This window comes from Neoarius graeffei, chromosome 4, assembly GCF_027579695.1.
Source record: "Neoarius graeffei isolate fNeoGra1 chromosome 4, fNeoGra1.pri, whole genome shotgun sequence".
NCBI lineage: Eukaryota > Metazoa > Chordata > Actinopteri > Siluriformes > Ariidae > Neoarius > Neoarius graeffei.
Genome location: NC_083572.1, coordinates 37,937,780 through 38,005,828, shown reverse-complemented (window position 1 = coordinate 38,005,828; position 68,049 = coordinate 37,937,780). Strand labels below are relative to the sequence as shown.

The window sequence follows — 68,049 nt, the reverse complement described above, 5'->3', positions numbered from 1 at the left end:
TTCATTTAAATGTGTACAACAATATTCAGGCTATTGGAGCAAAGAATAATGCTATAGAATAAAGGCCATAGTGCATATTACTTCTAGGCCCAATATTTTTTAGGTTATTGAGGTTTGGATTAAACCCATACAATACTGGTGACAAGTCAAACAGGCTTAATATCTTTAAGGTAGAATAGGCAATAGATTATAATTATAAATACGGTATAATTAAACACATATTAACTTTCATAATTGTGGGTTGTGATTTCTACCACATATTCACAGGACCTAGGCAGGTGTAGTGGTTAGCACTGTTGCCGCCCAGTAAGAAGGTCCTGGGTTTGAGCCCAGGAGCTGGTGAGGGCCTTTCTGTGTGGAGTTTGCATGTTCTCCCTATGCCTATAAAAGTCTACATACCCTAGTTAAAATTGCAGGTTTTTGTTGTGTAAAAAAGGAAACAAAAATCATGTTGGATCATTTCCACCTTTGCAACAAAATTCCAATGAAGATCAAACAAACATTTTAGGGAGAAAAGAAAAACAAGCACTTTGTTGCACAAGTATGCATATTTTATAATGGTGCATGTGACTGTGCTCAGAATTAACCTATCACATCAAAACTTGTTAAAGTAATTATCATACACCTGTCATCAATAAAGTGATTCTGATTAACTCCAAATAAAGACCAGGTCATTATGTAGGATTTTATTGACAACATCTTGATTCAAGAGCTTACAAAGCTTGTGCTGGATCTCATTGTCAAAGTTTATTGATCAGGAGAGGGGTGCAAAAGAATTTCCAAAACAGATGTGAAGAAAATGGGGCACCACAGTGACATTACCAAGAAAATGACCTAGTTAGCAAAGCTAAATTATCCAAAGGTGTTTGACAGTTTGGGCAAAGAAATAAAGCTATTAAAAAAAAGGACTTTGTACTTTTGTGTCCAGAAACATAAACAGTGCCTCCCAGTGGCCGGTTTGAGTACAACTGCATCAGATAATTGTGGTTTAGTTTATTGAGTTTGCCACATATACACAGAATACAAAAAAGAGAAAATAATAATATTTTGCTATTTATGCATGGCAGCCAACTAAACATCAGTACATGATAATGCTTTCCTGGCATTAACAATTTCTGGCACAAGAAGAATTTCCTTCGGAGTTAATAGTCTTATCTTTCCAAGCAGTTCTGCCTCTACACAGGGAATTTATTGAGTTCCAGCTGTTTATACCAGTTCAGGTGGGGATGTTGTCACACCATCTGTGTCAGGGTTGACCACGGCTTCTCATCCCTGCTACCATTCCTTCTACACACACTTTTGAGTATCCTTTGTCGTTCCTTTATGTTTTGCATCGAATGTGAATTTCCATTGGTACAATATTTGTTAGTTTTCTGAGGTCATTAATGCTCTTGTGGTCTGTTAGTTTGAAGCCTGTCATAAGATGCATAGCATAATTTTGGAAGAATTTGTCCAGACAGTACTGTCCATGCCATATAATACCACAGGTAGTAAATAGGTGTTAAAAGTCTTAGTTTTAACTCTCACTGATGTGTGTTGATTTCAAGGTTTGTTTGTTTGTTTGAGAATGCAGCTCATCCTTTTGATATTCTATGTTTCACAGCTACCAGATGGTTGTTGTTGCTTGAGAGGTTGTGGCCGAGGTATACAAAGTTCTGAACTTGCTTTATTCTTTGGTCCTTTATTGTGATGGTAAGTTGTGGTTGAGTTTTATCAGTCGTCATACATTCAGTTTTGGAGATGTTAATTTTCAGTCCAACTTCTTTAGAGTATTTGACGAAAGCATCTAGAAATTTCGGTAGTTGGGTTCTGTCTGAGTTAGTTATTGCTAAGTCATCAGCATATCCAAGGTTTGAGGTCTTGTGGCCACCAATGGCATAACAGGTGTTAACCTCTTCTTGTGTGAGATGTGCTGCAATTACGACACAGAAGAGTAGTGGTGCTAGAACATCCCCTTGTTTGATGCCTTTCAAGATTTTTATCTGTCTGGTTATTCCTATGTCATATTTTATAGCTGCAGTTGAGCCTTCATAGGTTTAATAATAATAATAATAATAATATGAAGATAACTAATTATGTGCAAACAAAATGTGGCAGGGGAAAGGAACAGGACTTGTGTCCCAATTGCCACCTAACGCCTACATACTAAAACATGGTAATACAAAGATTACACTATAAAAAATTATACTACAGTACACTATAATGATAATAAACAATAGAAAAAAATTTTGCTGATATGAATTAATGTATGTGTTGAATAAGATAAAGATAAATAAAAATAAAAATTAAGTCAAACACAGAAATCGTACAAAATTAGCACTGGATGACAAAAAGAAAAAAAATAGCCATGACAAAAGAAGGGGCGGCATGGTGGTTAGCACTGTCGCCTCACAGCAAGAAGGTCCTGTGTTCAAGCCCAGCGGCCGAGGAGGGCCTTTCTGCGTGGGTTTCCTCCGGGTGCTCTGGTTTCCTCCACAGTCCAAAGGCATGCAGATTAGGCTAATTGGTGGCTCTAAATTGACCGTAGGTGTGAATGGTTGTCTGTGTCTATGTGTCAGCCCTGTGATGACCTGGTGACTTGTCCAGGGTGTACCCTGCCTCTCGCCCGTAGTCAGCTGGGATAGGCTCCAGCTTGCCTGCAACCCTGTCGGACAGGATAAGTGGCTACAGATAATGGATGGATGGATGACAAAAGAAGGTTATCTATTCAAAACCAGATACTAAAAATTGAATAATTTTGGTGGATGAACTATATAACGAGGAAAATCATTATGAATCAATCAATATTAGTAATCAGTGGGTCAGTAATTGAATCTACTATTCAAGTGTCTTTATGGCTCGAAGGGAACCCTGTCTAATGTCTGCTTAAACCTGATTGGCCAGTGCCAGCCATTTTTTTTTAAATAATTAGATCGTTATCAAAAATCTAATTACAGATGAGCACATAGATGCACTGTATCAAATTTCAGTTCAATCAGTCTTATGATTTCTAAGAAACAACTATCTGATCCTAGTGCCACCCCATGTATGACCATACAAACTTTGCAACTCACTTCAGAATCTTGTCCTATACGGGTCATTCTCCTCAGAATGTGGAGAATGTCTTGTAGTGCAGTGTAGCAGGGGATATGTGCAAAATTGTCATTCCTGTTACTGTCATTCCTGTTACCCTGCTCTGGGTAACAGGAATGACACTAAGGTAACAGGAATGACATAAATGGGTGTTTATCGATTGTATCATCTGTAATGCCATACTTTTTATGAGTTAATGTTTCTTGGACTTGCCACCAGACATGCTAGAGAGGTAAAGGCCAAAAATAAAATAAAATAAAATGTTATTTTCATGTGTTTTTTTAAAGCCAAGTTGGGCCTAGGTCTGCCTGTCATGATCCATGTGGTCTGGCTAGTAATAAAAATGTTATTTTAGATTTGTAAGTATTTTCCCAAATTGTGACTTGTCTGTCATTCACTGAGAAGCATTGCTAAATAATGTAATTATGTCATTCCTGTTACTAACAGTCATTCCTGTTGCCAAGTTGTCATCCCTGTTACCGCTTGGTTTTAACCCTCTCACCGAGTCTGTCGTAATTGTCAACTATCATCACCTGAACAGAATCAGCCATCAGGCTAAGGCCTTTTATCCTGTAACGTTTTTTTCAGATTGGCCATAGTCCAACCATACAGGGCTAATACTTCACTTTCATTTTTGTGCAAAACTGGTATTGGGGCGTAGTTAACTCAGCAATTTGCAGTATAGTGTTAAAATCACTTGAGTTTTGTCTTTAAATCTGTTGAAGGGAACCAAAAACAAATTTATGATATCTGTTTTAGAATATTGGTGTACTTTTTGCTATGTTGTATCCTGCTCATGTCCAGTAACAGGAATGACCCAAAGTCACCTACGGTCACTTTTGAAACATCTGTGGGTAGACATACATAAATTATTGAGCACTGCTAATGACATGTTTAGATGTTCACATGTCCTGTGAATAATGAGACATGTACACTAGGGCAAAATATTTCTACTAACTGAACTGAAGCTTCAGTAAAAGAGATTGCACGTTCTGAGGAGAATGGCCCATACATGACTTGTGTTACTGAGTTCTGAGAATCTGTATTTTGACATCAGACTTGTAAAGGAAGGCCACAAATACTAGGACTAATTCACAAAAGTAGGTGTTGCAGATTATGCAAATTAGCAAAAAATGTAAGTGGGCAGAGCTAAATGGTTTTTGAGGCTTTTTGTTTAGGATAACCCAAAGAATAATAGGAAAAAGAATTTTGTTTGCAGGGCTGATGGTTCATGAGATATAGACCAAAAAGCAAACACTTGTGCTATAGCACCATTACTACTGTATGTGTGACTTGGTCATTTAATTTATGAGTTATCTCTCAAGTTTCATGTCACTTAACAGTTTAGGCTGCACAATTCATTTTTGTGGAGAAAAATAGGAATAAATATAGCTGCAAACAGCAACAATGTGCCCTCGCACCTTGGTCCAGTCACACCTCCGGCGATGTCACCAGATTAACACAACATGATAAAGCTAAGCTTTTTACGAAGCTGAGATTTGTGAAAAAGTCACTATCTGTTGTCAGATGGTGGTGCTATACCACAGATTCACTCTGGGTATGTCGATATCATCATAACCTTCACAACCGATACCATCTAGGAGTAATATAGCCAAAATGGGTGAAAAAAGCCATCCTTTTTGTTGCCAGATGGTGGACCTATACCAGAGAGTCACTCTGGGTATATGGATATCATCATAACCATCATAAGCAACAACTTTAGCAAATCTAACATGAATCCATGAACCTTCTTGGAGCAATATAGCCGAGATGGGTGAAACAACACTTGTACTATATGCAGCTAGGCTAGCCTTTATGCATATTTTGGTATTTTGCATTTGTTTATATAATTATTGCAAATTTTATTTTGTATTTTATATTCTCATCTCATCTCATTATCTCTAGCCGCTTTATCCTGTTCTACAGGGTCGCAGGCAAGCTGGAGCCTATCCCAGCTGACTACGGGCGAAAGGCGGGGTACACCCTGGACAAGTCGCCAGGTCATCACAGGGCTGACACATACACACAGACAACCATTCACACTCACATTCACACCTACGGTCAATTTAGAGTCACCAGTTAACCTAACCTGCATGTCTTTGGACTGTGGGGGAAACCGGAGCACCCGGAGGAAACCCACGCGGACACGGGGAGAACATGCAAACTCCGCACAGAAATGCCCTCGCCGGCCACGGGGCTCGAACCCAGACCTTCTTGCTGTGAGGCAACAGCACTAACCACTATGTATTTTATATTATTTACAGTAATTATTATTCTTGCACTATTAATGACCTTGCATTGCAATACCTCCATTGGAACATACTCTGTCATAGCAACAGCTCTCTTTTGTTGTTCTGGTGTCTTATTACAACACCAAGCTAAGCCCATGGGGTGTCTCAGGATCAGTAGCAGTTGGCTATTACCAGTGTGACACAAAATGGCTTGAATTGTAACCAACCCAAAAAAATGAAATGCCACAACAATTCATTCATGCAACAAAGTTTACTTGGTGTTTTCTAGAAGTGAAAAGGCATACAAGGGTATAAACATAGGTACACATACAGTCAAGCCGGAAAGTCTGCACACCCCTTTCACCTTCTCCACGTTTTATTACATTACAGACTTATTCTACAATAGATTGAGTTCATTTTTTGCCTCAAACATCTACGCACAATCGCCAATAATTACAAAGTGAAAACAGGTTTTTAGAAAATATGCAATTTTATTTAACTGACAAAAATAGGTTATTTAGGGGTTACATATCTGTACACACCCTTAGCCTAATACTTGGTTGATGCACCTTTGGCAGCAATTACAGCTTCAAGGCATCTTGGAAAAGAAGCTACAAGCTTGGCACACTTGTTTCTGGACATTTTTGCCCATTCCTCTTGGCATATCCTTGCAAGCTCCATCAGGTTGGATGGGGAGCATCGGTACACAGCTACTTTCAGCTCCTTCCACAGATGTTCAATTGGATTCAGGTCTGGGCTCTGGCTGGGCCACTCAAGGACATTCACAGACTTTCTCCAAAGCTACTCCTTTGTTCTCTTGGCTGTGCGCTTCGGGTTGTTGTCATGTTGGAAGGTAAACCTTCGCCCCAGTCTGAGGTCCAGAGCGCTCTGGAGCAGGTTTTCTTTAAGGATCTGAGTGTACTTAGCTGCATTCATCTTTCCCTCTATCAGGACTAGTCGCCCTGTTCCCACTGCTGAAAAACATCCCCACATCATGATGCTGCCACCGCCACGCTTCACTATAGGGATGGCATTAGCCAGGTGATGAGTGGTGCCTAGTTTCCTCCAGACGTGACGCTTGGTATTCAGGCCAAAAAGTTCAATTTTGGTTTTATCAGACCAGAGAATCTTGTTTCTCATGGTTTGAGAGTCCTCTAGGTGCCTTTTGGCAAACTCCAAGCGGGCTGTCATGTGCCTTTTACTAAGGAGTGTCTTCCGTCTGGCCACTCTACTATAAAGGCCTGATTTGTGGAGTGCTGCCTGGATGGTTGATCTTCTGAAAGGTTCTCCCATCTCCACAAGGATATGCTGGAGCTCTGTCAGAGTGACCCGCAGGTTCCTGCTCACCTCCCTGGCCAAGGCCCATCTTTCCCGATCACTCGGTTTGGCCGGGTGGCCAGGTCTAGGAAGATTCTTGGTGGTTCCAGCCTTCTTCCATTTATGAATGATGGTGGCCACTGTGCTCTTTGGAACCTGTAAAGCTGCAGCAATTTTTTTGTACCCTTCTACACATCTATGCCTTGACACATCCTGTTTCTGAGGTCTGCAGATAATTCTTTTGACCCCATGGCTTGGAGTTTGCTCTTACATGTACTGTCAACTGTAGGACCTTATATAGGCAGGTGTTGGCAATCCCCAATCATGTCCAATCAACTGAATTTACCACAGGTGGACTCCAATTAAGTTGTAGAAACATCTCAAGCAGTATCAGTGGAAACAAAATGCACCTCAGCTCACTTTTGCGTGTCATATTAAAGGGTATGCACATTTGCGTACATATGATATTTTACATTTTGCTTTTTAATAAATTAGCAAAAATGTCTAGAAACCTGCTTTCACTTTGTCATTATGGGCTATTTTGTGTAGAATTTTGTGACAAAAAAATGAACTCACTCAATCTATTGTAGAATAAGTCTGTAACATAATAAAACATGGAAAAGGTGAAAGGGATGTGCAGACTTTCTGGCTTGACTGTATATACAGCATGCAGGCGCTATGGAGTTTGGGTATCGAACAGAGGTTGGACTCTGGCAATGCTGAAAGAAAGAAAGAAAGAAAGAAAGAAAGAAAGAAAACAGTCTTCCCTATTCTCAGTTTTGACACACACTGATCTGGAAACAAGTCAAGTTCATTTGTAAAACGCGTTTAACAATAGACATTGTCGCAAAGCAGCTTTACAGAAAATTAAAGGCTTTAAACATGAGCTAATTTTATCCCTAATTTATCCCCAATGAGCAAGCCTGTGGTGAAGGATGCAAGGAAAAACTCCCTCAGATGACATGAGGAAGAAACCTCAAAAGGAACCAGACTCAAAAGGGAACCCATCCTCATTTGGGTGATAACAGATAGCGTGATTATAAATAACTCGGTTTTATAATTGTATCCTATATAGTCACAAAGTATAAATGTGAAACCAGGAAAATAATTATAGTTTTAACATGAAGTCCGGTTTGTTGAAGTTATAAACTGTTCATTGATGGGAACTTGAGTGCCAAACTGTTCATGACACCTGCAATCCTAAAATTAGCAAGTCAACTGTAGTTCTCAGATGTAAATGTATTACTGTAAGTGTCCAGAGCCATCTTCCAAGTGCGACTTTCAACTGTTCATATGGGGCCATCCTCCACAGGACCGGTGAGATGAGACTCCAGCCAGAGGGAAGAGACGGGAAGGGGGGTGACACAGGTTGTTAGTATGCCAAATGTCACCTACTGAGTAAGAACAGAATACATTTTGCACTGAGTTCAAGCAGGGACTCCGGTAAGACTGACTATGACAGCATAACTAAAAGGGGAGAGCCTGAAGGTAACACAGATATGAGGGCATCCTGGGACAAACAGAGGGAAGAGACGGGGAGGGGGGTGACACAGGTTGTTAGTATGCCAAATGTCACCTACTGAGTAAGAACAGAATACATTTTGCACTGAGTGCAAGCAGGGACTCCGGCAAGACTGACTATGACAGCATAACTAAAAGGGGAGAGCCTGAAGGTAACACAGACATGAGGGCGTCCTGGGACATAAAGCAGCCAACCACTACACCGTCAACAAACCAGAGTGAGTGAGAGGTAGGGTGGGCGGGTGACAGCATCCATACATCCCAGTTTACCAAAACACTCTATGCTTGAAGACCCTCCAGATCTACTCCTTTACCTAATAAAGACTATTAACAAAAGGCTTAACTAAACAGATACGTTTTCAGCCTACACTTCAACGCTGAGATGGTGTCTGAGTCCCAAACACTACTTGGAGAGCTGTTCCATAACTGTGGGGCTTTGTAAGAAAAGGTTCTGCCCCCTGATGTAGCCTTCACTATATGAGGTACCAGCAGATAGCCTGCATCTTTTGATCTAAGTAGGTGTGGCAGGTCATAAAGGACCAGAAGTTCACTAAGGTACTGTGGTGCAAGACCATTCAGTGCTTTAAAGGTCAATAGTAGTATTTTATAATCAATACGAAATTTGATTGGGAGCCAATGCAGTGTGGATAAGATGGGGTGATGTGGTCATATCTTCTAGTTCTAGTAAGGACTCTTGCTGCAGCATTTTGAACTAACTGGAGCTTGTTTATACACCTATTGGAACATCCAGACAGTAAGGCATTACAATAATCCAACCTAGAGGTAACAAAAGCATGAACTAGTTTTTTGTTTGTTTGTTTGTTTGTTTTGTTTTGCATTATGTAGTGACATTACATTTCTTATCTTAGCAATATTTCTGAGATGAAAGAAAGCTATCTGGGTAATGTTCTTGATATGAGTTTCAAACAAAAGACTGTAGTCAATAATCACACCGAGGTCTTTTACTGCTGCACGTGAAGAAACAGAAAGGCCATCCAGAGTTACTGTGTAATCAGAAAACTTACTTCTAGCTGCATGTGGTCCGAGCACAAGTACTTCTTTCTTGTCAGAGTTAAGCAGAAGGAAGTTAATAAGCATCCAGTGTCTAATGTTCTTTACACATTCCTCAATTCTGTTAAGCTGGTGTCTCTCATCTGGCTTTGCAGAAACATACAACTGTGTGTCATCAGTATAACAGTGGAAACTAATACCATGCTTACAAATAATATAACCCAGAGTTAACATATATAAAGAAAAAAGCAGTGGGCCTAAGACAGAACCTTGTGGAACACCAAACTTTACCTCAGTATGTCTAGAAAAATCACTATTTACATCAACAAACTGATAGCGATCAGTTAAATGAGACCTGAGCCAGGAGAGGGCCATTCCCTTAACTCCCACAACATTTTCTAGTCTATCCAAAAGAATGGAATGATCAATGGTATCGAAGGCTGCACTAAGGTTAAGCAATACAAGCAGGGAGACACAGCCCTGATCAGATGCCAACAGTGGGTCATTTACTACTTTAACCAGTGCTGTCTCTGTGCTATGATGAGGTTGAAATCCTGACTGATAAATTTCATGGATGTTATTCCTATGTAGATATGAGCATGACTGCTGTGCCACAGCTTTTTCTAGGATCTTGGCGATAAAGGGGAGGTTTGATATTGGCTTATAATTGGACAGCTGACAGGGGTTGAGGTCAGGTTTTTTAATCAGGGGTTTGATAACTGCTAGTTTAAAGGATTTGGATACATAGCCAATTCTAAGGGAAGAATTTATTATTTGTAGAAGTGGATCAATTGCTTCTGGTATTATCTGTTTGAAGAGTCATGTAGGTAAGGGATCTAGTACACACGTTGAAGATTTTGATGTGGAGATAAATTAAACTAGTTCGATTTCTCTAAGGGGAGTAAAACATTCTAATTGCTGATCTGATACAGTTATATCATTAACTGGGCAATTCCATGTAAATGTCAACCTCACCATGCAAAAATAAAGCAACATGTAATACATCAAAACCACTCCCAGAGATATCACCTAGGCCTGTATTTTACAGATGTGAATAAGTTGAACCAATTTGTCACAAGAATTGTTCCCTTCACCTTAATATGTCAGTCTTTCTTTCTTATAATGTAAAACCCAAGCTAAAATCAACTTTGATCATGTACAATTCTATATTATTGCCACAAGCCACAGAAATGTATGCTAAAATCCACAAAACAGCAAAACAATAGCCATCCTAAATATTATTTAAGAACTTTGATAGTTTTAGCTGATATTTAGAGAGTTTTTCAAAGGGTTATGGTAGTTAAATTGCTGATTTTCTAAACATATGCCATGTCTATTTCAGACGCGTCACATCCATAACGCTGACTTTTCCTTCCGAAACTCTGCATGAAATACAAAATATTTTAAACAAAGATTTTTTAATATTCACCTTGGACCCCTCTATCAAATGGATATCTCCATTTCGACATTAGGTTTACAATTTCACAGAGTTTGATAAAAATGTACAGTCACCCAAGAAAAGTGATACTTTTTCTGTCACATCCATAACACATCTTTTATTGGCATTTTCTGGCATGCCCTAGATGTACTATGGGAATTGTTCTTGTTCTATCACTTCTCCAGTATGGTACAGCCTTAAAATATGCAACACCTGTTTAAATACTGGGAGACAATAAAACATGCACTGGGTCATTTGTTGCCATTTTGAGTTCAAGTATCACGTCCATAACGCAGGAATTGCTCAACTACAGGATTACTTAAATTGTCTGGCCTTAAATTAGTAGTTAGAATTTTTGTTGGATATTTTTAATTTTGTCATAGAAAAAATTCATGAAGTCGTTGCTACTACATATTGCAGGTGTGCATGTGTCCATAGTGGTATTTTTCCTAGTTAATTTTGCTACAGTATTAAATAGGAATCTAGGATTATTTTTGTTTTCCTCTATTAGAGTGGAGAGATACATTGATCTAGCAGCACTAACAGCTTTTCTATACTTCAGGAAGCTCTCCTTCCATGCTAATTTGAACACTACCAATTTTGTTTGACGCCATTTATGTTGTAATTTTTGAGTGATCTGTTTTAAAGTGCAAGTGTAACTGTTATACCAGGGTGCTAATTTTTTTCTCTCTAATAATTTTTCTTTTAAGTGGAGCTACATTATCTAAAGTATAGCGGAACGTTGACCCTCAGCATTCAATTGCCTGATCAAGTTCTGTGGGGACTGACAGTGAGCCTATCAAAGTTGATAACTCTGGGAGATTACTGAAAAAACTCTGTGCAGTAGATGACGTGAATGTACATTTAATACAGTAGCATGGTGAGGTGCATATATTATTGCTCAGACATATTTTGAATAAGATGATATAATGATCTGAGGTTACTTCAGACTGTGGAAGTATGACTATATTTTCTATATTTAATGGGAAGGTTAGTATTGGATCGAGAGTGTGACCACTATTGTGGGTCGGTCCTATGACGTTCTGATTAACCCCTACTGAATCTAAAATGGACACGAACACTGCTTTCAGAGGATCTTCTGGGTTATTGAAGTGAATATTAAAATCTCCGACAACTAAAGCTTTCTCTAAGGAAATAACAAGGTCTGAGATGAAAACTGCAAATTGAGAAAGAAACTCAGAATATGGCTCCGGGGGCCTGTAAATAATGGAATTGACTGGGTAGATTTATTTTTTGAGGCTACATACATTACATTAGTATGAAGAACTTCAAATGCATTGAATTTATAACCAGGTTTTTGTGTTACACCTAGATAATCATGATAGATAACCGCGACGCCTCCTCCTCTGCCAGTTAGACAAGACTGGTGTATATAACTGTATCCAGGAGGACTAGCTTTGTTTAATGCTATATATTCATTTGGCTTAATCCATGTTTCTGTTAAACACAGTACATTAAACTCCTGATTAATAATAAGTTCATGAACAGTTAGTGCTTTCGATGTACGTGAGCTAGTATTTAAGAGTCCTATCTTTAGATCAAAGGTGCTGGCAGTGGCTGTACAGTCAGTATGATCCAATTTTATATTAATTAGGTTACTAGAGCAAACTCTCTGAGTATTTCTACTTTTTTCTGAAACAAAAGTGAAACAGAAATGGCTAGCTACCCTAGTCTTCCCTCATTAACCTGATTACATGGTATAGCACTTGCATCTTCTCTTGGATATCTAGACAATTCGATTACTACATGGTGTGTAATGTAGGAGTGTGCTCATGCTTACCTGTCCAAGCCCAATACCAAGCAAACAGCCCACCCACCGTGGGAACTGACACCGGGACAAACACCAACAGGGCTAGTCATAAAACAGTGTTCAAGAAAACAAAAATAAGTGGCTGTAGCCTGCAGCACAATGCTTGATTTAATTCTGAAGCATGCCCTAAAGGTATTCACAGAACCCAGGATTTATTCACAAAACTTAGTATTCATTCACTAAATTCAGCATTGGCAGTGCCAGATTTAGGTATGGGCGAAATAGGCAGCTGCCCAGGGTGGCATCTTGGCAGGAGCAGCACAGGGCAGCCCCCCCAAAAAAAAATCAGAATAGTGATATTTGAGCAATCGTCTTTAGGTCGCTCATTAGCACATCAATTAAAACATGTCACTGTGTGGGTCAATTAGCCTATCTGAGTGGGCACCCTGATTCTATTCTGTGAGCCAGGCAGGTTACTGGTCTCCTACTCAGAAGTACAAGATGAGGAGGTATGATGACCTCAGCTCTCTCCACCGAAAGCCCGAGGTAAGGGAAGTGGGGGCATCTATTACCTCTAACTTTGTACAGGACTAATGCAATTAGGAGAATCATATAAATATGCAAAGGATAAAGGTATGTGGCTATGTCATGTTTTTATGAGTATAATATTATGCATGTAATGAAATAGGCTAGTATAATACTTACATTTGTTAGCATTTGTTGCTTGCCTATGCCTATTGCACAATGTACTGTTTTCTGTCCAACTAGCTTACATAACAACATTGGATATAACTTCACACAGTTTCATCATGACAATGTGTGTAGCCTGCAGCAAAACGATTACAATCTAACTAGCATAGATTTCTGTGATTGTATTGAGGAGGTCCTAAGCTAGGGTGACCAGACGTCCCGGTTTTACCGGGACAGTCCCAATTTGGGGTTGTGTGTCCCGAGTCCCAACAAAAGTCTGTCGGGACACGGATATGTCCCGGTTTTCGCCACTCGCAACGTTTGCGACTGAGCAGCGTGGGCAGGGGCGCCGCTGGGGGGGAGTTAGGACGATTCTAAGGGCCTGGCACTGACAGGGGGGCCTGTGAGGGATATTAATATTATTTTAATAGTATTGCCTTGTGTAAGTTTTTGAAATAAAATATTTCATTTCATCTGTTAAAATATGCAAATTATACATGGTTATGATTTGCTATAACATTTTTCTTGAATTATTTATGATATTGTCATTTCACCCCTCCACCCTTTTTACTAATGGTACAGTCTGATTCTGGGTGCGGGACACGTGAAATGTGTCGCTCCGTGTATGCACAGCGCCGCTATTAGTGCAGCTTAGAGCAGCTGTCAGTTTTTCTATGTGCGCAACAGAGGTGTGCATTCTAGAAGTTGCTAAGCAGGAGCAGGTGTGATAAATTATGAAGTCCGGATATCACACTGTGTGTGAAAAAGAAATCACCTTTTTTCATAGGTATCTTTATTGTATAATTAAGTCTAGGTGTTTTGCCATTGTTCATGTGTGGATTTGTTGATATTGTTAAGTATTTAACTTTAATATTTTGCACATTAGCTGTGGTCATAGATATCATTGCTATTGTTCATGTGTAGATTTATTGATACTGTTGCTAAGTATTTAACTTGAATATTTGAACATTTGCTGTGTTTTCTAATAAATGTGTGATGCCTAAAAGAAACCAAAAACACTTAGTGGATTTCTTGCAGTCCACTATGTAATTGTATCAAAAAACTAGTGTAGTTATTCGTCAAGGCGTACATTTGATCACATACAATAAGTCAATAAATGGAGGAAACAAAGGAATACATTTTGTAATCCTGATTATTGATGTGTGCTGGAGGGCTCTGGAGTATCCATAATATGCATACAGAATGTTATAAATCCATACTGATACAGTGATGCATGCAATTTCTCTCAACACAAACATTTGGATTGCATGAACTCCATAGGCTACTGAGTGGCCTAATAATAGTTGCTCATAAAAGAAAAAAATATATATATATCTTCCATATATATCATGGAATTTTCATTTTAAGGCAACATTCTATTCAGTCTAATTCTGACAGTTCTTCATTTAAAATGTTCATATACCAAATAATTGTATCACCTAAACTTGCTAGGTAGCTGATCACATGCATAGTAAAGTAGAAGTGCCAGCCAAAAACAGACTTGAAATTCAGTTGCTTGAGCTTGAAAATTTTACCGGGGGGCCCTAAATTGTAATCTTTCATAGGGCCCAAGATTTCTAGCAGCACCCCTGAGCGTGGGAATCATTAGCGGAGAAATGTCTGCATTTACTATTTTGATGAATTGACAGGAATCGCAAACTTTCCTGGTTACTGCCCCCTGGCCCTGTGGCATGGGTGTTTATTTAGCCACATTATTCCAGACAACAGAACGTGTTGCCATGCAACAATAAAATAAACATTAACTGGCGCGAATGTTCTTTCTCTAGCAGCTAGCAGCAGTAATGCCGCAGCAATTATGCCAAAAAGAAAATGTACCTTTTCCAAAGATTTACAGGGCGCCTACCCCTTCCTCCGAGAGGTGCAGAACAATGCACACGAAGCCTACTGCACACACTGTAAGTGTTCCTTCTCTGTAGCCCACGGTGGTAACGCCGATATACAGGATCACATTAAAACTCTTCTTGTAAATATACGTAGGCTCATGCATTTTGTTTAGGGTGGGTGGATTGACAGTCGCCTTAGCTTTGTTCCTGTGCTTTGTTCTTGTACTGAGTTGGGTAGCCTATGTTGCAAATGATGTGTGCTCCTGTGGGGGCTTTCCTCGGGCTGTCGCCCCTCTCCTCCTTTATTGCTGTTTTGTTTGAGTGTATATTCTCAAATCACTTGTCTCTTTTTTGTTTCTGTTTAACATACCATTCTGACAGTTTGGCCATATTGCTGTGTTGAACAGCTTGTTGCACCTTCCATTAAAGTGTTCACTTTTGTACACATCTTCTTGCTTTATTCATTCAGTTGTGGGGAATGGTTAGTAAGGTTGATTCTGACCTAGGCTATGTTGAGATCACATATCTACTTTTTAAGTTCATGCTATAGTGCATACAATTTTAGAGATATAGCCTACATGTGCATATGCATTCTTCTTGGTGTTCTCACAAACAGGTGAAATAAATCAGTTTAAATTTGGCCTATGGACATAGCCTGGCCTATTCTCAGCCATTACAAAATCTGTTGTCTGACCATAATTTAACTGATCTGTATACCACTATGCTACTAGACAACAACATGCCTGTTTGTTTTATTTCATGTGAGATGTTGATAAATGTGAGCTTCAACAAAATGATAAGAGCACCTCTCTGAGTGTTACGTTTACGTAAAAAAAAAAAAAAAGGTGTGCGTGCACGAGCATGGTTGCGCGCAAAAGTGTCCCGGTTTCAGACTAGGGAAATCTGGTCACCCTATCCTAAGCACAGTAAGGGGAATTTCCAATGCTGTACACTTAAAAGACGTCTAGATTATGCTGATATTTTGTACTGTATGGTTTTTTTTTGTTGCTTTTTTAGTGTAACACTCTTGCAGTTTAGGGAATAAAGAAATGGGAGACAGGCTTTACAACACAAGGTGTATTTTTAGTGGAGCTCCCGCGGAGCACCATACCTAAGAAAAAATGGTAAACCCATCGAGTCGATTTTTTGTGGTTTGTCCGTGTACGTGTACCACCACTCATACACACCGCCTAGTGGTCAGTGTTAGTAATTACCACTCATACACACCGCCCAGTGGCCAGTGTTAGTAATTACCAGTCATACACACCACCTAGTGGCCAGTGTTAGTAATTACCAGTCATACACACCGCCTAGTGGCCAGTGTTAGTAATTACCAGTCATACACACCGCCTAGTGGCCAGTGCTAGCCAGTAAAGAAATAAAACAAAAGAGACTGGCTAGGACAGAGGTGGGCAAACTACGGCCCGCGGGCCACATCCGGCCCGTTGGCGTTTTTAATCCGGCCCGCGGAAGACAATCATATAAACACAATTGAGCAGATCTATAAACTATAAGCATCAGTGTTATCACGTAGACAGGTGTTCTAGAGATCCGTCTTTCCAGTCAGTCGTATTCACGCGAGATTACATTTGCAGAGTGGTGCAGCGCGTGCCATGGAAGTCATTCTGGCGCCCGTGCCACTGATGATCTCGAGAACACAGGATAAAACTTTACAGTGAGTGGTCCTAAAAAAAGAAAAGTGGACAGTGAGTGCAGGGTGTTCAATAAAGAATGGACGACTAAATTTTTTTTTGCTGAAGTCCGATCAAAGGCTGTACGCCTTATTTGCAAAGAAACCGTTGCAGTTTTAAAGGAATATAACATCAAATGGCACTTTTCCTCCAAGCATGCTAATTATGCTAACAACCAGTCAGCGCAAGCACGGACGAATACAGCTCAGCGGTTGCTGAGTGAATGGGAGTATTAACACTTTCTCTTTTTAAAACTATGTTGGAGCTGTAATAAGATGGTAGTCACATGTTTACAGACATGATAATATAAAAAGTATAACTCTTAGTAATTTTGGTTGTCGTGGGTGGCTGCTGTAGTGCTGGTGTTTATGTGTATATATTTTTTAATGTGCCAATCTATTGAACTGCAAGCATTTTTCTGCTCTGCCTTTGTTGACTGAGAACTAAAATAAATGTCAATCTGATCTGCATTTGGGTCTCTGTCAGTGAAGGCCTTACAATAACACTAAAGCTTTTCCGGTTTATGTTCGATATGTATGAATTTGGTGTTGGCCCGGCCCGCCTGGCAAATTTCAAAAGTCAATGTGGCCCCTGAGCCAAAAAGTATGCCCACCCCTGGGCTAGGATATAAGAAAATTCTACAACCCAGAAACAGATGGGAGCTCCGCTTTTAGGCAGTGCCTAAATCTATATATTATTTTTAGCTCAAAGTTCACTTTTCAGCGACTCTATTGCTCTCTGCACTTTAAGCATACAGACATACATACACGGCGCTACATTGCTTGGCTTGTGTGTGTCTCTCTCTCTCTCTCTCTCTCTAGTTACTGGCTTCCCTGAAAGAACGCAGAAGGTCCCAACTTTTTTGAAACATGTTGCTGACATCAAATTCAAAATGAGCATATATTTTCCAAAAAACAATAAAAATGTCTCTATTTCAACATTTGATATGTTGTCTTTGTATTATTTTCAATGAAATATAGTGTTTCTATGATTTGTGAATTATCACATTCTGTTTTTATTTTCAGTTTACACAGCATCCCAACTTTTTTGGAATTGGGGTTATAGATATTAGAGCGGGCGGCACGGTGGTGTAGTGGTTAGCGCTGTTGCCTCACAGCAAGAAGGTCCGGGTTCAAGCCCCGTGGCCGGTGAGGGCCTTTCTGTGCGGAGTTTGCATGTTCTCCGCGTGGGTTTCCTCCGGGTGCTCCGGTTTCCCCCACAGTTCAAAGACATGCAGGTTAGGTTAACTGGTGACTCTAAATTGACCGTAGGTGTGAATGGTTGTCTGTGTCTATGTGTCACCCCTGTGATGACCCACCCCTGTGATGACCTGGTGACTTGTCCAGGGTGTACCCCGCCTTTTGCCCGTAGTCAGCTGGGATAGGCTCCAGCTTGCCTGCGACCCTGTAGAAGGATAAAGCGGCTAGAGATGATGAGATGAGATATTAGAGCTTTCCATCTTCTATTGTGCCCTGTGATGACCTGGCGACTTGTCCAGGGTGTACCCCGCCTTTCGCCTGTAGTCAGCTGGGATAGGCTCCAGCTTGCCTGCGACCCTGTAGAAGGATAAAGCGGCTAGAGATAATGAGATGAGATGAGATCTTCTATTGTTTCTTGTTCCCCAATCAGCTGATATAATTATGCTACAGATTTACTACCAATTCACTAAAGAAGAAGAAAACAAAACTCTGAGCCTAAATTTGCTGTTTGGAATCTTGGATGAGATTCCAAATAAAAATACTGACAGAAAGAATATGCGTATTTACCATTTGTTATTCAGATGATACACTGTATTGCAGTGGACATTCATTCATTCATTCGACATCAAGAAGTCTTCCATGGAAATAAACTAAAACAACTATAAATGAACTAGTAACTATGAATTAACTAATAACTATAAATAAACTAATAACTATGAATGAAAATCTGTCACAGAACATAAATCATATTGTCATATTGTACCTTGCACTGTATGGACAAATTTAATTAATTGCAGAGAGTGCATTTATACATTAATTCATTCTACATTTTATGAGGTACTTAATTGCTTCTTGAGATGTTCCACCTCTTTCTCTGTATGAAAGATGTCACTCCTCAGCTCTTCGTGACTGGACTGAGCCTTTTTCAGCTGGCAGCAAAGCCATTTTGCAATGGCCTCGCATCTCCTGTTGTGAATCTAGACAGAAAAAGGGTGTTTTACAATGGCATTACAAATCATTACAAGTCATTTCATTCCTATCAAGATGGCTAGAATGGTGAGAACTTTTCTTCCAGAATAAATGCGAACAGTGCTCAAATTTACAAGAATGTCTAGAACATTTTTTTTACATCACCACTTATTTGGAGAGTTGCAACAGATAGACTTTATGTTAATAAAGTAACAAAGCATAAAGCAAATACAGAAACAGATAGGCTTTAAGGTAATACAAACTTACAAATTCACATGACTGATATGTGATATTTGTTTCTTTTATAATATTAATATGCAATAAATAAAAAGAGGAACAAACATTAAAACATACTTTATTGTATTTAATGGTTTATTACTTGCGAAAAACAAATGCATTTTATTTGTTCCCCATAACACATAGAAAATAATATCACAATGTCTTCCTACATTATATTTTGGCCTCTTGGCCATAGATTCCAAATCCAAAGTCCTAGCCAACTCCAGTATCTTACAATTTTGGGTTGATTATAACATTCTTTCTACAAGTCTTCACATATTTTATCAGCTTTTTCAAGAAAAGTTGGCACTAAGATTCAATTATGTACATTTTCAAATAATCCTATTGTGTTTTATTACAAAAGCAAAATAAGAATTTATGCTTCAGGCAGGATATCTCCAGAAAATATTTAAGTAATTTTAATTTAAATATAATAGTATTGGTTTCAGCTTACTGCTATATCCTTTCTCAGTTGTGAATGGTTCTTTTTCTCTTTCTCCAGTAGTATCCCTTTTCCTCTGATAAGCTCTTTTGTGTTATGTATCTGGATCTTAACGTTATCAATTTCTTTCTAAAAAAAAGATAAAATAACACACCGTTGTTATATTGAACACAGTAGAAAATATTACTGTATGTAAACATATACTCTATAAAGTATAATTTTTCAAAGAACCTGAAATGCATTAAAAAAAAGACATAATACATGTAAGGTACTGTGTGTGTATACACACACTTCCATCCATAACCACTTATTCTGTGCAGGGTCACGGGCAAGCTGGAGCTTATCCCAGCTGATTATGGGGGAGAAGCAGGGTACACCCTGGACAAGTTGCCAGTTCTGACAAGAAGCAAACTGAGAAATAGGGCTGACACATAGAGACAAACAACCATTCACACCTATGGTCAATTTAAAGCCACCAATTAGCCAAACCTGAATATATTTGGACTGTGGGGTAAACCAGAGCACCCAGAGGAAATCCACACAGACAGAACACGCAAACTCCACACAGAAAGGTCCCCATCAGCAACTGGGCTTGAACCCAGAACCTTCTTGCTGTGAGGTGACAGTGCTAACCACTACAACACTGTGCCACCCTTTATTGATATCCAGCCATCATCTGTAGCCACTTATCCTGTTCTACAGGGTCGCAGGCAAGCTGAAGCCTATCCCAGCTGACTATGGACAAGAGGCAGGGTACACCCTGGACAAGTTGCTAGATCATCACAGGGCTGACACATAGAGACAAACAACCATTCACACTCACGGTCAATTTAGGGCCCGTTTACACGAGGACGCTGTCGGGTAAAAACGACTAAATATTTTATCGGAAGTGCCTTTCGTCTACATGGGGACGGCGTTTCCGAGGCTGAAAAACGGAAAAAATTGAAAACGTCTTCCAGAGTGGGTAAGTTAAAAACAGCCCCCGTTGCATATCCGTCTAAACTACCCAATACGCGAAACTCTGCTCGGATCTGCTCACGTCGGGTACGCGTTTACGTCATACATATGTCATATACTGTACATGCCAGCCCGGGAAGTAAGAAAGTAAGTAAAAAAGTAAGAACATGTCTGATTACATCGATCCAACGGACCTTCAAGCAGCTCTGGCAGCTTTAATAAACGTCCAGGAGTCCTTCAAACATCTATACCGAATCTGCACATATACCGTTAATGAACAGAGGCGGGTATAGTATGCTCTTACTTTTTTACTTACTTTCTTACTTACCATAGCCAGAGTAGTCAAAGTTTTTGCGGCGCAGATGTGCAGATCAGACAAGACGGAAGACGTTGCGCATGCGTGCAAACATAGCGGAGGTCTTTCACAGCACCACCTAGCCGCCTGGCATGCACATCCAATTGAATTCCACACATTTATGCGTCACCGTATAGACGCAGATTTCCTCCTTGAAAACGGTTGTGTAGACGCGGAAAAAGTGAGAACGAAAACGGACTTTTGCGTTTTTGTTTCAGACCGTCCCCGTGTAAAGTGGGCCTTAGAGCCACCAATTAACCAAACCTGCATATCTTTGGACTGTGGGGGAAACCGGAGCACCCACAGGAAATCCACACAGACACAGGAAGGACATGCAAACTCCACACAGAAAGGCCCCCATCAGCCACTGGGGTTGAACCCATAACCTTCTTGCTGTGAGGCAACAGTGCTAACCACTACACCACTGTGCCACCCTCACACACACATACATGCATGGCGCATGAGTGGAGAGTACATAGGCGGGGGGTGTTTCCTAAATTTTGAAAAACGGTAGCCCATTTGGTGGCATCTAGTGACTTTTAGGAGCATTTTATGGTGGTACTGACACTGTCACTTTTTACTGTTAACATGGTTGAAAAGGTTGCCACAACAAGTGGAGGTCTGTGATACTGTGGTTTGCAGCATGGGGCTCACATGAGCAATAAATAAAGTCATCATCTGACAACAATGTATTATATAATAATGCTGTTTTATTACCTGAACCACTGCCAGAATACCACTAACCAAAAGTTTAAATTAATTCTGTTGCAGTTAGAAAAAAAAAAAACCTGCAGATTGTATTTACTGCACAAATGCTCTTTATACTTAGGCCTACTTAATACTTCAAACTTTGGATAAAATTGATATTGTCCGTTACACACATCAACCTGTGTGACGCAGTTGCACATTTTGAATAGAGAATAAATGAAGAGGGAACTGAATATTAACTGTTTATTGAAATTATTATTACAAGGGTGATTATAGTTACTATATGACTATAGCTACAACTGGAATGCGCTGATTCTGTTAGCGTTTGTAATTATTGTACCATCCACTACTGGATAAATTCTTACAATATTGTTTGAAAGTCTAGAACAAGATATTTTGTTATTTTACAAAAAAAAAAAACACTTCAGATATTGTTTTAACAATAATAAGCGTCACTGTATAAATGATAGAATGCAAAAATCTCTGTCACTAGATGACCTTGGGGTTGTTGCAACATGGAGGGCCGGGAATATCATCTAGCCAACAGTTCAGGTAGGAGTCCTTTGAGAGTAAATGCTTTGGCTTTCGCAACATTCTGTTCCCAAAAGCTCATGTTGGCAAAATGTCTTTACACAAAGAAGATTTTCTTGTTTTTGTAGTTTTTTTTAACTGTTCTTCCGTGTCGGGACACTTCGGGAAAAAGAAGGTATTTATTCCAACATGTAGCTAATGCTAATGCTAGGTTACAAATCTGCACCATCACTCCAGTCATTTCGAGGAATTTTGTACAGATCATAACCTCTAATTAATTCTAATTTCCACGTATATCTATCCTTTGCTTCTTTTTGACTAAGATTATCCAAGTAAACCAGTAGTAGAGCTTTTTCAGCTGTAGTTTTCATTGGGCAACAGATGCCGGACATCTTCACTTGGCTTCAGCAATGTGAACAGTATGTAAACAAAGTTCGTTTGTCCCCCAGGCATAGGGTAGCAATGGTTGCTAATGTAAATATGATGTCAGTGCAAGGGTGCTCACCCACGCACTGAAGCATCATGGTACCAGTGCAGCAGCAAAGTGATTGAGGGCATTTGCTGTGATTGGGGAGTTCCCAGGGGTATTTCCAATCTGCCTGAGTGGATCATGGCATCAAATGGGCCCAAAACACTGATTTTCCTTCAAAATATGCCCCAAACATTACAAGGCAGAAATCTGACGTGATTTTTCAGTGAGTATTGGAGCAAAAGTGCTCTGGGGAGAACACTATATATATATATATATATATATATATATATATATATATATATATATATATATTAGTGCTGTCAAGCGATTAAAATATTTAATCGTGATTAATGTCGCGACTGTCATAGTTAACTCGCGATTAATTGCAATTTAATCACACATTTTTGTCACATGAAAAACCATTGTAATTCTCTTATCAGCATTAAAAAGTGAATGGGCTTGCTTTGTACCAATGTTTTTTTTTATTGCAGAGCATAACACGTCTTGTCACAGCCACTGCAAAGTCGGGCTGGAGCCGCCGATGGGAAAACGAAACCTAAGCTGAGCACTGTGGCTCTTCGTCCCGAGGCGCAGGGCTAGCGCGCCCTGCCTGCACTGATTCTTTGGGGGGAGGGCAGAAGACTCTGGCTGTGCGGGGCGTGGCATTACAGTCTAGCTGCTATTGTTTTTCTAAGCAAAGTCTCTGTTCCAAGTTCCTGGCAGTTTCAAAAGCTTATGAAAAACCTACATCATGTCACAGAGCGTTAATCTCGCGATAAAAAAATTATCGCCGTTAAAATTGAGTCAAGTTAACGCGATAATAACGCGACATTTTTGACAGCACTAATATATTATATACACACACACACACACACACACACACACACACACACACACACACAGAGTGCACTGGTAACTTTCATCAAGAATTCAGTGTGGCTGTGGAAATCAACACTGGAGTTTAACTCCAAGGTCGCTGCACAAGTCATGATCAAGTGTGGCATATACTAAGGTGATGTACTGTCCCCACTGCTGTTCTGCATAGACCTGAACCCCCTAAGCCAGATCATCACAAAGAGTGGATGTGGATACAGATTCAGGAGTGGAGTGACCATCAGCAACCTCTTATACATGAATGCCATCAAGCTGTATGCTAGGAGTGAATGAGATACTGACTCACTGATCCATGTCACCAGGATCTCCAGTGAGGACACTCAAATGTCATTTGGACTGTGTAAGTATCACCACATGATGGCAAGGAGAGGGAAGGTGATCAGGGCTGATGGGGTGGAGTTACCAGAAGGCAGGGTAACAGAAAAGTATAGGACAGCTATAAGTATCAGGGTATCCCACAGGCCAGTGGGCACCACGATGAGGAGGCAAGGTGGTGAGCCATGACCAAACACCTCCAGAGGGTAAGACAGGTTCTGAAAAGCCAGCTCAATGGTTGCAAGAAGCTCCAAGCCATCAACATGTCTGCCCTACCTGTCATCAGATATGCATCTGGAATAGTAAGCTGGCCATAAGAGGAGATAGATGTAGCTGATGTCAAGACACAAAAACTCCTCACAATGCATGAAGGGTTCCACCCATAGTTCAGCATCCTGATGAACTAGTAAGAGAGTGCCTCAGGCAGCAGAAGACAAAGGGTGACAAGGATGAAGAGAAAAAAATCAACCAAGCCCCTCCATGGGGTGTATCATTGGCAGATAGACAAAGTGGCTGACATCAAGTAGTCCTACCAGTGCCTAGAGAAGGCTGGCTTGAAGGACAGTATAGAAGCTCTGATCATGGCAGCACATGAACAGGCCCTAAGCAGTAGGTCCATAGAGTCAGGTGTCTACTACAGTAGACAGGACCCAAGGTGCAGGCTCTGCAAAGATACCCCTGAGACAGTTCAGCACATAGTAGCAGAGTGTAAGATGTAAGCTGCGACAGCGTACACTGAGAGGCAAGTAGCTGGGATAGTGGACAGGAACATCTGTGCTGAGTATGGATGAGAAATCCCCAAGGCCCAGTGAGACATACCACCAAAAGTGGTTTAGAACAACAGAGCTATGATCCTGTGGGACTTCAAGTTCAAGAAGATTGCAGTCCTAGGAACAGCTAAGATACTATGTACAACCCTCAAACTCCCAGGCCTCTGGTAGAGGACCTGAGCATGAGGAAGACACACAACCACCACCACCCTGCACCAGGGGGGTGAGAAAGAAGTTTATATAAATCCACCGATCAGCTATAACATCATGACCACTGACAGGTGGAGTGAATAACACTGATTATCTCATTACAATGGCACCTGTCAAGGAGTGGGATATACAGTGGGGCAAAAAAGTATTTAGTCAGTCACCAATTGTGCAAGTTCTCCCACTTAAAAAAATGAGAGAGGCCTGTAATTTTCATCATAGGTATACTTCAACTATGAGAGACAGAATGGGGGGAAAGAATCCAGGAAATCACATTGTAGGATTTTTAATGAATTAATTGGTAAATTCCTCAGTAAAATAGTAAGTATTGGTCACCTACAAACAAGCAAGATTTCTGGCTCTCACAGACCTGTAACAACTTCTTTAAGAGGCTCCTCTGTCCTCCACTCGTTACCTGTATTAATGACACCTGTTTGAACTCGTTATCAGTATAAAAGACACCTGTCCACAACCTCAAACAGTCACACTCCAAACTCCACTATGGCCAAGACCAAAGAGCTGTCAAAGGACACCAGAAACAAAATTGTAGACCTGCACCAGGCTGGGAAGACTGAATCTGCAATAGGTAAGCAGCTTGGTGTGAAGAAATCAACTGTGGGAGCAATTATTAGAAAATGGAAGACATACAAGACCACTGATAATCTCCCTCGATCTGAGGCTCCATGCAAGATCTCACCCCATGGGGTCAAAATGATCATAAGAACGGTGAGCAAAAATCCCAGAACCACATGGGGGGACCTAGTGAATGACCTGCAGAGAGCTGGGACCAAAGTAACAAAAGCTACCATCAGTAACACACTACGCCGCCAGGGACTCAAATCCTGCAGTGCCAGACGTGTCCCCTTGCTTAAGCCAGTACATGTCCAGGCCCATCTGAAGTTTGCTAGAGAGCATTTGGATGATCCAGAAGAGGATTGGGAGAATGTCATATGGTTAGATGAAACCAAAATAGAACTTTTTGGTAAAAACTCAACTTGTCATGTTTGGAGGAGAAAGAATGCTGAGTTGCATCCAAAGAACACCATACCTACTGTGAAGCATGGGGGTGGAAACAACATGCTTTGGGGCTGTTTTTCTGCAAAGGAACCAGGACGACTGATCCGTGTAAAGGAAAGAATGAATGGGGCCATGTATCGTGAGATTTTGAGTGAAAACCTCCTTCCATCAGCAAGGGCATTGAAGATGAAATGTGGCTGGGTCTTTCAGCATGACAATGATCCCAAACACACCGCCCGGGCAACGAAGGAGTGGCTTCGTAAGAAGCATTTCAAGGTCTTGGAGTGGCCTAGCCAGTCTCCAGATCTCAACCCCAGAGAAAATCTTTGGAGGGAGTTGAAAGTCCATGTTGCCCAGCGACAGCCCCAAAACATCACTGCTCTAGAGGAGATCTGCATGGAGGAATGGGCCAAAATACCAGCAACAGTGTGTGAAAACCTTGTGAAGACTTACAGAAAACGTTTGACCTCTGTCATTGCCAACAAAGGGTATATAACAAAGTATTGAGATGAACTTTTGTTATTGACCAAATACTTATTTTCCACTATAATTTGCAAATAAATTCTTTAAAAATCAGACAATGTGATTTTCTGGATTTTTTTTTCTCATTTTGTCTCTCATAGTTGAGGTATACCCATGATGAAAATTACAGGCCTCTGTCATCTTTTTAAGTGGGAGAACTTGCACAATTGGTGACTGACTAAATACTTTTTTGCCCCACTGTATTAGGCAGTAAGAGAACAGTCAGTTCTTGAAGGTGATGTGTTGGAAGCAGTAAAAATGGGCAAGCGTAAGGATGTGAGCGACTTTGACATGGGCCAAATTGTGATGGTTAAATGACTGGGTCCAAGCATCTCTAAAATGGCACATTTTGTGGCGTGTTCCTGGTATGCAGTGGTTAGTACCTACCAAAAATTGCCCAAGGAAGGACAACCGGTGAACTGGAGACAGGGTCATGGGTGTCGAAGGCTTGTTGATTTGCATGGGGCACCAAGGCTAGCCTATATGGTCCAATCCCACAGAAGAGCTACTGTAGCACAAACTGCTGACAAAGTTTTTAGCCAGCATTAACTTTTTCAGCAGTTTGTACTACAGTAGCTCTTCTGTGTGATTGCACCATAAGGGCTAGCCTTCGTGTCCCATGTGAATCAGTCAGCCTTTGAGACCCACTCATTAGGTGACATTGGGCATACCTAACAACCTGTGTATTCTCTCTCTTCTTCTCCCCCCTTTCCTTCTTCCTGTCTCTCTGAGTTACATGTTGATCCTGAGACAACAGTAAGATGCTGACCTCTTTTGCTTCTCGGTCCTGCCTGATCCATCCTGATGCCCTACATCTGGCTGGAGTCTCGTCACATTGCTCTTGTGGAGGACGGCCCCATATGCACAGTCGAAAGTCACACTTGGAAGATGGCTCTGGACACTTACAGTAATACATTTATGCCTGAGGACTACAGTTGACTTGCTAGCTTTTGGACTGCCGTTGTCATGAACAGTTTTGCACTCAAGTTTCAATCAATGAACAGTTTATAACTTCAACAAAACAGACTTCATGTTAAAACTATAATGGTTTTCCTATTTTCACAGTTATACTTTGTGACTCTATAGGACACAGTTATAGAAGCGATTTATTTATAAATCACACTATCTGTTGCCACCCAAATGAGGATAGGTTCCCCTTTGAGTCTGGTTCCTTTTGAGGTTTCTTCCTCATGTCGTCTGAGGGATTTTTCCTTGCCACCATCACCACAGGCTTGCTCACTGGGGATAAATTAGGGATAAAATTAGCTCATGTTTAAAGCTTTTAATTTTCTGTAAAGCTGCTTTGAGACAATGTCTACTGTTGAAAGCACTATACAAATAAACTTGACTTGACCCATGACCCTGTCGCTGGTTCACCAGTTGTCCTTCCTTTGACCACAGTGAGCAAAAACTATTTGTTTGCTAAAATACTTACAAAATATTGTCTTTGACAAATATGCAACTATGCCACATTCAGATGGTTCACATTTACATATGAAAAAATAAATTCTTGTTTAAATTATTTTTGATAAAACCATAAATCAGATTTATGCATTGAAAGGACAATTTTTTCTTTTTCATTTTTCTTTTATGATTCATTTTTTTTAAATTTAGATATTAAATTTCCCACTATTATTGTGTTTTTGCTGTGATGTCACTGAAACATGTTGGTATTTGTTGGTGCATCTACCATCAGCAAAAAGTACCATCAGCACTGCCAGCATCCTTGGCTGTTTACCAAACAACTATGTGAGCCCTAAAGACAAGATGTATTATGTTAAAAAAAGAAATCAATAAAATTAAAGTAGCTACTCAGGAAAAGCCATGTCACTTGATGGATGTACCTGCAGACATGCATCATGACAGAGACATAGATAAATACAAATATTTTTGATAAACTGGTAGAGTTACGGGCGGCACGGTGGTGTAGTGGTTAGCGCTGTCGCCTCACAGCAAGAAGGTCCTGGGTTCGAGCCCCGGGGCCGGCGAGGGCCTTTCTGTGCGGAGTTTGCATGTTCTCCCCGTGTCCGCGTGGGTTTCCTCCGGGTGCTCCGGTTTCCCCCACAGTCCAAAGACATGCAGGTTAGGTTAACTGGTGACTCTAAATTGACCGTGAATGTGAGTGTGAATGGTTGTCTGTGTCTATGTGTCAGCCCTGTGATGACCTGGCGACTTGTCCAGGGTGTACCCCGCCTTTCGCCCGTAGTCAGCTGGGATAGGCTCCAGCTTGCCTGCGACCCTGTAGAACAGGATAAAGCAGCTACAGATAATGTGATGTGATGTGGTAGAGTTACTAGAAGAAAAATGTAAAGTGTCATCCAGGAAAGAGAAAATTAAAATATTAACTCCTGTGCTAGATAGCTGGAGTAAACAGAAAACCCCAAACCGTCATGAATTATGTGGAAGCCCCGAGTTCATGGCAGCCTTCAAAACATGGATGCCGTGGATTACAACTCCCAGCAGACACCACACCACTCTCCTTCTCCCAAATTTTAATCTGTGTTGCACCTGCTCCGCATTCCCCTAATCACTCATACACAATATAAGCACTCTCCCTCAGTTTGCTCATTGCAAAGTATTGCTCAGTGTGCCTTGCCTGACCGTGCCAAGCCTTTCCACTAAGTACTGCTCTAACCCAACTCTGACCTTTCTTCCACATTCCTGACTTTGATCTCTGCTCGGTCTCTGACATACTGACTGCACCTTGCTTGACCCCTTGCTTTCCCATGACTATGAATTGGATTAAGACTTGGATTTGTTTGCCAGTTTGTGACATACCCACTATGTCACTGCGACTGCATTCTACAGCTGTCTGCAGACCTGATAAAACACTTTCCCTACATAATGGATGCAGCAGAGGAGACACCATAAACTGCTCTTTCAGCACAGGGATGCCTATTAGAAGAACATCAGCAGATGTTAAGTGAACTGGACACCTGCATTTCACAACTTACCACTGCTGTCTTGCAGACTCTTCTAACACATTCCATGCCCACCGTGAGTGCTCCTCTGCTTGTGCCCTGATCAGATAAATTTTCCAGGGAGGTTTCTAAATATAAAGGCTTCTTGCTTTAGTGCTCACTCTTCTTTTGGTGCAGAAAGGTTATGACTGATTACCAAAAAATTGCTCAGTTTATCAACTTGCTCAATGGGAAGGCGCTCAATTGGGGGACTGCTGTGTGGTAGAGGGGCGGTGAGCCCACAACTTCATATGCATGCTTTGTTGAACTATTTAAGAGTGTTCGACCATCAGCCACTAGGCGATGAGGCTGGTGAGAGGCTGCTAACACTACAGCAGGGGGATAGAAAAGTAGCTGAATATGCACTGGAGTTCTGTACCCTTGCTGCTGGAAGCGGGTGGAACGAGCCGGCCCTGAAAGCCACATTTCATCAGGGACTTGACCCCCTCATTCTGACTGAGCTGGTCTGCTGTTATGAGCAGCAAACCCTGGACTCTCTCATCAACCTAGCCATCAGGATAGACAACCTCTTCTGGAACAGGCCATCACTACAAGGTTCCTCATTGAATGCTCTGGCCACTGCTACCCCCATGCCCATGGAAATCTCCAGCACTCGTGTGACCCACTCCAAGCATGAACAAAGGTGCCAGGAGGGCTTGCACTTCTACTATGGAGGGGCCAACCATCTGCTAGCTCAGTGTCCCATCCAGCCCATAGGCCCTAGGAGAGCCACCGGAACCAAGGGAGCTACAAGCACTCTTATCTTTCTCCCAGTGAGCCCCACTACATCTCCACTACAACAGATTCTCAAGTTAAATGTACTGTTAAACCTCTCATAATCATCCCATGTTCTCTCTGCCCTGATAGACTCTGGGGCCACTGGCAACTTTATTGACTGTGCTATCATCCAGAAGGTCCAGATACCCACATAAGAACCCCTGCAGCCAGTAAGAATTAAGGCCATTGATGGTTGACCCATTGGAGAGGGGTGCATTACAACCCACCCACAGCCACTGGAACTTCAGGTCAGTACTTTACAGAAGGAAAAAAATTTCCCTCTTCATCATCTGAACCCAAAACCAGGCCATTATTCTAGGATTCCCCTGGCTGCTACTCCATGGCCCATATAGTATATCCTGGCAAAACAAGGAAATCACCCAATGGTCTCCATCTGCCTGAACTCACCCTAGCCTCCACCTTACTGGCAAGCCCTGACCACATCAACACTGTTCACATCCCACCATGCTACAACACATACAAGGTTTTCAGTAAGGGAAAGGCCAGTGGGCTGCCACCCCACCAGCCATATGACTGTGCTAGTGACCTCCTCCCAGGCACCAAGCTTCCACACTGTCAGATCTATCCCCTGGCAATTTCAGAACAAAAGGCCATGGTGGAATACATACAAGAGGCACTGTAGCAGGGTTATATCTGTCAGGGTTTAAAGTATTAGGAAAGCATTTATTTGTGAATGGATCTTGCTGCAGCAAAACCAGGGGGGTTGAAATGCAGCATTTTCTAGGGAGACATTCCCAGGGCCATCTGCATCAGCTCCATGTCAGGGGGACATGGAGGTTGGGAAGGGCTCCGCCCCTCCACTCTGCACAGGGATTTCCCTTTGGGATTTCCTGTTGGAGCAGGTGCAAGCCGAACTCCTAAGACACACTTTTGATCAAGTGAAAGTAATCAATGGTCAACACTTCCAGCCTAACATTGAACTCTCCTATCCATATTTTTCTGTGAAAAACAGAGGTTATATTGAGTGATGCAGGACACTCACACACAGTAGAAGAAATAACCCAGTTGTTGGTCTCAAAGGGTGGCCATCATAATCCCATGGTGGGGCGTTTGGGTTAGGAGAAACACTGAACTGACTCATGGCCTGTTTCTATTGGTCTGGCATTTGTGGTGATGCTCACAGGTGGTACACAATATGTCACAAATGTCAGCTGGTGAATCCACTGGCCACCCCAAAAGCACCATTTTGCCCTTTACCATTGATCACAATCCCTTTTGAAAGAATTGGTCTGGATCTCATCAAGACATTAGATCAATCTGCACAAGGGCATTGCTTTGTGTTTGTCTTCGTGGATTATGCAATGCAATACCCGGAAGCAGTGCCTCTACACAACAATTCTGCATACAATGTTGCGGAAGCACACTTCCATGTTTTTTCAAAAGAGATTCTGACTGACCAAAGCACAACATTCACATCATGCGCACTTTGCAAACTGTATAAATTAGTGGGGATTTAATAGACTCATACTAGTGTCTATCATCTGCAAATGGATGGGCTGGTCGAATGATTTAATCAGATACTCAAAAATATGATTCATAAGTTCATCCAAGAGGATACTAGAAATGTCAGTGAAAACCCAATCAGGAAGCGAACGTGGGTTTCTGCATCATTGTTTCCAAATCTCTCCATTTTTGCCTGTCTAAAATGCTACCACATAGATTTCAAACTAAAATGCAGCCAGGAGCATTTCTAAAAGTCTCCATTTTAGGGGCACAAAATCTCTGGAATAGTGTAGACACCAGTCGTAAATGTAGCAAAAAGTTTTAAAACTAAAATGTATTAGTGTGGACATAGCCTAAGAAGACAAATGTTAGCCTTAGTACTATCATCACAGTGGCTGGCTGTCAGTTAGCCCTGTGTAACTTTAGGTTGGCTAAACTTACGTTACAGGTGGGCTAGTCTAGTTTATTTATATGGTGATCAGGCACACTTTCCATTTCTGGAACTCTTTGTATAAATTGGGATGTATGTACATCAAATGTTTCACCAGGTTAGATGTATTGCCTCCTCCTGCCACACATGGCTTCAGGCACTGTTTCCACAAAGGTGTAGAAGGGGACTTTCCACCATCACTTGTTCTAAAAGCAAAATATCACCAGATTGCACTCAGAGAGCCTTATTCCTCGACAAGTTTCAGCAATCTAATGTCACTAGTTCGTTCAGCAGTCTCCGAATGCATAACATCTTCCCAAACTTAGCTAGATATCTCGAGGCAGTGTGCCATGGCCACTGGTCAGAGGAAGAGCTCTTCCACTGTTACACGTATGTCATGCCAACAAGCTGCTGGCTAAGGGTCTTTATACACTGGATACGACACGAAATTGCGATGTAAAAATGTAAAAAATTAATGTACAATTTTTTTTGCACAGAAAGTATGCACACCAACTCCAATGCAATTTTTTAATGTGTCATGTTCTGTTTCCTGCTCATTTCACACTGGTCTTGAAATGATTGGTTGATGCCTTTATTCACGGTGCGAAAGCCCAGAAAAATCAACCTCAGTGAGAAAAAATTGTGTCACATTTTTGTTGTGTAATATTCATGTTCTGTGTGAAAGTACTCATTTTAAAAACAACAGTTTGAAAAAATACATCAATGTGCAAATTAATCGCATGAAAAAAACACCCCTCATGTGTAAAGACCTTTAGTCTTAAAGGGCAGGTGAAAAAGTGAACTCATAAGGGTGCGTTTCAAAGTATAGTGAAAAAAGTGGTGAAATGCAGTAATGTGAACTCCTGAAATTTTTGAAATGATATTGTACTGTTTCAAATGTCAAATTTGCTGGGAATGATAAATTACTGGTAACTGGAGCAACCCTAATTGGCATTGCAATATAGTGTCTCCCAGTAGGGTCCCTTTTCTTTCTCTTTTCCCTTCTCCAAAAATACAACATACTGACACAAATATGGTAACCACAAATCTAGGTTTTGTCTCATGTTGGACTGAGGGCCAACTGGACGCTACAGTGACTCCAGTGGCGGCTGCTGGTTTTTAAAACAGGGGAAGCCCATTTTACGCATTCATCGTAAAACCTGTAGGCCGGATATCAAAGCATAGAAAGGTGTGCCCCATTAGCATAGTGAACTAGACAACCCTACCTAGTGGCAGAAAGTATTTTTGCTTGTACATTTCATGTTATAGTCTGGCTTGCCAGGCTAGTGCCTCATATCCTTAATCAAAAATATCAAACATCCAAAAATCACTGGCTATTCAATGAAGAGCCTTGAACATCATACCCTGACATGCAACACAGAGTCTTTAACACAACACCCAGCTGTGCAACACATCCTTGAACATCTTCTGCAACACAGTCTGGAAATTCATAACCAGGTAGGCTATGCAACACACAGAACCTTGAATATTATACCCAGGTATAACCTATAACACAGAGCCCACCATTCTCTTAACATTACTGAACAATATACACACTTCAGATTCATGAACATGAACACTATTTATACACAAATTCTGCCCTCCGCTCCTTTTCCAGAAAATGGTCTGTGACCCTGTCATACCAGCTGGTTGTGCTTTCCAGAGACTTTACCAATTTCTGTTAGCAGCTAGCACTGCAGATCCCAATAAGGCTCAAGCTAGCCTACAACCAGATTAAACTACAAATGAAATAAACGAGTGAATTCACGAATGATCAAACTGATAGAATGGATGAAAGTTAACGGAGCACAACAAGTAATATTTACATTTATTTACAGAGTAATGTACAGAGACATCAATGAGAAGAACCGTTTATATGAAAAGAAATTCGGACAGCACTTTAGCACACAACTACACTTTCTCGACATCCGCTAGGGACTGACTGATCATACTTCCGTGTTCCTCGCCGAAGTACCGCCCTCCTCATGTCTTTCAAACACTACCTCCAATAATCCTTTATCAGCCCGGCTTCTTGTCCCTCCCACTGTCTCGTTTAGTCCCAGAGAAGCCCGGCTTCCCTGGAAGTGACGATTTTGTTGATTTTAACCAATAACAACTAGCCAAAATTGGCTGTTCAGAGCCGTCTCGTAGACTGCAACGGATACCCGGCTGCCAGTCAGTGTTGCCAGATACTGCTGACGTTTTCCATCCCAAAATATGTTCAAAACCCGCCAAAATGCACTTAAAACCGCCCAATCTGGCAACACTGCTGCCAGTCCATAGAGCCCATTGAAATAAGAAAGGTTACAGCCTGGCAGCAAAGGTGATTCTCGTAGCGAACTGCAAGTTCGTCAGACATCACTCAAATAAGTTACAGGATAGTTATGAACATAAATACAATCTTGGGCATATATTATGTTATGCAAGTTATTGTTTTAATGAGAATTCAACGTCGTAGACGCCGCAGTTTGGGGAGAGAATTTTAGGGGAAGCTCGGCTTCCCTTGTTGTCGCTGAGAAATCGCCCCTGAGTGACTCGTATATTGCCTTGAGGTAGAAACTGGTATTACTAGACTAATGGTGCATCCTGTCTCGGTGCTAGCTGGTTAACTTCAGTAGATATGTCTGCAACATTATACATAGACATCTTTGACATAACATCAAAATGTGTTGTCTTCACATTTTGTTGATAATTTTAGTTAATTTTTGAATGTTTTAAAGTAAATCTTTTCCAAATTCTGACACATAGCACCTTTAACAGTAGGCATACCCCAGATTCTGAACAAAGCTGGTCACATATAGATCAGAGGCTACAAAATCGAATTGGATTGAATTGTACAGTGGATTCGATGGTATCGTTAAATGTCATATTATGGTATTGAATTCAAATCATATTGTGTGGATTCCTGTGGTTTAGAACCCCAGTACACACTATTCCAAATGTCTCAACAATGGCAAGATATATACTTGATTTTATTTATTTATTTGCCTTTCCTTAAATGTCAATGACCCATAAAAACTGTTAATGTTACTGTACCTGAGCTTGTTGTATAGCATTTCCCTCTGGATTCTGTAAGTCCACCTTCAGTTCCTCTCTGTGCTCCTTGAGCCTCTTCACCTCTTCCATTTTTTCCATCAACTCCTTATGAATAGTTGCTTGGTTCTCCAGTGCAGAGACAGACATTTTGTAGCTCTCCATTTTATTATGGTAAGTGTTGTACTGAGCCAGCAAGAAATGCGAGCTCTCTAATTGCTCCTCTATGCTGTAGCTGAGTTTCATAGTTTCCGTTTGGATCACCTGTATTTCTGTCTGCTGTCTCTCATTTTGCCTGTGTACCTGTTCAATCTCATTAATGATGCCACTGATGTGTTGCTCCTTCAGTTTAATGTTACTGGAAACAGTGTCATAGCTCTTTACTATCTTGGATAGTGTATCCTGCAGAGTTGTGAAAAAAAAAAATCAACCATGACAGGATTGCACTGTTCACAAAATTTCAAACACACAGGGTTCAAGGTAGATAATCAGAATTTTTTCCAGTATATGAAAGACAAGGAGGGATCAAAAGACTTGTAATTTGTGCATTTGGAAAGAGTGATCAGTTTTATTTGGCAAGAAGTGTCAGTAAACTTGCTGAGGAGGAACAAATAACAAACATGGACACTCTGGACTACAGCTCCCAAAACACACAGCGCCCTCTGTCTCCAGCCTACTGAATCTCAGCTGGCTCTTATTTCCTTAATCACCTGTTCCTCTATTTAAGCTCCCCTAACAAACACACCATTGCGAAGTACTGTCCTGCTAGTTCAGTTCATGGCAAGCCTTGTATCTTTTCTGACTACTGCTTATATTTCTGACCCTTTGCTAGTTCCTCCACGTTTTCACTCTTTGTCTTTCCTACATTACGTTGTTCGCCGATTGCCCAACCCTCGCTAGTTTACCGACACCGATTCCAGTCCCTTGGCTTTGTTGACATTCTGCAATCTGTTCTCCTCCATACATACATCTGTAAGTGCCTGCATTTTAACAAGAAGGCTTTCAGAATGATTTTTTTTTATCTACAATAACTATCACTCTGTAATAGAAATCATTCACATACAGGGCATTCATGAAAGTATTCAAATTCCTTCCATTTTTATTCATTTTTTATTCCACGTTACATGACATACTTCCTCTAAAATGGAGCAATCTGCAGAAATACTCCACAATGAAAAAGCATAAACAGTTTTACAAACTTTTGTGTGTGTGCCCACCATGATTATTGGCACCCCTTTTAAAGATTAATAAAAAGGATTAGAAAAAATCCACCTTTTGGTGAAGTAGCTTCATCTCACACTGAAAAAAAATGAGAAAAATCCAACCTATAATTGAAATAAATTTATTCACAGAAAAACAAATTCATCATCAAGAAATTATTTTCAACAAAAACACACATGCAACTATTATTGCCACTCCTGGAAATTACAGTGAACACAAAGTAACTGAAGTATGTTTCCCATGCAAGTTGTACATTTTTGAGTTGATTGGAGTGTTCAGGACCTTTCAAGCTGTAAACCATGACTTCCTGATTAACCCTCCTCTAGTGTTCGGATCAGCACCGACCCGTTTTTAGGTTTAGCATGCATAAAAGTACTACATAAATTTGTTTATAGCATCAAGACTTTTTGACTTTGTCAGGAACTTCTATTTAAACAAGATAAAATCCAAAAAAATAATTTTACTAAATTATAAAATGCTCTGGTGAAAATTGTTACCTTTGTGTTGTTAGGGTCAATTTTGACCCAGTTAAAATATAAGATTATAAAACAATAATAAAATGCCAAAACTGAAATCATAAACACACAATCAGCCAACAGCCTACAGCCAGCTCTTCCTCCAACCACTTGAGCTTCAGTCAGGGGCTTTTCTCTTTGCCTGTTTGACAGAACAAACAAAGACAGACATGTCCAGGCATGTAAGGCCAATTGAGTTTAGAGTTGGTAACTTGCAGAGTACACATCTCCAATTTACAGCATGCAACAATGAGAAGAGGACTGAATGTAAGCCAAGCTCTGGATCATATCTTTGCTGATAATGAGGCAGAGGACACAGAGCAGTATAGCGATGGAGATGAGCAGGTCTCTGAGGAGGAAGATGATGTAGCGTATCAACCGGAAGACACAGACACATCTGATCAGTCTGATGAGGTGGTCACCAGTGCTGAAGCTGCTCCTGCTGAAACATTCAGATCCAAAAGTGGGAACATCTGTTGGAGCTCAGTACCTCCTGACGTACATGGCAGGACAGCTGCTGCAAATGTCAGCAAAATGACCCCTGGGATCACAAGGTTTGCTGTGACAAGAGTAAGTGACATCAAGTCATGTTTTGATCTGTTTATCCCATTGTCACTAAAAAAAGTCATAATTGCTATGACAAACCTTGAAGGAAAAAAAGTCCATGGCAACATGTTGAATGACATTGATGAGGAATGCCTGAATGCCTACATTGGTGTTCTTCTCCTTGCTGGAGTGTACAGATCCAGCAATGAGGCCACTGATAGTCTCTGGAATGTATCGACAGGCAGGAATATTTTCCGGGCAACAATGTCACTTCAGACCTTTCGAATGATATCAAGAGTCCTCAGATTTGACAACAGAGACACCAGAGCAAAATCTGACAAGCTTGCTCCCATCAGGGATGTCTGGGAGAGATGGGTGCAACCCCTTCCACTGATGTTCAACCCAGGGCCAGAGGTGACAATAGATGAACGTTTTCTCCCTTTCTGTGGAAAATGCCCATTCCGGCAATACATGCCCAGTAAGCCAGGCAAATATGGCATAAAAATCTGTGCATGCCTGGATGCCTACATTGGTGTTCTTCTCCTTGCTGGAGTGTACAGATCCAGCAATGAGGCCACTGATAGTCAACGGAAAAAAAAAAAAAGACTTGTTTTTTGCCCTTTTCTTGAAGTAAATAGATATGGGTCGAAATTAACCCGAAACACCATAGATGTTACTATAGTTGATAATATTAAAATTAAAATCTTTTTTTTTTTTTGAACATTTAAGAGATGTGATCTAATACCCCTCAGTAATAGTCAGGTAACAGAGCAACCTTTTATTTGTTTACATTATTCTCTTGAGGTTCATTTGACCACTTTTTTATATTGAAAACGAGGGGTATGCTGTTAAAAGAAAGGCCCAGGGGGCCACAACAAAAATATTAAAACCAATCTTTTCATGGATAAGGGAGCCTAACAAGGTAACCAAGAGGTAAGAAACAAATTGGATGATAAATAATTGTTTTTAGGGTATTTTATGGCTGATTTAAGACACGGGTCAAAACCGACCCGTCAACATAAGAGATAGTAACAGAAAGCTAACACCAGAGGAAGGTTAACTGGGGAACAAATATGAGGTGACACAGAGGCCAAATTCCCTTAGTCATCCATTAACGTGGGAAAAATAAGAGAACACACGAACCAAATGAGGGAGAAGTATGTTGACTTTCATAAGATAGGGCAGTGCTGTAGTCGAGTCACTAAACCTCAAGTCCGAGTACAGTCTCGAGTCTTCAGTGTTCAAATCCGAGTCAAGTCCAAGTCATTAAAGAAAATTTCGAGTCAAGTCCACTATTGAGCCGAGTCTGAGAACAAGACTCCAACTGCACCATTTGACAGTGGCTGCTGCTGCCTTTATGTTAAACCGTCTCTGCTACTGTGTTGGACTAACGTTACTGTGTGACTGCCCTATTTTAGTTAATAGGCTACAGATAAAAAGCTTGTTCATCGCTTAGCAAGCCCCACTATCAACACGACAAATAACATGAGAGAGAGTTAACACTAGCTAGTTCATCGGTCAGCAACTAAGCCCCGCTTTCGACACAGCAATGAACATAGTGTGTCACTTACTTGTCTGGGTGTAGTCTTGCCAAATGACGATTGAAGTTTGAGGTCATCTCCTAGATAGTTATTCTACATATAGAACACATAGCAGTGCATTTTTTCACATTGCATGAGAAGTCTGTATAAGCAAAGCAGACAAGCCTATGGGCATCCTCTCCAGGCATTTTAGTGCCATTAACGTTAGTTTGTTCCTGGACATGACATATGAATAGGTGAATGTGCATTCTCTTGCATGAAATTTGGATGAAATTAATGTAGAGATAAATATCTACATTATATATGTAGATACACACACACACAGCACTGGAAAAAATTAAGAGACCCACTACAAAATTCAATTTTTTAAATTTTATATATATGAGTGATTCCACGCTTATGGGTACTGAAATGGGGACATGAACTTATTTTTAAAAATTCACCTAAAACCATTTCTTTTTTTTTACCATCAGGTCACAAAACATGTAATCTTTAATGAATGATATGTTAAAAGATAACTTTAATTTTCTGAGATGTAATAAAAACATATTTATATGCCAAAGTCAGAACGTAACAGAAGTGTTGTGGACATACACATTCTTTCAATAAGATTAACATGGTATATAGCTAGATTGTAATTAATTTGTAACAGACGCGAGATGGACAATCGTAACAGAAGTAATGTAACAGACATCATTTTGGAACTCATAGGCTTGACTTTGGCATATAAATATGTTTTTATTACATCTCAGAAAATTAAAGTTATCTTTTAACATATCATTCATTAAAGATTACACGTTTTGTGACCTGATGGTAAAAAAAGAAATGGTTTTAGGTGAATAAGTTCATGTCCCCATTTCAGTACCCATAAGCGTGGAATCACTCATATATATATCTGCATCTGCTGCCAGCATCTTTGATCTAAAGGTGGGGCTATTAAATATTAGATTTCTTACATCTAAAGTGCTAATGGTTAATTAACTTATTACTGATCAGGAGTTTAATGTATTGTGTTTAACAGAAACATGGATTAAACCAAGTGAATATATAGCATTAAATGAAGCTAGTCCTCCTGGATACAGTTATAAACACCAGCCTCATCTAACTGGCAGAGGAGGCGGCGGCGTGGGTATTTATAATGATTATCTAGGTGTAACACACAAACCTGGTTATAAATTTAATACATTTGAAGTTGTTCATACTAATATAATGTATGTAGCCTTGAAAAATAAGTCTACCCAGTTAATTCCGTTACTTATTATGTACAGGCCATGTTCTGAGTTTCTTTCTGAATTTGCAGATTTTATCTCAGACCTGGTTATTTCCTTAGACAAAGCTTTAGTTGTTGGAGATTTTAATATTCACTTCGATAACCCAGAAGACCCTTTGAAAACAGTGTTTGTGTCCATTTTAGATTCAGTAGGGGTTAATCAGAGTGTCATAGGACTGACCCATAATAGTGGTCACACCCTCGATCTAATACTAACATTCAGGTTAAACGTAGAAAATACAGTCACACTTCCACAGTCTGAAGTTATCTCAGATCATTATCTCATCTCATTCAAACTATGAGTAATAATATATGCACCTCACCACGCTACTGTATTAAACTTACATTCACGTCAACTACTGCACAGAGCTTTATAAATGATCTCCCAGAGTTATCAACTTTGATTGGGTCACTGTCAGCCCCTGCAGGACTTGATCAGGCAACTGAATGCTTAGAGTCAACATTCCGCTATACTTTAGATAATGTAGCTCCTCTTAAAAGGAAAATGATCAGAGAGAAAAAATTAGCACCTTAGTATAATGATGACACTCGCACTTTAAAACAGACCACTCAAAAATTGGAACATAAATGGCGTCAAACAAAATTGGTAGCATTCAAATTAGCATGGAAGGAGAGCTTCCTGATGTATAGAAAAGCTCTTAGTGCTGCTAGATCAACATATCTCATCTCATCTCATCTCATTATCTCTAGCCGCTTTATCCTTCTACAGGGTCGCAGGCAAGCTGGAGCCTATCCCAGCTGACTACGGGCGAAAGGCGGGGTACACCCTGGACAAGTCGCCAGGTCATCACAGGGCTGACACATAGACACAGACAACCATTCACACTCACATTCACACCTACGGTCAATTTAGAATCACCAGTTAACCTAACCTGCATGTCTTTGGACTGTGGGGGAAACCGGAGCACCCGGAGGAAACCCACGCGGACACGGGGAGAACATGCAAACTCCACACAGAAAGGCCCTCGCCGGCCCCGGGGCTCGAACCCAGGACCTTCTTGCTGTGAGGCGACAGCGCTAACCACTACACCACCGTGCCGCCTATCAACATATCTCTCCTCCCTAATAGAAGATAACAAAAATAATTCTAGCTTCCTATTTAATACTGTAGCAAAATTAACCAGGAATATGTCCACTACAGACACATGCACACCTGCAGTATGTAGTAGCAACGACTTCATTAATTTTTTTAATGACAAACTTGAGGTGTGGCGGCACGGTGGTGTAGTGGTTAGCGCTGTCGCCTCACAGCAAGAAAGTCCGGGTTCGAGCCCCGTGGCCGGCGAGGGCCTCTCTGTGCAGAGTTTGCATGTTGTCCGCCCGAGTTTGCTCCGGTTTCCCCCACAGTCCAAAGACATGCAGGTTAGGTTAACTGGTGACTCTAAATTGACCGTAGGTGTGAATGGCTGTCTGTGTCTATGTGTCAGCCCTGTGATGACCCGGCGACTTGTCCAGGGTGTGCCCTGCCTTTCGCCTGTAGTCAGCTGGGATAGGCTCCAGCTTGCCTGTGACCCTGTAGAACAGGATAAAGCGGCTAGAGATAATTGAGAATATCTGACAAAAAATTCAAATTACTAATTTAAGGTCAGACAATGTAAGTGACCCCTGTAGTTAACAATATAACTGTGTCAGATCAGCAATTAGAATGTTTTACTCCCCTTAGAGAAATTGAATTACTTTCATTAATCTCCGCATCAAAAGCCTCAACTTGTGTACTAGATCCCTTACCTACACGTCTATTCAAACAGATAATAACTGAAGTAATTGAAACGCTTCTAAAAATAATAAATTCTTCTCTTAGGATCGGCTATGTACCCAAATCCTTTAAACTATCAGTTATCAAACCCCTGATTAAAAAACCTGACCTTGATCCCTGTCAGCTGTCCAATTATCGGCCAATATCAAGCCTCCCCTTTATCTTCAAGATCCTTGAAAAAGCTGTGGCACAGCAGTTATGCACATATTTACATAGGAATAACATCCATGAAATGTATCAATCAGGATTTAGACCTCATCATAGCACAGAGACAGCTCTGGTTAAAGTACTACACGATGCAGAAAAACTAGTTCATGCTTTCGTTACCTCCAGGTTGGATTATTGTAATGCCTTCCTGTCTGAGAGTGAATGAGCTGAAAAGCCACATATACAACGGAAAAAATAAAAGTTTCTGAGAACTCAGTTCTGGCCTGCCATGCTTCTATGCTCCACCCACCTGCTCTGGTTCTACAGTGCTGCTGAAACCCGGGACGGAGCGCAGAAGGATACAGCCCCATGGAGTCCTCCCCCTTCAAGGGCCTGGTCCATGCCCTCGCCTTGGCCCAACAGAGCCAGCACCAGGCGCTGGTTGCCCTCCGGAAAGAGCAGGAACAATGGTTCGAAGCCCTGGTGCTGGCACAGCAGGAAGGTCGCCAGGCATTCTGGCACCTGCTTGCATCAGCAGGGTCCACCATCACCACCGCCGTGGACCCTCCCCACCTCACCCTAATGAAGATGGGTCCGCACGCCAACCCCGAAGCCTTCCTCGCTCTATTTGAGCAGGCAGCAGAGGCATGGGGTTGGCCAGTGGAACAGCGCACGGCGCACCTCCTCCCCCTGCTAATGGGCGAGGCGCAGCTGGTCGCACTACAGCTCCCCGCCGACAGCTGGCTGGTCTATGCCAACCTCCGCAGGGCTGTCCTCCAATGTGTGGGGCGCACCCCGGAGCAGCAATGGCAGTGCTTCCGCGCGCTGCGCCTGGAGGAGGTCGGCCAGCTGTTCATGTTTGGCCAGCAACTCCGGGACTCCTGCCAGCGGTGGCTGAGGGCCGACAACCGCGATGCCGAGGAAATCATCAACCTGGTAGCGCTGGAACAATTCATCGCCCGACTTCCCGAAGGAACAACGGAGTGGGTCCAGTGCCATCGCCCGGCGTTGCTGAATCAGGCCATCGAGCTGGCGGAGGACCATATGGCGGCTGTTCCGACGGCAGGACAGCGTGTCTCCTCTTCTCCCCTCTCTTTTCTCTCTCTCTCCCCTTCTGTTTCTCGTCCTCACCCCATTCCCCCACCACAGAGGTGGGGGCCGGCTCCACCCCAGCCGGCCCCCCGCACCCGTGGTGCCCTACTGTTTCCTACTTCCGTGTCTGTGTCTTCCCCCCCTCAGATGAGTGAGCTCCGAAACACTGGTGCAGAGGGAGAGCCTGGGCTGGTATGCTGGCGCTGTGGGGAGCCAGGGCACCTCCAGCATCAGTGCTCAGCAATGGAGGTGGGCGCAGTGGTCTGGATCCCCGACGCGCCAGGGACCGCCCTTGATCGGGCTGGAGCGTATCGCATACCAGTGAGTATCCAAGGGGATACGTATCAGGCTTTGGTGGACTCCGGCTGTAATCAGACCTCAATCCACCAAAGCCTGGTGAAAGACGAGGCATTGGGGAGAGCACAATTGGTGAAGGTGTTGTGTGTGCACGGGGATGTTCAAAACTACCCTTTAGTGTCGGTCCACATTCTATTTCGAGGGGAGAAATTTAGAGTAAAGGTGGCAGTTAATCCTCGCCTTACCCACTTGATAATTTTGGGAACTGATTGGCCTGGATTTAGGGAATTGTCACATTTAGTGAAGAGTGGGGCCTGCCATAATTTAGCGGGGGGAGGTCCCAGTGTGGAATTGGCGGGAGCAGCTGTCACAGAGCCGTCTACGTCATCACCGTGTCAGAGTGAGGAGCAGCATGCTCCTCCTCCCTCTCTCAGGGAATCCCTCGCAGATTTCCCGTTAGAGCAGTCGCGAGAAGAGACTCTGCGGCATGCATTTGACCAAGTGAGAGTAATCGATGGTCAAACGCTCCAGCCAAACGCCACCCCGTCCTTCCCCTATTTTTCCATTATTAAGGATAGGTTATACCAAGTGACGCAGGACACTCAGACTAAGGAACCAATAACACCAGCTTTTAATCCCAAAGAGCCGCCGGGAATTTATATTCCAGGCAGCTCACTTTAATCCCATGGCCGGACACTTGGGGTAGGATAAGACACTAGCCCGAATAATGGCCCGGTTCTATTGGCCAGGGATTTACAGCAATGTCCGTAGGTGGTGTACAGCGTGCCGCGAATGCCAATTAGTAAATCCCGCAGCCATTCCAAAAGCACCTTTGCACCCTCTGCCATTAATCAAGACCCCGTTCGAAAGAATTGGGATGGATCTCGTCGGGCCATTAGATCGGTCAACACGAAGATATCACTTTATTTTAGTTCTGGTGGACTATGCAACACGATATCCGAAAGCAGTGCCTCTTCGCAATATCTCAGCACATAGTATTGCAGAAGCGCTCTTCCATATCATCTCTCAAGTCGGAATCCCCAAAGAGATTCTGACTGATCAAGGCACTATGTTTATGTCACGCACACTGCATGAACTGTATGGGTTACTGGGAATTAAGCTTACCTGCACCAGCATGTATCACCCACAGACAGATGGCTAGTTGAATGGTTCAATCGCACCCTCAAGAACATACTTCGGAAATTTGTAAGTGAGGATGCATGCAACTGGGATAAATGGCTCGAGCCCCTGTTATTTGCAGTGCGACAGGTCCCACAAGCCTCCACGGGGTTCTCCCCGTTCGAATTATTATACGGGCGTAAGCCGCGTGGCATTCTAGATGTGCTGCGGGAAAATTGGGAGGAGGGACCTTCAAAAAGTAAAAATGAAATTCAATATGTTATTGACCTGCGCGCCAAACTCCACACACTCAAGCACCTAACCCAGGAGAATTTGCGGTAGGCCCAAGAACGTCAAGTCCGTCTGTACAACAGGGGCACGTGCCTTAGGGAATTCACACCGGGAGATAAAGTACTCGTGTTGTTGCCCACGTCACGCTCCAAATTGATCGCCAGGTGGCAAGGACCCTTTGACTGATCATGTGACACTTTGATTGCACAGAGGTGGATCTTAATCAACTAATTATGTGACTTATGAAGTTAATTGGTTGGACCAGCTCTTATTTTGGGGTTTCATATGAACAAGGGTGAACACCTATGCACAACGCCAGGTTTCTTATTATATCATCTTAATTACCTCACCAGGATGGAGTCCACCAAGGGGTGAGGTATTGTTTTCGGTTGGGTTTCTTTGTTTGTTTCTTTGTAAACGGCTGGACCAATCTTCATGAAACTTTCAGAATAGATGGGCATTGGTCTCAAATAGAACCTCCAAACTGTTAGGGGTCATCCGGCCAAAGTCAAGGTGACCAAAAAGGTAAAAAAAAAAAACCCTCTGAGCTCAGACTGCAGGAGCACTGCCTTGGAAAGACTCTGCCCACAAACATGCTGATTGGATCACTACATGCCTCATTTTCATACACTGCTGTCATTGGATGGTTTCTTGGTTCATTTACATACGCAAAGGAAGGGGTTTTGGCCACGACCACTTTTAAACCCCATTGATAAAAACTTCCCCGCTCTGTTGATTTATTACTATAAATACAAATTATAAATTATAAATAAATGGAATAGACTAAAGAAATCGCTTTCAGACATGTTTATGCTTATTACAGAGGGAAAGTGAGTTCCACTGAGCTTCCACTGTCTGTACTTTATATTATTCTACTTTTACCTCTTACAGTTTTCGAAACTGAAACCTCCAAACCAAGGCTGACATACACACGCTGTCGCAGGGGATGACAGAATCAGAACCATGTTTATTGGTCAAGTATGTTCACACACAAGGTCAAAATCAAGGTCAAGGTTGCCAAAAAGGTCAAAATAGTTTTTTCACGATATCTTCCTTCATATTCATCATAAGTGCTACCAGGTGAGGTTTGTTTTGCCTGCCAACATTTGTTATTGGTTATGTCATAATAAAAAACAATTTGCACCTTTAAAGTGGTAGGTATGTTAAGTGAATCAAATGGTGCTAACCCCCAAAAATCCATTTTCATTCCAGCTTGTAATGCAACAAAACAGGACAAACACCAAGGGGGATGAATACTTTTGCAAGACACTGTATAAAAAAAAAATAAAAATCACACATATTCAGACCCTTTGTTATGACACTCATAATTAAGCTAAAGAAAGGCATATCTCTGCTTATATAAAGCCCCACATCAACAAGGTATAAAAAAAAAAAACTATCCAAGAAGCCAGTCCATGGATTATTTTGAGATCTTGTGAAGAGGACAAATATTTTCTGTAGGACCTTCAAATTTTTTCAGCTTTGAGGTTCCCGAAGAACACAGTGGCTTCCATTATTTTTAAATGGTAGAAGTTCAGAACCACACCGTAAATATTAACAACGGAAATGAAATGAGTCATTACTACTCAAATTTGTTTAAATATTATATTTACTTATCTGAATTCAGTGATCAGAATTCGATAACAGTATTTTGAAGAACTCTGATCTTATTTAATCTGATAGAATTACTTCATTTGTGTGTGAAGTTTTAAGTAAGCATAACTCATGTAACGCATGTTTTAATAAAACAAATAATATTACTTTAATTACTTTAAAGGATTAAAATCTTTTCTGGTATGTTCTTTCACTTAATGTCAATTAATTTTGCTAAACAATAGTGAACAATATGGGCCAGAGGTATTTAATTAAAACTTTTAAAGGTGGGCAGCCTGGTGGTGTAGTGGTTAGCGCTGTCGCCTCACAGCAAGAAGGTCCGGGTTTGAGCCCCGTGGCCGGCGAGGGCCTTTCTGTGCGGAGTTTGCATGTTGTCCGCGTGGGTTTCCTCCGGGTGCTCCAGTTTCCCCCACAATCCAAAGACATGCAGGTTAGGTTAACTGGTGACTAAACTGACCGTAGGTGTGAGTGTGAATGGTTGTTTATGTGTCAGCCTTGTGATGACCTGGCGACTTATCCAGGGTGTACCCCGCCTTTCGCCCGTAGTCAGCTGGGATAGGCTCCAGCTCGCCTGTGACCCTGTAGAACAGGATAAAGCAACTACAGATAATGAGATGGGATTTTTAAAGGTCAAGTTTCATAAAATCCCTTCTTTTTAAGGATCTGGATAAGTGACTATCATGACTGAATGGCAATAACAGCTCCCTTTAATGCTTGACCATTAAAGGTGCTGACTTACTCTTCACAGAATCCAGTTTGTTGTTTTGGTTTTGAAATCATATGGCCACTACTCTTTTAGTTTTCTGTGCAGCAAAACCTCTGCAAATTCATTGTTTGTGATCCCTTCAAAATCCATCTCAAACATTTCCTTCATCTACATGTCAAATGTAGAGGTTTTGAAGAGAATATGAGGCCTGATATTTTCTTTCCTTTGGGCTACCCACAAGACGGCTGAGTCTGGTTCTGGTCCATTACAAAGCAATAACCATATGGAAACAGAATGGATTGGTTGAAATAATTTAAAATATACATATGTTGGAAATATCAATTTCACATTACAATGTATGATCTGTCGGGATGATGATTTTCTGTTTCGGAAAACTGGCAATTCCATTTTCTGTACTAAGAGATGGTAAAAGTTTCCATGTACCAATGATACAGTTTTGAAGAAGAAAGAAGAACTTTATTTATCACAAGTATACTTAAGCACAGTGAAATTCCTCTCTGCATTTAACCCATCTGAAGCAGTGAACACACACATGAGCCATGAGCATACACACATGCCCAGAGCAGTGGGCAGCCATGCTACAGTGCCCAGGGAGCAGTTGGGGACTAGGTGCCTTGCTCAAGGTCACTTCAGTCCTAGGCCACCCCATGTTAACACATGGCTTTGATCTGTGGGGGAAGCCAGAGCACCGGGAAGAAACCCAAGCAGGCACGGGGAGAACATGCAAACTCCACTGTAGGTAGAGTCCCTTTTAAGAAACTACATTTCCCATCAGCCAACTTCTGCGTTGACCTACGTCACGCTGGGCGGGATCACCAACGTCACATCCTCCATGAAGGCATAAGTAACTGAGGAACACTCTCGTCTTTCTCTTTGGTGCTGTGAAACTCGTTGTGACCGGCGCGTTCTGCAGAGATAAAGAGGCCCGCTCACCAGCGCATCCAAGATACAGACGTCTGCTTTGCAAGTAAGAACTCGGCGCATTTTTTGTTTACCCTTGGCCACGGTAGACTCCAGAATCGCACGATTTTTAACTCAGTCGAGTTACAACAGGTTTTTCATTTGTTCCTTATAAGTACTTACGAACTGCTGCCCAAGCAGTTTAATTTAAAAGTTAGAAGCGACCGGATCCTTCTAATTAAAGCGTTGTGCACATTGTCTGATCAAAGACTTTCTTTTCATCATGAGCGACCACACGTCGGACCAAGAAATCCTCTGCTTTCCACGGAAGCGACTCACGTGCTCCACAACGGTGAAACTCCAAAAGTCTCGGAACATCTCTTCGTAATCTTGCGTAGAGGCAAGCAGCGCTCGAAACTAACGGTGTCCCGATGTCCCGGGGACCATAAAAAATGTCATCGGGACACAAAATTATCATATCTGGGACAATCCCGGGACAATGGAAAAAAAATAGATCTAGAAAAAAAGTTCTACATTAATATTATTTACAAAGCCGTAACACATACGTAGACATTCACCTAATTTGTCAATTTTAATTTTAAAACGTTAACAGCGAAAAATACATAGTAGCTACACTTTCGATGCACCTGCATCCGTAGGCTACAGAGCAGCGCATTCTGTTCGAGAATCTTCGGCCGGAGTCCGCATTATATGGACTTGGAATGGAATTGCTACCGCACACGCTGCGCCGACTCTTGCCAGAACAAAAATGCTGAAGTGAAGCGGACCGACCGTGGGGAAGAAACTGAAAGGCCAGACATAACGTCTCCGGGACCTTCAGGATCCAAAGCGTCATCGCCTGGTCTGCAGGCAACGCTAGCAACTGAATGAACTTAATCAACACTGTTAGACACGTTATAAAATACAACAGGAATGACGTGGATGATATTGACGGAAGATACCGTTCAACAGAATAAGTGAGTTTTCTTGGTGTCTTTCTAGTTCAGAAAGTTTAGTCAGTCAGCAGCACAACTAGGCTCGGACCTGCACTATGCTGATGGTGCTAACATTTGCAACCGGCAGCGAAAGTTCATAAAATGGATAACGGAAAGTTCATAAAAATGGATAACGGAAAGTTCATAAAAATGGATAACGGAAAGTTCATAAAAATGGATAACGGTAATGGATAACGGAAAGTTCATAAAAATGGATAACGGAAAGTTCATAAAAATGGATAACGGTAATGGATAACGGAAAGTTCATAAAAGTGGATAACGGAAAGTTCATAAAAAAGGATAACGGTAATGGATAACGGAAAGTTCATAAAAATGGATAACGGAAAGTTCATAAAAATTGATAACGGTAATGGATAACGGAAAGTTCATAAAAATGGATAACGGAAAGTTCATAAAAATGGATAACGGTAATGGTGAAAATTATAAGTTGGCCTTATAAGTGCCAACAGATGTTCAAGGTATAAGTAGATGAAATGAACATAAAAGGGGTCTTATTTTCAACTAAAGTGTACTGCAGATGTAGGGAGTTGAAACATTTTCTGAATGAGCTAGATCTCATCTCATTATCTCTAGCCGCTTTATCCTTCTACAGGGTCGCAGGCAAGCTGGAGCCTATCCCAGCTGACTACGGGCGAAAGGCGGGGTACACCCTGGACAAGTCGCCAGGTCATCACAGGGCTGACACATAAAATCGCATAGTTACAAATATAATAGTAACTTCATATGATAATATTCCTAGCTAGCTAGAATATGATAATATTCATATGATAATATTATCATATGATAAAATAACCACTGGTTATTTCAGAGAGGAAAAAAATGGGGACACTATTGCTTCCATTCGGGACAATACAACACAGAATTCGGGACCACTGGGGGACACAAAGGAAAAAAGTTAATTTCGAGCCCTGGAGGCAAGATACTAAGTAAGACTGGCAAATTTTGGGCATAAGGACTAGTCTTAGGAATTAGCTTTATTAAGGAGGGTGAATTAAACTCAGGAACGGTTTAATTGTGTACACTGCAGACACTCGGTGTTGAATTGATTGTTCTATTTTGTTTTGATCTCGCAATTGTTTAATAGATAGGTTTTGCATGCTTCTCTATCCCTTTCTAACACTTTAATTTCATTATTTACACATATTTTGACCTCATCAAGATTTCAGTGGATTTAGTAGTGTTATAAGCTATCTTAGCTAGCAACACAACGCTAGTCTTTGCCTAGGCCACAAGGCCTCCACCACGTGGACTCACACTCACTCACAAACACACCTTAGCTAGAATTCTTTTGTCTCGTTAGCAAGCTAGGCTAACCTTTTGCTTAGGTCACAAGGCCTACACCACATGGACACACACACACACACACACACACACACACACACACACACACACACACATCTTAGCTAGCAACTCAGAGCTAATTCTTTTCCACGTGGTGACACACATACCTCAGATAAAACACACACGCACACACACACGCTCATCAAGTATATATCATATTTGTATATATTTCAACTGACATTATTCATTTTTATCTTTGTTATAATAAATTCAATTATTCTGTTAAACTGTGTCTGTGTTGCTTCCATACTCCTTGAAGTCACCCAACCTCAAAGAATTCCAAGATGCATATAGGTTGTGTAATATGGTAAGTGATCATAATAATTTGGAATATACCATAATTTAGCTGTTTGATAATTTATTATTAAGCATCAAAATTAAAGGTATTATTTAATGAGACTGATTTAATATTTAATGAGACTGATTTAATGAGATTGATCACTTAATCACAAATTGCACCTACGTTCAAACCCAGAACCTTCTTGCTGTGAGATGACAGTGCTAAACCACTACACCACCATGCCGCCCATTGAGTTCTGAAATCCATAAAAACAAAACTTGAAAAACATTTTTTTGTTTAATTTCTACATAATTATGGACTTTCAGGTTCAAATTGGGAGAGTGAAAGAAGTTGAAGAAATGTATGGTATCACCTCTGCTGAAAGACATCAAAATGACATAAGACAGCATGTCAGGGCTTGATATTAACTTTTAATCCACTTATCCAGTCAGACAAGCAGCAAGATTTTTCACTTGTCTTGACCATAACCTTTTTATTACTATGTATTTACTAGTTCAATGAAAGGAAAGTGGTTAACAAAGTTTATCAAAAAGCAGGTATAATAATCATTATGCTTTAATAATTTATAATTTTTCAATAAAACTCAAACTTTAACTGCAACAATAAACAAAAACTATCCAATGCCCCATTATTGTGCATGTGTTGTTATAACACATTACCTAATGTGCAATTTTAAGAGTTAGACTCACAAATTCAAAGCTTCTGGAGGAAATAAAGTTAAATCTTGATTAATCTAATAAAACTTGAAGTATAAACTCCGTGTTATCTAGAGACCCATCAACACGTCTTTTCGACGGGTAATACTAGAAGTTGACAGATAATTTTCTGCAATGACGGGCTTCAAAATTCCAATTAGAGAAAAGTATGATGAAAGAAAAATGAGCAACGTCAGTTGCACTGGCAGAGCAAAATAAATGCAAGTGGACGAGTGGGGACCACAAACAACACAATAAATCTGCATCCCACATGCGTATTTCTCCGGTACAATGTTTGCTCTCCCTTATTTCTGAAGCGGGACGTGATTGCTCAGAACCAATAGCACATTCCCATTGGCCAGCGCACGGCATGGCAACCAACCATAGTCCTTGTTTCATACTACAGCCAGGTTCAGCTGTATGCATGTCTGAAATCTCTGAGGCATGTGTAAAATATATAATCGGAGAGATTTCTGAGTCTAACCAGCAACCAGCGGTTTTCTCTAGCTACACAGATGGTCTGCACCACTTGAGCCCAGAAAAAAACCCCAACAACTTGCCTTTCAATGTTCAAGTGATTTACAGTACGTCATCTCTACTGCCCATAATTTGGTGTAAATGCAATTATTTCATCACAAAATTGTCTTTGATTCGGGTCATGACCGGAAGTGATGCCATATTTGTTGATCGATTCTCGCGCTCTGATTGGCTGAGCCAGACCACGTGACCATGATGTAGCATATGTTACAGAGCCAGGTAGCATACTACAGAGGGTAAGTGAGAAAGCCAAACACATATACATCTGGAGGAAAATTTCATACATATAGCAAGTATTTTACACGGAAATTGTTAATAATTTATTAGCTGAGTGCACCAGAAGGCATATAAATTTCAAAATTTTCTGGGGGGCATGCCCCCAGACCTCCCTAGTATTAGCACATTAGTATTATCCACCTACTACTTTTTATTGCAGGCCATTTCAGATTTTCTGGAGAACACTGTTTAATGTTTACACATGCTCAATATGTAAAGGCTAGCTTCTGTGGTTGGGTCAGCCATTACCAATTTACCACACCGTGCTAATCAGGACTGAGCATTGCAAAATTAGACACAAACGCTACATGTGCTATAAAATGGCATAAAATAAAGAATTTTCTTGAAATTATTTGAGTTGACTGATTCCTTTTTCAGAAATTCACTACCTAAAACACCTTATTTTAAGAGCTTCTCCCGACTGCTTTTTCATGCCAAGATTGCACCAGAGGGGCTCAAATTTGCTTCAATATTTCAAATTTTCCTGGGGGAGCATGGCCTTGGACCCCCCTAGCAGTTCTTCGCTCTGCCATCAGACACCCTTTTCTCAATTTCTAGATAATACCCTGAGTATAAATTAATTTAAAGAAATGAAACTGAAAGTAAACAAGTTGGACATGAAAAGGTTGACAGAAAACAAACCATAGGATGTGAATGAAATTAAACCATACAGTGGTGCTTGAAGGTTTGTGAACCCTTTAGAATTTTCTATATTTCTGCATAAATATGACCTAAAACATCATTAGATTTTCACACAAGTCATAAAAGTAGATAAAGAGAACCCAGTTAAACAAATGAGACAAAAAATATTATACTTGCCCATTTATTTATTGAGGAAAATGATCCAATATTACATAGCTGCTATGAGTGGCAAAAGTATATGAACCTTTGCTTTCAGTATCTGGTGTGACCCCCTTGTGCAGCAATAACTGCAACTAAACGTTTCTGGTAACCGTTGATCAGTCCTGCACACCGGCTTGGAGGAATTTTAGCCAATTCCTCCATACAGAACAGCTTCAACTCTGGGATGTTGGTGGGTTTCTTTACATGAACTGCTCGCTTCAGGTCCTTCCACAACATTTCAGTTGGACTAAGGTCAGGACTTTGGCTTGGCCATTCCAAAACATTAAATTTATTCTTCTTTAACCATTCTTTGGTAGAACGACTTGTGTGCTTAGGGTCATTGTCTTGCTGCATGACAACAACCTCCTCTTGAGATTCAGTTCATGGACAGATGTCCTGACATTTTCCTTTAGAATTTGCTGGTATAATTCAGAATTCATTGTTCCATCAATGATGGCAAGCCGTCCTGGCCCAGATGCAGCAAAACAGGCCCAAACCATGATACTACCACCATCATGTTTCACAGATGGGATAAGGTTCTTATGCTGGAATGCAGCGTTTTCCTTTCTCCAAACACAACACTTCTCATTTAAACCAAAAAGTTCTATTTTGGTCTCATCCGTCCACAAAACATTTTTCCAATAGCCTTCTGGCTTGTCCATGTGATCTTCAGCAAACTGCAGACGAGCAGCAATGTTCTTTTTGGAGAGCAGTGGCTTTCTCCTTGCAACCCTTCCATGCACAGCATTGTTGTTCAGTATTCTCCTGATGGTGGACTCATGAACATTAGCCAATGTGAGAGAGGCCTTCAGTTGCTTAAAAGTTATCCTGGGGTCCTTTGTGACCTCACCGACTATTACACGCCTTGCTCTTGGAGTGATCTTTGTTGGTCAACCACTCCTGGGGAGGGTAACAATGGTCTTGAATTTCCTCCATTTGTACACAATCTGCCTGACTGTGGATTGGTGGAGTCCAAACTCTTTAGAGATGGTTTTGTAACCTTTTCCAGCCTGATGAGCATCAGCAACGCTTTTTCTGAGGTCCTCAGAAATCTCCTTTGTTTGTGCTATGATACACTTCCACAAACGTGTTGTGAAGATCAGACTTTGATAGATCCCTGTTCTTTAAATAAAACAGGGTACCCACTCACACCTGATTGTCATTCCATTGATTGAAAACACCTGACTCTAATTTCACCTTCCAATTAACTGATAATCCTAAAGGTTCACATACTTTTGCCACTCACAGATATGTAATATTGGATCATTTTCCTCAATAAATAAATGACCAAGTAAAATTTTTTTTATCTCATTTGTTTAACTGGGTTCTCTTTATCTACTTTTATGACTTGTGTGAAAATCTAATGATGTTTTAGGTCATATTTATGCAGAAATATAGAAAATTCTAAAGGGTTCACAAACTTTCAAGCACCACTGTAAGTGAGTTCAGCACTGTCATACAATTCCAGTAAAATATTTTATGACATTTGTGATGGTTAATGTGTACCATACAAAAGAAAAATACAAAGAATGTCCAGATTAAATGAAGATTCAGCACAGAAATTTATTTTATGGAGACATTTGATCACCATTTCTCCGATTTCAATGAACTCAAAGTCTAATAATGTATAATTAGATATTATGACATGGTTATTTTTGCACACGCACCTGCTGTACTGTTGAACCCTGCATGTGCATGATGAAATGTCACCATAAATTCACAAAAATAGCAATGAACATGAACTGGTAACTGATGAAGAAATAGACAGGAGACGGCTTCAGCAGGATTCACCCAAACTGAGCCTCAATATTACCATTGTACATCAGCATTGTAAGCTGCTTTGTATTTTCTGGGGTGAGACATTCCTGCTTATAATTCCCAGATGTCTTTTTTATCCAATCAGCGTACACACTGATCAAAAGCCATCGCATCATTTACAACATAGTGGGATGCTGATAGTTTGTTGACAACCTGGTTTACACTGAGATTCAATTTCCTTTTGTGCAAAAAAAAAAAAACACCTCACTGTATCCGTGGATTGAATTTCTTGGGTTTTGAAACTGGATGCCGACAAAAACCCGTTTTCCGTTTCAGAATGGCTGTTCTGTTTCGGACAAGCGATTCCACGATTTCCGCGTTTTTTCCATGATTGTGGAAAATCATCATTTCTAGATTTATGGCTTAGAATGTCACCAGATTGTTTTTGAAAAGTGGAATATGCAAGGATGCGAAAATGGTGACTCGCTACTTGGTGCAGAGGCTTCTGGGAAGGGTGAGCCAGCCCCGTTAATCATTAATTCAGGGCCAATAATCAAATAAATAAGACATAAGACAATCACAGTCACAAACTCTTAGTTTGGAACTTATATTGCAACTTAGCAACATGCTTAAGAATGTAAGATATGATTTTGCTGTCAGTATTGTTTCTGAAGCAGTACAGTCATGCTTCTCATCCACTCTGACAGAGCTTGAGAGGTTCTGTAGAGAGAAACAGAAAAGGACCTCCAAATTCAGGTGTGCCAAGACTGTAGGATCATATTCAAATATACTTAAGGTGGGCCGGCTCTGTGGTCGGCATGAAGCTGGACTCTCTGGTGACGGTGTCAGAGAAGAGGTCTATGGACAAACTACTGAACATCATGGACGATGCCAGTTACCCTCTGCACACCGTCATCAGCAACCAGAGGAGCCTGTTCAGTGACAAAATGCTCCTTCCCAAGTGCAGGACGAACAGACTCAAAAACTCCTTTGTCCCTCACGCCATCAGACTGTACAACTCCTCTCTGGGGGGAGGAGGGGTAACAGGAGGACAGAGGACGGGAAGGAGCAGTAGCCTAGCAAACAATAAGCAATACCGGACAATGTGCAATATAAAGTGCAATATCTCTCCTACCGCCACCCCCCCCCCTTCTCCCCACCTTTTTATTTTTCTTCTTCCCCTCCTTCTCCCCCTCCCCTTTCCTCTCTTCCCCATATCTTATTCTTTTTATATATTTGTATATGTAAATAATTAATTTATTTAAATTTATCTAGAAGTTTTCTCTATTTCTTTTCTCTGTTTATCTGTAATGATGCTGCTGGAATCTTAATTTCCCTTAGGGAACCCACCCAAAGGGATCAATAAAGTTTTATCTAATCTAATCTAAGTCTGTAATGATCATCAGTGAGCTTCAACACTTGTGTAAATATGACAGTCAGGTTTTGGATTTTTAATACGTATTAAAAACTGAACATACCAGATTTTTTTTGTATCTTTAGGGAGCATTTTTGCAGATTGATGAGAAGCTTGTAAATAAGATAGATAGATAGATAGATAGATAGATAGATAGATAGATAGATAGATAGATAGATAGATAGATAGATAGATAAAAATATTTTTTAAAAAATCAATCAAATGGATGATGGAAAGTTCAGGGGGGAAAAAGCTCTTTGGCGCCAATAAATAGGCAATATATTATTGTACACATTTTAGTCTAATCTTTGAATAGCTGGATTTCGTACAGAGGGGTTGATTAAATTTATTTTCGAGTTAAAGGGGTCACTGGCTGTGAAAAGTTTGAGAATCCCTGTCCTAAACTACATAATGAGGTAAGGGCTCAACAAAATCAATTTAGACAAAAAGAAAACCTAAAAAGAAGCTAAATTATGACACTATTATGATACTATTACACAGAATTATGACACCCAGTACTCAGTAGTTTTTGTTGTCTACCAAATAACAAAAAATAAATAAATAAAAGTAAAAAATAAAATTAAATGTAACTTGAGAAATGAACCCTGTTTAAGACTGAAGCATTTGTGGTGGCCCTGCACATGCCATCATTCTCAAATGTAATACTGGAGAACAGTGGCGGCTGCTGGTTTTTAAAACAGGGGAAGCCCATTTTACACATTCATCGTAAAACCTGTAGGCTGGATATCAAAGCATAGAAAGGTGTGCCCCATTAGCATAGTGAACTAGACAACCCTACCTAGTGGCAGAAAGTATTTTTGCTTGTACATTTCATGTTATAGTCTGGCTTGCCAGGCTAGTGCCTCATATCCTTAATCAAAAATATCAAACATCCAAAAATCACTGGCTATTCAACGAAGAGCCTTGAACATCATACCCTGATATGCAACACAGAGTCTTTAACACAACACCCAGCTGTGCAACACATCCTTGAACATCTTCTGCAACACAGTCTGGAAATTCATAACCAGGTAGGCTATGCAACACACAGAACCTTGAATATTATACCCAGGTATAACCTATAACACAGAGCCCACCATTCTCTTAACATTACTGAACAATATACACACTTCAGATTCATGAACATGAACACTATTTATACACAAATTCTGCCCTCCGCTCCTTTTCCAGAAAATGGTCTGTGACCCTGTCATACCAGCTGGTTGTGCTTTCCAGAGACTTTACCAATTTCTGTTAGCAGCTAGCACTGCAGATCCCAATAAGGCTCAAGCTAGCCTACAACCAGATTGAACTACAAATGAAATAAACGAGTGAATTCACGAATGATCAAACTGATAGAATGGATGAAAGTTAACGGAGCACAACGAGTAATATTTACATTTATTTACAGAGTAATGTACAGAGACATCAATGAGAAGAACCGTTTATATGAAAAGAAATTCGGACAGCACTTTGGCACACGACTACACTTTCTCGACATCCGCTAGGGACTGACTGATCATACTTCCGTGTTCTTCGCCGAAATACCGCCCTCCTCATGTCTTTCAAACACTACCTCCAATAATCCTTTATCAGCCCGGCTTCTTGTCCCTCCCACTGTCTCGTTTAGTCCCAGAGAAGCCCATCTTCCCTGGAAGTGACGATTTTGTTGATTTTAACCAATAACAACTAGCCGAAATTGGCTGTTCAGAGCCGTCTCGTAGACTGCAACGGATACCCGGCTGCCAGTCAGTGTTGCCAGATACTGCTGACGTTTTCCATCCCAAAATATGTTCAAAACCCGCCAAAATGCACTTAAAACCACCCAATCTGGCAACACTGCTGCCAGTCCATAGAGCCCATTGAAATAAGAAAGGTTACAGCCTGGCAGCAAAGGTGATTCTCGTAGCGAACTGCAAGTTCGTCAGACATCACTCAAATAAGTTACAGGATAGTTATGAACATAAATACAATCTTGGGCATATATTATGTTATGCAAGTTATTGTTTTAATGAGAATTCAACGTCGTAGACGCCGCAGTTTGGGGAGAGAATTTTAGGGGAAGCTCGGCTTCCCTTGTTGTCTCTGAGAAATCGCCCCTGCTGGAGAACATAAAAATGTATTGCTATGAAACTGATTTTCATTCAAATAAATAAATAAGGTATTGTAAAAAGGTAAACTGCTGAAACCTGAACTGAGTTTAGGATATGCTGTTTCTCCTTTAGCTCTGCAGCCTCAGACTCTCCCTGTTGGGTCGCATCTAGAAGTGCACTGCAGAGTGTGAACTGCTCACTGTCAAAGGAGAAAACAAAATAAACGAGAGTGTGATTAACTGCAGAATGAAAATAACAGATGTAGAAGTTACAGGGCATATCTGTGCTTTATCTAATCATTTGTTTACAGAGCATTTTTTAAAGGATTTTCCACTAGGAGACCAACTGGTCTGGGCAATACAATCACAGGCCTCAGAGTCCATGCGGCTGCACCGCTGCGGCATATTCTGTGATGCAAATTGCCGCATTACGAATCCTCGTTTTCTAGCCAGCATAATATCAACATAGTTAATGCAGTGCCAAGTTACCATAACTTCATCATAAGTATGGTAAAATACTAAAATTACACTATGAGTTTAAGTTATTGTTTTATCAACTTTCATAATATTATGCATTTTAAGAAACAGTGAAAAATAAGAAATAAGAAAATCTTCAACTTTATTGCTCAGTGTGAAAAATAGTATCAAATAACTGTGTATTTAGTCTATAATTTGGAAATTGGAACAGTCTTGACAACCCAACTTCAATATTTCTTAAACATTCCAATCCAAAGAAAACAGTCTTATGAATTTGGACCAGCAATTCAAGCATCTCCCATAATCCCATTTCAGTTTTACCTTTCAGCATGAATCTAACATAACTTGGTTTAAAATTTGGTCTCCCAGTGAAACTGGTTTGGCATTGACTAGGAGACCAAATCTGGCCACTGGGAAACCATTTGGTCTCCCAGTAACTATGTTAAAAAATGCTCTGTATTGTTTATGTTCTTTTCGGGTTTCTATCACACGCGAGTTTGCAATGAACCTGTAATATTATATACTTATTAGCTAACGGCTAGCAAGTATTTATTGCCTTTCAAAAAATTAAGCTACCTAAAGTTAGATATGGTCACTTCTGGTACATTTAACAGGCAGAGATATAATTATTTTTGGCGATTAAGCTAATGTCTTGGTAATATTTGGTTTTCTGGATGAATTGCAAAGCTTGTAGAAAGTTTTGATGTGTACCTGAAGGATTTTTTCTTGCTGGACATTGTTAGCTGTCTGGCTATTAAGTAGTTGATATTTTGTACAGAACAGTAAGCGCGTGAGGCACAGTATTGCAGGAAAAGGAAAGGGGGGGAAAAAATTCACCAAAAGTCGCCGATTCGACCATCCGGGCATTTGGTTAATGCGAGACCTGAGGTACACTTCCGGTCGGTGAAACCAAAGCTCTTCACCGCATATATAATAACAGGAACCGCTATTTCTCGGCAAAAACATGCCGAAAAGTTGTGCTGCCTGTTTGTCACAATCACAGCATGATGCGTGGCCAAAAATAAATAAATAAATAAACACACACACACACACACACACACACACACACACACAACCCCGATTCCAAAAAAGTTGGGACAAAGTACAAATTGTAAATAAAAACTGAATGCAATAATTTACAAATCTCAAAAACTGATATTGTATTCACAATAGAACATAGACAACATATCAAATGTCGAAAGTGAGACATTTTGAAATTTCATGCCAAATATTGGCTCATTTGAAATTTCATGACAGCAACACATCTCAAAAAAGTTGGGACAGGGGCAATAAGAGGCTGGAAAAGTTAAAGGTACAAAAAAGGAACAGCTGGAGGACCAAATTGCAACTCATTAGGTCAATTGGCAATAGGTCATTAACATGACTGGGTATAAAAAGAGCATCTTGGAGTGGCAGCGGCTCTCAGAAGTAAAGATGGGAAGAGGATCACCGATCCCCCTAATTCTGCGCCGACAAATAGTGGAGCAATATCAGAAAGGAGTTCGACAGTGTAAAATTGCAAAGAGTTTGAACATATCATCATCTACAGTGCATAATATCATCAAAAGATTCAGAGAATCTGGAAGAATCTCTGTGCATAAGGGTCAAGGCCGGAAAACTATACTGGGTGCCCGTGATCTTCGGGCCCTTAGACGGCACTGCATCACATACAGGCATGCTTCTGTATTGGAAATCACAAAATGGGCTCAGGAATATTTCCAAAGAACATTATCTGTGAACACAATTCACCGTGCCATCCGCCGTTGTCAGCTAAAACTCTATAGTTCAAAGAAGAAGCCGTATCTAAACATGTTCCAGAAGCGCAGACGTCTTCTCTGGGCAAAGGCTCATTTAAAATGGACTGTGGCAAAGTGGAAAACTGTTCTGTGGTCAGACGAATCAAAATTTGAAGTTCTTTATGGAAATCAGGGACGCCGTGTCATTCGGACTAAAGAGGAGAAGGACGACCCAAGTTGTTATCAGCGCTCAGTTCAGAAGCCTGCATCTCTGATGGTATGGGGTTGCATTAGTGCGTGTGGCATGGGAAGCTTACACATCTGGAAAGACACCATCAATGCTGAAAGGTATATCCAGGTTCTAGGGCAACATATGCTCCCATCCAGACGACGTCTCTTTCAGGGAAGACCTTGCATTTTCCAACATAACAATGCCAAACCACATACTGCATCAATTACAGCATCATGACTGCGTAGAAGAAGGGTCCAGGTACTGAACTTGCCAGCCTGCAGTCCAGATCTTTCACCCATAGAAAACATTTGGCGCATCATAAAACGGAAGATACGACAAAAAAGACCTAAGACAGTTGAGCAACTAGAATCTTACATTAGACAAGAATGGGTTAACATTCCTATCCCTAAACTTGAGCAACTTGTCTCCTCAGTCCCACAGACTGTTGTAAAGAGAAAAGGGGATGTCTCACAGTGGTAAACATGGCCTTGTCCCAACTTTTTTGAGATGTGTTGTTGTCATGAAATTTAAAATCACCTAATTTTTCTCTTTAAATGATACATTTTCTCAGTTTAAACATTTGATATGTCATCTATGTTCTATTCTGAATAAAATATGGAATTTTGAAACTTCCACATCATTGCATTCCATTTTTATTTACAATTTGTACTTTGTCCCAACTTTTTTGGAATCTCATGTTTCAATGAAAACTCCAAGTCTAATTCTTCTAAAACTGATTCCAAAGCGGAGTCAAACGCGCGCTGGTCACTAGCGGTAGCCATCTTTCCTGTTGTGCTTTCTCCAGCGTCGCGCAGCTTTGTCGTCACTCCTGCAAAAGCCCACCCAAAGAATCCAAACAAAAACCTTGCGTTGTGATTGGCGGGCACGATTTGATGCCTGGGGTGTTTTTGTTTATATGGTGCGAGGCTAGACCCATTCGCTAGGCAAAAAATATTTTTGGCTGCTAGGCGGGTGGGTCTAGTTTACTAGGCTATGCAGTTGCATCTTTCTTAAATTTTTGTACCACTTTTGCTATAGTATTCTGACTGATAAGTAAAGCTTTGCTGATCTTCTTGTATCCTTCACCTTTGTGGTGTAAAGAAATTATTTTCTTTGGGGAATTCTGAAGAGACAAGTTGAGCATCAATCTCCATCCAGCATCCAGTCACTAAAAGAGGTCATTGTTGAAGAATGGAAAAAGATTGATGTTCCAAAATCTCGCCAACTTGTTCATCCCATGCCTAGAAGACTTGGTGCTGTCATTAAAAATCATGGAGGCCATACAAAGTATTAGATGTAGTAGTTTTTGTTGTGGGGTGTACTCATTTTTGCACCACCCTAATTTGAGTAAAACTGAAAAATGTGTAATCTAAGTTTATATTATTAACCTTACTTTCACGTTACAAGTTAAACAGATGTTATATTAAACTTTGTCTTTTCAACATTTTGGAAATTGTTCGTGTTCATTGAGATATTGTTTAAAATGTTACTTTTCAAAGGGGGTGTACTCATTTATGCTGAGCACTGTGTGTGTATATATATATATATATATATATATGACACAAAACTTTGTAATGATGTAGCATTTGACCTTTTGGCTTTTATTCTTAGTTGAGCTGGGAGTACAGTACACTGAATATTTTGGCAATGGATGGAACGGATGCACAGCAAATGATCATTTATGGTAAGGTAGCCTGACCATGAAATTGTGTGTGCAACAATACCACCAGTGTTCAAGGCATATTTCCTATGTTGGACAGGTATTATGGATTGTTTCAAAATTTTACTGGAACGTCCCAAGAACCTCAAACAATGTGAAAAAGTATATTCTAATTATACGAAACAGTACTGTGAAAGTGTTAATGGTCTGCAGCCCAACTGGTGCAATTACCTTTCTGTCTTGTGATTGGGGTGGGAGGGTTAGTGATGTTGAGCTTGTATGAAATTCTGAACTCTTAGATCCAAAACTACATTTACCTGGTAACCAAATTCTGGCAGACCAAGGTTTTACTTGAGAAGAAGAATTTTCTACTTCATACAGGGTTGAACTTGTAATTCCAAGCTTCACACAGGGGAAAAGCAAGTGATCTGTACTGATGTGCACGATCTCTTACTTAAGGGAATGGGGTCATTGGGGCCCACACTTTTTTGTATTTAAAAAAAATTATATGGTATAAAGAATGTAAATTCGTTAAACAACGTATTCGTTAAACAAAATACGTTGCGGACATGAGTGACACATTTAAATAATATTGCCTGGCGTTGAGTGGTATTATATTCCATTCAGCTAGCATGATACTGAACTTGTTTTCAAATTGTTCAATATCATGGTAGCTGAATGGAACATATCTGATATACCACAAAAAAAAGCAAGCCAATATTATTATTCTTGTACATACACACTCTTTTCCAGTTTTTCAATGTCTTTTTTTTTTTATTGTAAATATGCGTGAAGAATATCTAATGAAGTTTTGGTAGCCTTTCCAGAAACGATGTCCGAGTTCTGGGAGAGGTTTCGTAAGGCAAATTAAGATCTCTTCACTGATGGCAAATCAAGTCTTTGTCAACTTGTAGTTCTCCCTGGTGGAGCTCCACCGATATTCAATTTGGTTCACATCTGGACTTTGGCTCTGCTGGGCACATGTCTCTGAGAGGGCAACCACTCTCAAATGGAAGCCTTTCCTGAGAGGAGACTTGTAGCCTGAAGTCTCTGTTAGAGGTGACAAGACTGCCTGCAGACATCTTGAGAATACTTGTGGATCTAGAACGAGGCTAGAGGTGGGACCTAAAATTAAAATGCCTGTCCTTGGAAATACTGGTGATGGTGCAGTGGTTAGCACTGTCGCCTCACAGCAGGAAGGTTCTAGGTTCAAACCTCATGGCTGACAGAGGGCTTTCTGTGTGGAGTTTTCCCCGTGTCTGTGTGGGTTTCCTCCCACAGGTCAAAGACATGCAGATTAGGTAAAATACCCAGCCACTGGGGTTGCACAAGCCAGTGCATACTTAGTGTTGGTCCCAAGCCCAGATAGATTGGGGAGGATTATGTCAGAAAAACCCATGAAGGCTTTCTTAATTCCAGGAACACTGGGTGTAAGATGGGAGAATCCACCATTCACACAACCACTGTGGCGACCTCTAATGGGATCAGCTGAAAGATGATGATTCACATCTATGAGCAATATAGTAGAGCTGGACAGTGGGAAGATATGAGAGATCCTGGAGGAAGCCCATGTAAACATGGAGAAAATGTGAAACACCACAGACAGGGTTGAACTGATGGCCATAGAGCTGTCAGGCGGCAATGTTATCCGCTGTGCCATCATGCTGCTCAATTTTTATGATGCTTGAGGAAAAACATGCACAGTAGCATTATATAGTCAGGTTCATAACTATTTGGACTTTGACAAAATTAATTTTAAGCCCAGCAGAGCATCACCAGAGAAGACAGCCAGCATCTGGTGATGTCTGTGTTTTCCAGACTTCAGGCAGTCTTTGACTGACACCAAATATTAAAAATGGCAATTTAATTTAATTTATAATTATGGTAGTGTCCAAGAACCTTTGGTCCCTTCAAAAGAGGCAGATAGGTGAGACTTAAAGCTAAAAACCTGCACCTTGAGCTCATTATTCATTATTTAATATCAACCCCAATATATTGTTATAGACAGCTAAAATAATTATAACTTTGTCAATGTCCAAAGTTTGCATATTCTGCCTGTGCAGGTTTCCTCTGGGTGCTCCAGTTTCCTCCACAGTCCAAAGACATGCAGGTTAGGTCAATTGGCTACTCTAAATGGTCCATAGGCGTGAATGATGGTTCATCTCTGTGTTAGCCCTGCGACAGATTGGCAACCTGCCCAGGGTGTACCCCACCTCTTACCTGAAGTCAGCTGGGGTTGGCTCCAGCTTCCCCGGTGATGCCGATGGATCTAAAAGTCTAAAGTCCTTCCCGCGCCATGCCCTGGTCTTCCCAGGCAGTCTCCCATTCCAGTACTAACTAGGCCCTGAAGGTGCATTGGGCAGCACCAATCTCCATTTCCATAACCCTCAGCCTCTCGCCTAGACAGCTAGGGTTACAGTGGGGAGCTAGTCCTCTAGTAACCACAAGAGTTTGATTCCCCACTTGCATCTGTATTTCAGTGTCCCTTGCCAGACAGCAGTAGGTACCATTTTTATGATGGTCTTTAGTACGACCCGACCACGAGTAGAACTCGCAAGCTCCCGATCAAGAGGCGGACACGCTAACCACTCAGCCAGCTCGTGGTGATGCCGATGGATAAGTGGTATAAAGGATGGATGGATGGGAAAATTGCAAACATTACTAATTTTGGTCATCTACAAAACAGAAAAAATCTTTTAGCATAACATTAGACCAACATGCCTCTGGCAAATTTTGTTATATTGCACATGCAGAACATGAGATGTTGAAACAGCAGCCCAAGTCATTCAGCCCTAATCTGTGGAGAATCTGCAATGTGTTATGTAAGTGCTATGTGGCATGCAATGTGCAGTCTGCAAAGCATTATGCTTTTGCCACATTTGTTGCTATCTTAGCTTAGAATCATGTTTTCTCACTAAGTGAAAGTACCAAACAAATTGCATAGAGGCAAGAGTAACTATTTATAAATGATTAATAGTAAAAAGATCTAGACAAAGGTCAACAGATCATTACTGTTAGTTAAAAATTACAGTAATTTTGCAGGGTTAGACATATCAAATTACAACAACATAGCAGGTCAAAGAGTTGATAAGGTCTGTAATAACCCAGCATTAGGGTTGTGTAAATCCAGTCCAGTTTCTCCCTCACTGCTCATTTATACACTGCTTTCAAGAGGACTGTCCATGTAGTAAAGAATGCATGAGTCAGAGAGTAAGTGATTTCAGTCTCTACATGTCGGAACACTTTTGACATCTCAAGGCAGCCAGCAGTGTGTCTTTTTAGCCAGTCTGTCTGTCTCATGGTCTGGGACCTTCCCTTCCCCTGAAAAAAAAAAAGCCAGAGGAAAACAGCACATTTCTGAGAGGAACAGACATTATCAACCCCAAAAAGTACTAGTTTTTGACATTAGGTAATTGTTCCTGTTCTGTTGCAGACACAATAGCAGATTGTCAGCAATCACACTGTCAGCTACAGAACCTTAAAACTCCTAAAAGCACAGTTATACCAAAGCACCTTGGGCCAATAGAGGAAACTCACAGCATGTAAATATCAGGTTACTACATATTATAATTTTTGTTTTGAGAAAAAAAAAATCAATGTGGTTGTTTTTGAGAGGGTTATATTTTACATACCATGCAAAAGGAATATATTGATTCCTCATACAGTTTATTTATGTGCAAATTTTTAATCTCTTTAGGTGCTGGAATTGGTAAAGAACTGCTTTGAGTCAGGTTGTGCTAACAGACTTACAGTGAGACTGTCCACTTGCAGAACTGGAAAAAATATATATAGAAGGCCAACTTTTGTATCAGAGTAGATGATGGCTCTCTTTTCTTGCTTAATAACGTAGCTTTAAAATAAGACTGTTTTAATTAATTTTCCACTAACTAAGCATTAACTGCTTTGCATCATTTGCTATTGAATTTGATGTATTGCAGTTGATGACTAATTTGACATTCTTAAGTGAATTACAATCTTAATCTGTATTATTTAGAGCTTTTTTTTATTACAATTCGTTGTTTTTGTTTTGAAAGCATGTGACTGCTACTTGCTAGCTCTGTGCAGCAAAACCTCCACAAATTCACTGTTAACAATCCCTTCAAAGCCCATCTCGAACTTTTTCTTCATCTGTGCATCACACACAGGAGCCTTTAACAAAACGTTTTCGAGAAACAACCGAGGCTGGTTCTAGTCCATTACACTGGAATAGCCATACAAATACGGAATGCCTCAGTCAAAAGAATTTAAAATATAGTTTGGGAAAAAAATCTTCAATTTCATGTTACAATTTAAGATCTGCAGCCTAAGGTCGCCGCATTGTTGCGGATTATTTTTGGAATATTGCTAGCATCAAAAATGGTGGGGATTCTGAGAAGGGTGAGCCAGCCCCGTTCAGGCACAGAATAGTAAACATTTTTAGAAACTGCTGGCTTTTTGTTTTTTGAAGGTGTGACAACTCCTGCCTGGAACCGAACTCCAGCAAGACTCAAGACATGGTAGTTACGTTTAATAACCAGCAGAGTGCTGCTGCAGTCATCACCACCATTCATGGGAAGCTGGTAGAGATCATTGAGGAGTACAAGTACTTGGGCACAATCTTTGATAATAAACTCAGATTTGCCTCCAACACAGAGGAGATCCTCAGAAAGTGGCAGCAGCGACAGTACCTCCTGAGGAAGCTTAAGTCCTTTGGGATCAGCAAGGACATTCTTACTACTTTCTACTACTCCTTCATTGAGAGTATAATGTCGTTTTCCATAACCTACTGGTTCCACTCCCTTAGCCTTCAGAACAAAAACCGCCTGCAGAGCACAGTCAAGGTATGCTCTAAAATTATTGGACTCCCCCTCAGGTCACTGTCTGTGAGTAGCAGACAGTAAACTCAGCAGGCAGGATTCTTCAGGACCCTTCACATGTCCTGTTCCCTGCATTTGAGTGGCTCCCCTCAGGACATCGGCTCCGTTGTCCAAGCTGCCGAACGCAGAGGAGAAGAGCGACCTTTGTCCCCAGAGCGGTTCAGCTCCTCAACTCTCTGCCATCCTTGTCCCTTTACTCACCCCTCCAGCCCATTCCCCCTTCTTCATGTGCACCAACCACCCCCCCTCTGTACACATACCACTTTAAATAGACTCTGCTGCTATTGATCCTTCTACCTCATAAGCAAATTGCACCACATGGTATTTTTGTGTGTACTGTTTTTTTTTAAATCATATTTATACATATTGTACCACTGTACAGTTATTTATCCACATACTGCCACCTTGCACACTGTCATAATTTTTATGTTTAATGTTTTTGTTTTTTATTATGTGTTTAACTGTACTTCTCTGCATGCCTTTAAAATTGCCCCTAGGGGACAAATAAAGTGTTTTGAATTTTTCATTACAGGGTTTTAAAATGATTTGACAAGTTACAAATTACATAATCTCTGTTGATGCTTTGTGTTATAATGATAATCTTGAATTTGTACTGTACAGATCTGAATTACTTAAATTATGGTACATTACATATGAAATATACCAGTGATGAATGATTCTCGAATTTCTGAAATCAGGAAACGTTTACTACTTGTGTAGAACAGAACAATGGAATGCATAAAAAAGCGCATGTTGTAGCCTCCAGGTTAAACATAGTGGCTCAAAGAGGGGAAAATTTTTTTAAAATGCTTTAAGCATGACTGTTTCCATCACTACATATGTAATGACAAGCTATTTGACATTATGTTGT

The 68,049-nt window shown here is 40.9% G+C and overlaps 1 protein-coding gene across 1 annotated transcript; it reads right to left on the bottom strand.

Moving 5' to 3' along the window:
- Window positions 1–18,615: 18,615 nt before the first annotated feature.
- LOC132884361 (coiled-coil domain-containing protein 122-like) lies at window positions 18,616–59,431 on the bottom strand. The gene is made up of 5 exons (XM_060918204.1): window positions 59,406–59,431; window positions 58,315–58,417; window positions 34,891–35,289; window positions 19,488–19,604; window positions 18,616–18,762 (listed from the first exon to the last, which is right to left on the bottom strand). Exons 1-5 carry the CDS (start codon window positions 59,429–59,431, stop codon window positions 18,616–18,618), a joined length of 792 nt encoding a protein of 263 aa, XP_060774187.1.
- Window positions 59,432–68,049: the final 8,618 nt, after the last annotated feature.

Excerpts from the sequence above, each read along its gene's own strand:
- LOC132884361 (XM_060918204.1), bottom strand. The coding sequence starts at position 59,431 with ATGTCCAGCAAGAAAAAATCCTTCAG. Across the intron at positions 19,605-34,890 it reads ATGCTATACAACAAGCTCAG|AAAGAAATTGATAACGTTAA; the intron begins GTACAGTAACAT and ends TCTTTTTTTTAG. Across the intron at positions 18,763-19,487 it reads AACTGAGAAAGGATATAGCA|ATTCACAACAGGAGATGCGA; the intron begins GTAAGCTGAAAC and ends TTTTCTGTCTAG.